The sequence below is a fragment of the Labrus mixtus genome, chromosome 22 (genome assembly GCF_963584025.1).
Source record: "Labrus mixtus chromosome 22, fLabMix1.1, whole genome shotgun sequence".
Lineage (NCBI taxonomy): Eukaryota > Metazoa > Chordata > Actinopteri > Labriformes > Labridae > Labrus > Labrus mixtus.
In genome coordinates, this window is record NC_083633.1 from 9,135,677 (window position 1) to 9,207,332 (window position 71,656).

Below are 71,656 nucleotides of genomic sequence, written 5' to 3' on the forward strand. Positions count from 1 at the left end.
GCTCATCACAGGCGGCGTGATTATGACTGTGACTGTGACGGAGGAGGTCATCTTATCTCTGCTGTTTATTCCCGACATTAGACCTCTTATCTCAGAATGTGAATCTGCTACATCCTGACATCAACATGTTTGTTAGTGTCTCAGCGAGGTCTGCTCAGTGTCAGAGTCAGTACGCCATGTAAGGAGCAAGATCACAGAGAAAAGCACATCTGAGGTCCAGCGGCTTTTACAAGAAGACGGCAGAGCCTGAAGACGTGAACGGTTTCAAACATCACAATGAACCTGCAGAGTGTTTGTCTACCTCCCTCCTTCAGTCAGAGTATGAATGAGTGTTGGTCTACCTCCCTCCTTCAGTCATGCATGAATGAGTGTTGGTCTACCTCCCTCCTTCAGTCAGAGTATGAATGAGTGTTCGTCTACCGCCCTCCAGTCATGCATGAATGAGTGTTGGTCTACCTCCTTCAGTCAGAGTATGAATGAGTGTTGGTCTACCTCCTTCAGTCAGAGTATGAATGAGTGTTGGTCTACCTCCTTCAGTCAGAGTATGAATGAGTGTTCGTCTACCTCCTTCAGTCAGAGTATGAATGAGTGTTTGTCTACCTCTTTCAGTCAGAGTATGAATGAGTGTTTGTCTACCTCCTTCAGTCAGAGTATGAATGAGTGTTTGTCTACCTCTTTCAGTCAGAGTATGAATGAGTGTTTGTCTACCTCCCTCCTTCAGTCAGAGTATGAATGAGTGTTTGTCTACCTCCTTCAGTCAGAGTATGAATGAGTGTTCGTCTACCTCCCTCCTTCAGTCAGAGTATGAATTAGTGTTCGTCTACCTACCTCCTTCAGTCAGAGTATGAATTAGTGTTCGTCTACCTCCCTCCTTCAGTCAGAGTATGAATGAGTGTTGGTCTACCTCCTTCAGTCAGAGTATGAATGAGTGTTGGTCTACCTCCTTCAGTCAGAGTATGAATGAGTGTTGGTCTACCTCCTTCAGTCAGAGTATGAATGAGTGTTGGTCTACCTCCTTCAGTCAGAGTATGAATGAGTGTTCGTCTACCTCCTCAGTCAGAGTATGAATGAGTGTTCGTCTACCTCCTTCAGTCAGAGTATGAATGAGTGTTTGTCTACCTCCTTCAGTCAGAGTATGAATTAGTGTTTGTCTACCTCCTTCAGTCAGAGTATGAATGAGTGTTGGTCTACCTCCTTCAGTCAGAGTATGAATTAGTGTTCGTCTACCTCTCTCCTTCAGTCAGAGTATGAATGAGTGTTGGTCTACCTCCCGCCTTCAGTCAGAGTATGAATGAGTGTTGGTCTACCTCCCGCCTTCAGTCAGAGTATGAATGAGTGTTCGTCTACCTCCTTCAGTCAGAGTATGAATGAGTGTTGGTCTACCTCCTTCAGTCAGAGTATGAATTAGTGTTGGTCTACCTCCTTCAGTCAGTATGAATGAGTGTTCGTCTACCTCCTTCAGTCAGAGTATGAATGAGTGTTGGTCTACCTCCTTCAGTCAGAGTATGAATGAGTGTTCGTCTACCTCCTCAGTCAGAGTATGAATGAGTGTTCGTCTACCTCCTTCAGTCAGAGTATGAATGAGTGTTCGTCTACCTCCTTCAGTCAGAGTATGAATGAGTGTTGGTCTACCTCCTTCAGTCAGAGTATGAATTAGTGTTGGTCTACCTCCTTCAGTCAGTATGAATGAGTGTTCGTCTACCTCCTTCAGTCAGAGTATGAATGAGTGTTGGTCTACCTCCTTCAGTCAGAGTATGAATGAGTGTTCGTCTACCTCCTCAGTCAGAGTATGAATGAGTGTTCGTCTACCTCCCTCACAGCTCAAAGAGAGGAGCAAGACACAAACACTGAAACAAGAAATGTGAGAGGGTTTCAGGCTGTGAACAAAAAGAGCTGTGAACAAATCTTTGAAAAACACAGCGAGCATTCAGATCAAATCCCTCGTCCTGTTTCTGCTTTGACGAAGTGACGTGTTCATTCTTGACACTAACAAAACATCTTTCATCGAACCTGATCATCGATCTCTCCACCGTTCACAACAGATTATTCTTTAAACACTAGACGTGTTGCTTTATGTCTTCTGTCCATGTTTCAGTAACCCTCCTCCTCCTTGTGGTCTGTGATCATTACTCAGACTGAGGGAGGAGAGGTAGACGGACACGCTGCAGCTTTATTCCATATTTAGATTTAGACCTTTTATATGCTGCTGTATTGAGTTAAAGAGAAAAGACCAGAATAAAGTGTTTCTGATTTTAATCAACATTATGACTGAATCTGTCCTTTTTGTCTTCATTATAAACACGAACGAGGTAAACCCTCCCTTCCATGCTGACCTTTGACCTCAGTGTTTAAAGTGAGCCGCTCACTCGATGTGGGTCGCCTCTGATGGACCACAGAACCCGTCTCTGCTATTAAAGGAACATCCTGCACGCCATGCAGGTATCTGTGAATAACTTTGAGATATGAGGGAGAGTAAACGATGATTAAAGTCTCCTTATGTAACACAGACCAGAATAACTCCAGAATCTGTTCTTTGTGCAGGGACATCAGAGCTCTGCCGACTGAACCTGCGTGCAGAGTAACCCAGGACCTCGCCACATCCAGAGAGACGCTCCAGAACATCATTTGTTCCACGGGACACTCAGCGTTATTATCCCGACATCCAGAAATCCAGAATTTGAATTGAATCATGTCCACCTTAGGCTTCCGTACCATTAATACTGTTTGAGTTTCTTTAGACTCTAAAAAAAGGTTTGCGTGCTTAAATCATTGACTTATTTTATCTTTAGCAGGTCTGATACCTGCATGAACATCTAAAACATCAGCACACACACACACACACCTGAACTCACCTTTGGGGGGGACTCTCACACACACACACACACACGCACACCCTCCTGATGTCATCAGCCTGCAGCGTCTCTGCTCGGCTGCAGAACAGTGATCCAGAACTTTCTCTGTGTGTGTGTGTGTGTGTGTGTGTGCGTTGATCCAGGTGTGCTGGTGTCCTCTGTCAGGCCCAGGTGTGAAGGTGTGAAGGTGTGAAGGTGTGAAGGTGTGAGGGAGAGTCAGGTGGAGGTGAGGGAAAGTGGTCTCTTTGATTCAGTGACGCTCGGTTTATGAAGCTGACAGATTATTGCTGCATTCATGTGCTCCAAGTTTCCGAGTTGGGAAGAGCGAATGGAAAAATACAGAAAGATAAAATATATGATGAGTGATTGTTCAGGTGTCGACGTTGTTCTCCAAGCTGACGGTTTGGAGCAGCTTCTGGTATTCTTCCTCTTCCTCTTTAAAGTGTCTCTAATATTCCTCTTTGTTCAGAAACTCTGGAATCTTCTTCAGTCTGATTGTTTGTTGTTCCTGCTTCATCATCATCAGGGAAATTACATTAAAGAATGAAAGTCAGAAACAGGAAAGGCTTACAGATTTATCCTTACATGGATGGAGCATAGAAACACCTCCCCCCCTTCCCCCCACTCCCCCGGCCTCCCTCACCGTCTCTCCTCCGCCCCTGAAGAACCTCCGCCCAGACAGCTGAGAGCAGAGGAGCCGGAGCTGCAGCGGAGGATTCAGACTGAACATGATCTGTGAGGGCCACACCTGATCCTAGACCTGGTCCTACATCTGATCCTTCACCTGATCCTAGACCTGGTCCTACATCTGATCCTTCACCTGATCCTACATCTGATCCTTCACCTGATCCTACATCTGATCCTTCACCTGATCCTAGACCTGGTCCTACATCTGATCCTAGACCTGGTCCTCCAAGAACATGAATGAGATCAAGATCTGTGTCCTGGGTAGCGAGGGGGTCGGAAAGTCAGGTAAAAAAAAATCTGGGAAAAAAACTGGGACTAGACGGAGGAGAGAAAGTGAGCGTCACCATGGTTACCGGTCTGTTTACCTTGTCTGTGCGTTTACCTGTCTGCAGCTCTGGTCGTGCGTTTCCTCACCCGGAGATTTATTGGAGAATATTCTTCTTCTTCAGGTGAGAGTCTGTTGTCACTCTTTAATCAAACTATAAACTGTCTTAATTACACCTGTGAAACAGCGCCACCTGCTGGACGCTGTCGGTGAAACATGCAGCATGACGTTTACTGAGAGTAATCGATTACATTTAGTCAGTCAGTAAAAAGATGAGACAGGATGAGAAAGAGCTGCAGAGCTGCAGAGCTGAACATATCAAATATAAATATGATGCTAAATCATCACACTCACTTTAAATTGATCAAATCACCTTCATCTGTCCTGTAAAATAAATCTCTGTGTGCTTGTGAGTCCTGTGACATGCAAGATGTTTGAATATTAAAACCTGGTTATTTAAAATATTCTCGGACTCTCTTTGTAACCTACTGGCCCTGAAGGTCAACTGCGAAAACATTTCATGAAACACAAAAAGGTGGTGCCTCTGTTTTGAGCTTGTGAGAGTCTAAGTGTGACCGTTCTCTTGTGTGTGTGTGTGTAAGATGGTGAGAGGACTCCTCTGTGACCTGTTGCTGCAGGTTACTGTTCATTATCAGAGCAGATAGCGCCCTGGACACACGCCGCTGTGTGGTCGATATTAAGTATTGTAGGATAAAAGTGTAACTCTGTTGTCTGTCACCGATCTGATGCTAACCAGCTGATCTGAGACTTCTTCGTGCCGCTAGCTTCTCCTCCTGTAGCCGCCACGTTCGAGAAAAGTCACCGTATCTCTGGCCCTGAGTTTTAGGATTCACAGCAGATTTAGTGATTATCATATGATCATGATCTCTCTCTCCCTCGCCTCTTCTCTCTCTCGTCCTCCACCTCTCTCTTTCTCTCTATTGTCTCTTTGTTTATTTTGTGTTTTATTGTCGATATTTAAAGTCATACTTTTGTACATAAAGAGCTCAGAAGGAGCGCAGCTGGCCAGTAAAGCAGATTGTGACTCTCTCTCTCTCTCTCCCAGAGTGTATCTACAGGAAGCGTGTGAGTGTGGACGGGAGGCAGGTGAACCTGGAGCTCTACGACCCCTGCTCTCAGGTGAGATCATGGCTCCTTTAATCCTGCAGCAGGGTGACCTCTCTCTCTCTCTCTCACTCTCTCTCTCTCTCTCTGTGACCTGTGTTGTTCTTTTATGACTCTGATCATTAGATTTCATTCAGAACATTTGACCTGATGGCGTCATTACAGAGTCCGTCTCCATGTTTCAGCCCTGTGGCAGTAGACCCTCGCTCAGCGATCAGATCCTCTGGGCTGACGGCTTCGTCGTGGTCTATGACATCAGCGATCACTCGTCCTTCATCACGGCTAAAGCCCTCGTTCACCTGATCAGACAGGTTCACCTGGGGACCACTAAGAGGTACGCACTGAGGGACCAGTCTGGACCTACTCTGTTTGGGTTCTCAGATAACATGAGACAGAATCTGAATTCAGACCGAAGTCAGACCAGATTTAGGCCCAATAAGACCTGATCCAGATCAGATCCAGACCGGATTCAGGCCGGTTCCAGACTGGATTAAGGCTGGATCCAGACCAGATTCAGACTGGAGTCAGACCGGATTCGGGCTGGATCCAGACTGGATTCAGACCAGATTTAGACTGGAGTCAGACTGGATTCAGACTGGATTCAGACTGGATTCAGAATGGAGTCAGACTGGATCCAGGCTGGATTCAGACAAGATTCAGACCGGATCCAGAATGGATCCAGACTGGCTCCAGACCGGATTCAGACTGGAGTCAGACTGGATCCAGACTGGATTCAGACCAGATCCAGACCGGATTCAGACTGGAGTCAGACTGGATTCAGACCGGATCAGACTGGATTTAGACTGGAGTCAGACTGGATTCAGACCAGATTCAGACTGGAGTCAGACTGGATCCAGACTGGATTTAGACTAGAGTCAGACTGGATTCAGACCAGATCCAGACCGGCTTCAGACTGGAGTCAGACTGGATCCAGGCTTAGGGTTATCCCTGTCTCTGTAAACAGTATATTTAAGGTATGAGGTCTAACATTTGGCCCTGCTCTGTGACTGACAGGGACGTGGACTCTCTGATCTTCCTGGTGGGTAATAAACAGGATCTGTGTCACCTGAGGGAGGTCGGCCGTGAGGAGGCTCAGCGTCTCGCTGCAGAGTCTCACTGTCACTTCTACGAGCTGTCAGCTGCCGAACACTACCAGGAGGTGGCGCTCATTTTCACGAAGCTGATGCAGAACACCTGCCTGGACAGCAAGGCCAAAGAGCGGCGGAGACGCCCAAGCGGGTCCAAGTCCAAGTCCATGGTCAAACTGATCAACAACGTGTTCGGGAAGAGGAGGAAGTCCGTGTGAAAGACGGGCGTCAGACTGGACTCCACTTTGATGTTTCTGTGATGACGTGAAATAAAGTTATAAATCCTTCTGGTGTAAATCTTATCGTAGTATCATCATAAACATAGTGAGAACCTGAGGAGTTCTGTTTGGTTCTTCTTCGGTGGATCTGCAAAATCCAAGAGCAGAAAAATCTCTGATTTTCTTTCTGGTGTAAAAATCACCGACCTGAAACTCCTCGGTGAGTTTGATGGTTTGTGTTTTTTATTTCTGCTCATGGCGTCCATGCAGGCATGAAGCTTCACAGACCCTGGGTTTATGAGGGGTCCTATGGGGGTCTGTGAGGGGGCTTATGGGGGGTCCTATGGGGGTCTGTGAGGGGTTCTGGGGGGGGGGGGGGTCTATTGGGGGTCTGTGAGGTCCACACGTGCAGCAGAGCGGCTAACATGTCTCTGATGAAGACTCAAACATGAGGGTCCGGCTGCAGACTGTTCAGAGGAGGGTTCAGCCTCCTGATTGGCTCCTTCTCCTTGTGGGTGACGGCTCAGTGAAAACAGCTGCAGGTCATCGTTCTACTCTGAGACGAGTAAGAGAGAGAGGGAGAGAGAGAGAAAGAGAGAGAACAAGAGAGAGAGAGAGAAAGAGTGAGAACAAGAGAGCGAAAGACAGAGAGAGAGAGAGAACAAGAGCGAGAGAGAGAACGAGAGAGAGAGAAAGAGCGAGAACAAGAGAGAGAGAAAGACAGAGAGAGAGAGAGAACAAGAGAGAGAGAGAAAGACAGAGAGAGAGTGAGAGAGGGAGAGAGCTTGAACACCAGTGAAAACAGGAGGGTCTTGTATGAACGCAGCCTGCAGAATAAAACTTTTTAAAACTTTTTTTTTTTTTTGGGGGGGGGGGGGGGGTAATCTATGAGTATCTACTGTGATAAATGAAAGATTAAACTATTGATGATTGTGAGATAAAAATATATTTATGAGGCAGGAAGTAGGAGTGAAGAGAAAAAGAAGTCATGTAAAAACAGGCTTTTTAGAATGAGTGTGTGTGTGACTTCCTGGGCTTCTGCAGCCAGCCTTTAGTGGTCACTCGAGGAACTGCAAGGTTTTTAATTTTTCAACACAGAGGTTGCTGGTTGATTAAAAGAAGACATTTGTTAACCTGTTAGCTACAGCTAAAGTAAACATAATTTACACTTGAGAATCATGGACAGTGCAGAGCAGAGAGGAGAGCTGCAGGAGTCATGGCGGGATGTAACCAGGGCATAAACAAAGATGGCGGTACTGTTGGGTGTGAGGGATGGGCAGATTAAGCAAACGGAGTGACATCACTGTTGTGTCCTTGGAGTGATATCGTGCTGTCGAGACTGCTGTCCAGACTCTTTACCTGGGGGGGGGGGGGGATAGTGATTTATATCCGTCATGGAACCGACTGAAGATGGAAGTTTGAGCGTCGTGTCTCTGAGGGACTTTTTCTCCTCGTCCACTAAAACTCAAACTCTCAGAGAAGCTGAAGAGACGAGGATGAAATGTGAGATGATTCATCCCGAGAATAAACACAAACCTCCCACATCGTCCTCCTCACCTGGTTATATAACAACGCCATGATGTAACGTTTGGATCACAGACAGGAGGCGGAGCTTCAGTCCATCTTACATTAAATATCAGAACCAGAGAGTTTAACCAGACGGACAGAAGAAGGTTCAAACATTTCACAGAGAGCCGAGGACCTAAAAGAAGACAGAGGTCAGATCACCTGACGAGTGCTCCAGAGACCGTAGATAAACTCATAACGGGATGTTTCTCATTTCTCTCTACAGGGGTCAAAGGTCATTTGGTTTGTTTAACGTTACAGCAGAGAAAATCTGATTTCATCTTTTAGAAAAAACCTGATTTTGAGAATACTCAGAAGAGTCAAATATTTCCTCCTCAAAGATATTTAAAGATGTTTCACCTCTGAGAAGTTTTAAAGCATAAAGTTCAATGACCTCCTGTTGTGTCTCAGCAGCTCTCTTAATGATGGAGCTGAGTTTGTCTCCCTCTGCTGGTCATGAAGCAGAACTGCAGCTTAAAAGGCTGAGCTGATGGTCGTCGTGTGAAATCTGAAATAGAAAGTCATTGCTCTCTCCGTCTGCAGAGGTGAAACTTTCAAGTCTTCCTCAGAGTCTCGTTCAGGATCAGTGAGCGGAAAGTCTCCGGAAAAAAAAACGACCTGCAGAAAGTCGAAGAAATCAATCGGGCAGTGTGACGATGTTTGATTTTTATTTGAGATCTTCAAGACAAAAATTTTTTTTTTTACTAAAATAGATTTCAGTCAAAAGTTTTTCCTCCTGTTTGTGTTCATGTGAAAGTTTAAAATAAAACAAAGAAATTAAAATCTGAGTTTAATAATAAAGAGTTGAGCACACAGAGACGAGTTTCAGGGTTTTATTTTTATTCTCTCTTCTCCACATTTATTTCTCAGTTTCAGAAATAAAAACATGAAAAACAAAAATAAAAATGTTTACCCTTTAAAGACCGCACTGTGAATAAAAGATATATATGATGAAGAATATAAAAAGTTATAATAAAAGATTTAATAAAAGGATTCATAAACTCTCCCAGGATTTCTCTCCTCTTTAGAATAATATAAAATCTGTGGATTTAAAGAGACAGCGGCGCGCTAACCTCCGCGGTTTGTTGTTGTTTATTAATATTTAGAAACATGTTGAGAGTCAGACGACGTAAAGAGTCACTAACAAATGATCCAGCAGGAAGTGTTCTTTCAAAATAAAAGAATCAGAGAGGATAAGTAGGGTTAGAGATCATTTCATCGTTTCGTCGTCGATTCAAATCGTTTTTTTCTCGTTTGCAACTTTCAGACGGCGAGTCAATTGTCTGATTTTCAAAAAGACGTTTTAATTATTACAAAAAAAATATTTCCTGTTCTTTTAATTTGCGACTCTTTTTCTCTTTTCTGCGTCATGTTTGCTGACGATGTTCGAGTCTGTGGACAAAAAGGAATTATTTAACACGAAGAACGCCGCCGCCCCCGCTCGCTGATCGTCTCTAAGCGCTTCATGAGACACGTACAGAGTGCAGCTGATGCGTTCACTGCCACGTGTATAAAGTAGTAATCAGTAGTTAGTGTGTGTTAGTTACTGAAGGTTAAACGTAGTATTTGACGCTGCGGAGCGGCAGCTTCAGTCATCTCTGATCAACTTTCAGATTTTTGGTTTTTGAAGCAGCAGATAAATAAAGTTTATAAAAGTTGATATTGCACATGAAGAGCAGAAGCTGCTGTGAGTAATAATCACAGACATGATACAGACAGACGTAAAGCAGCAGGTTGTGTCTGTCTTGTGTTTCCTTTAAAGATCAGTCTGTGACAGAGACCGTCACCGTCAGTCATCGCCACCGTCATCGTCTGCAGAAGAAGGCGAGTTGGTGGATCAGAGGATGACACAGCTGGACGACGATGTCTCTTCGCTGCTGACAAACAAAAAGAAAACATTTGAAAGACGGTCACGTTCTTGTGATGTTTTATTTATTTATTTCTTCACATGTTGTGAACGCCGTCCTGTTTCCTGTTTGACCCCACGCTGATGAAATTAAAGTCCTGGACGCCATCATTACTTAACGGGTAATTTGATGTTTTCAATGATTACAAACTCCTGCACAGAGTCACCGTTTGAAGAAGAGGGAGGAGCCAGAGAGGAGCGAGGTGGTTTTATATAATTTACAAAGTGATTTAAGTGTGCAGGTCGATCTGACACCTCTGAGTAACTCACCTGTACTCTGCAGCGTCAGACGGCTTCATCCTCTTGGGGGCGCTGCTCTCCCACTCTGCTGCAGACCTGTGAGCATGCTCAGTGGTCTCAAAGCTCACCTGAAGAGAGAGAGAGAGGAAGAGAGAGAGAGTGAGAGAGAGGGAGGAAGAGAGGGAGAGAGAGAGAGAGAGGATCAAAGCCTGCTCAGTATTTACTGTTACGTGTTGTCTGTGATGTGTGTGTCTCACCATGTTCCTCTTCCTGTTGGTGTGTGTGTGTGTGTGTGTGTGTGTGTGTGTGTGTGTGTGTGTGTGTGTCTCACCATGTTCCTCTTCCTGTTGGTGTGTGTGTGTGTGTGTGTGTGTGTGTGTGTGTGTGTGTGTGTCTCACCATGTTCCTCTTCCTGTTGGTGTGTGTGTCGTCTCTCTCAGAGAGGACGGGTCTCCTGTTGGGGTCGTCTCGGAGATAAACTTCTTTTTGAATCTGAAGCTTCCTGTTGGAGAAAACACGCCCACAGTCAGCGTGAACGCCGTCATCACGTTATCCCGTGGTCGCTCTGAACACACTCAGCGTGAGTCTGACGTCGTATCACTGGAAACACGTCAGAGTTTCTTTGGTTTATAAAGTTAACGGTGCAGAATAACCTGGAGACTCGTTTACTGGAACTGTGTCACATGTTAAAAATGACCTCTGATCATCAGAGAACACCGAGACCATGAGATTCGTCTCCATGATGATCAGACGTGTGTTCGTACAACGAGGTCAAAAATAATCGTCCTCATACAAACTAAAATTCTTTCTCTGGCAAACCTTCGCTGAGTAAAACAGAAAATAAAAACGTTAAAGTTTCCAACATTATGTTGATATAATCTCATCAAAATAATGAAGTGTTATTGTTGTTGTCATCGGCGCCGTCAGCCCGATATCTGATACGTCAATGACATCATATCTGACCTGATACAGACCTTAGATCAGATCTGTCCCACCTCTAGTGTGTGTGTGTGTGTGTGTTTGTTTGTTTGTGTTTCCATCAGAATCAATAAATAAAATTCTGATGTGACGACAGAAAATCATAAATTTTTGATAAAAACTCAGAGCAACATCAGTCTGCAGAGTTCAATCAATAATTCAGCTGTGTGTGTATATGTGTGAGTGTGTGTGTGTGTGTGTGTATATATGTGTGTGCGTGCTGACCCCTGCTCCTCCTCACCAATAATTACTCCCTACAGAGTCTGCAGCCCCCCCCCCCCCCCCCCCCCCGATAAACATATTTAATTCTGTAGGCGTGTTAGGGTGTGGTGTCGGTGTGTCGGACACACCGGGGTCGAGGCCAACTGAAACTCTGAATGAACGAGCTCTTGCTAAAAGAAATCCTCCTGCACGCTGCTGAAGCTGCTCGCCGTCTAACGACCATCCTGATGTTTGTCCACATGTTTCAGTGTTTCAGCTCCTGCGAACATTTTCTGCTGCTCTTCGTCAACTTGATGTTGAAATTTTTTTTTCTCTTTTATGAAAAAAACAACATTTTTTTCTTTTAATTTGATAGAGAAGAAATGTAGTAACACTGACTGTGACAGTCAGGGACTATTTCCTGCAGCGGATTGTTCTAAATGTTGTGCTCTGGTTGATATTCACTGCAGCAGAAATTAAAGAAGAATTTAAGTTTAAAGACGTGCAGACGTATGAAGGTATGAGGGTATGAGTGAGTGTGTGTGTGTGTGTGTGTGTGTGTGTGTGTGTGTGTGTGTGTGTGTGTGTGTGTGTGTGTGTGTGTGTGTGTGTGTGTGTGTGTGTGTGTGTGTGTGTGTGTGCCGTCACCTGACTGCAGAGGTGAGGCTCAGGTACCAGTCGTTCAGCTCCTCCTGGTTGTTGGACATCAGCAGCAGTTTGGCTTTGGGGAAGGTCAGCTGGAGGACGAGAAGAGAGGAGAGGAGAGGCTCAGGACGAGGAGACAGAACAACACGTGTGCACCTGGCGTGTTCTTCCCTTAAACTCATCACAGTTTAAATCTAAATCATAAAATCTGAAGGACGACGTGTTACAACAAAGAGTTCATTCTCTAGAAACACTAACGATGTAATGAGTCATTTTCCACGTGACGCTGCAACAACAGAAAAGAAGATTGAAAAGCGTTCCGATACCCTGCAGCTCCTCTTTGTCCTGTCGGCCTGAGCCTGCAGTAACACTGTACCACCAGCAGAGGGCAGGCTGCATCAAGAAAAGACCAGTCGGCTTGCCGTGCATTAAAAACACTTCTCCTGTCAGACGCTCATCAGACTGCGAACACACCCAGAACTCAGAACTAAGTCCAGTTAACAGAAACGAGCCGTCAGAGCTGCTCGCAGGTGTGAAGAGCGCTGCATCCTCTACCTGTGAATCTGTTTGAAGAGTCGGACACACGGCGTGCACGTCAGACACAGGGCAGGAAGAAGTCAACAAACAGGGTTTTAAGAGAGGATCAGACTGAGGCCTCCTCTCACCTGCAGCCGCACACAAACACACATTGATCACCTGCAGTCAGACTGAGGAAGTTCAAATGTTCTACACTTTCATAGTTTCAATATCAGGTGTTTTAAGAAGTACTCGAGTTTAAAAAAAAAAAAAACGACATCTGCTTCATCAGACGGGTGTGAGGGAGAGGAAGGAATCCATCAAACATCGCACACATCAACGTTTTAGTGCAACACAGACAGCGTGTGCAGGAGTCTGTCATTTTGAATAATTAAAAGAATAAATGAGCTCATACTGGGAGGCTCAGACTTCTTTGTGTTGCCGTGGTATCAAACAGGAGCGACGTCGTCTGATTTTTTTCACTAGAATCAAATCAAAGCTTTAAACGCTGCTAACGCGACGACTGTGATTCAGACGCAGAAGGACATGAAGCTCATCATGATGTTTGTATTTCAACAGCTCTCCTTCCACATGACATAGATGAAGATTTCACAGGTAGCCTCATCACAAGGATTATCTCATTATGACAGAGTTCAGGGTGGGCGCACGCTGCGGGGACGGCGGCTCATTTATGCACAAATACATTCCTCTTGTGTTGCAGCGCGGTAATTAGGGATTTGTCAGGAAAATCTGACCCTCTTAGGTAGAAATTACTTTGTATAATAAGAGCGGCGGAGCACGGAGCCTCATCGGCGCACATAATTTAGCTCGATTATTTATACATCAAAGGGAATGTGTCAGGGAAGTGTTGGAGCAGCGAGGGGATGTTAGACTGCAGAGCGGAGAGGAAGAGGAAAAGGCGCTCTCCAAACACGGAGAAAAAGGGAAAACAAACAGCAGAAATTTTAATAAAAGACGTTTTGGCTCCAAACTTTGCATATAGATTGGCCTGGCATTTACAGCTGTCAAATTTAATTTGGCTTTAATTCTTCATTGGCGGGATGAGCCGGGCCCTGGAGTGCTGACAGCCCTTTTCCTGCGCTCAGGTAGGGGCCCGGGATCAATAATGTGTCCTTATGAGAAATTACGTGTAATGCTATTGAGTATGCATCGGGGCCTCGGCGGGATAAGAGGCTAATGAAATGCCATTTCTGCCATTAGATAACGCGCGGCGGGCTGCGGGGAGGGCGACAGGCGTGAGGAAGATGTATTTAGTGCGGGGCCGGAGGAGACGGATCTGCAGCCTAATCTGATCCAGCAGCTGAGAGAGATTCTGTTCCAGCAGGCGGCCATCAGCAGCTCTCCACACATAATGCAGCGGGGAGTAATCTGCACATCAGGAGACGTTTCATTAACGAGCAGGAGGAACGCTTTTCATTCACAGCACACGCCCGAGACACGTGAAGTCACACGACTCACACAGCGACCAGGCTGAACACACAGGGACCAGGCTGAACACACAGGGACCAGGCTGAACACAGGGACCAGGCTGAACACACAGGGACCAGGCTGAACACACAGGGACCAGGCTGAACACAGGGACCAGTCTGAACACACAGGGACCAGGCTGAACACAGGGACCAGTCTGAACACACAGGGACCAGGCTGAACACACAGGGACCAGGCTGAACACAGGGACCAGTCTGAACACAGCGACCAGGCTGAACACACAGGGACCAGGCTGAACACACAGGGACCAGGCTGAACACACAGCGACCAGGCTGAACACAGGGACCAGGCTGAACACACAGGGACCAGGCTGAACACACAGGGACCAGGCTGAACACACAGGGACCAGGCTGAACACACAGGGACCAGGCTGAACACACAGGGACCAGGCTGAACACACAGGGACCAGGCTGAACACATCTTACTTGTTAAATGTTTAACTGTAAAAGCACTCAGTCTCTAACTCTGAGACTCAAAGATGACCTGTTCACCCTCTCGTCTGCTGTTTGTGCTGCAAAACTCACTCAATAAATACTCATCGATTCTTCGTCTCTCTCTCTCTCTCCCTCCGTTTCTCTCTGTGTCTCTCTCTCTTTTGGGAAATCAGTGAACGAAAAACAACAAATCACACGGAGAGAAGACGAGCGATCGAAGCTTTTACAAAAAATCTAAAACCCTTTTAAATAAACGTTGAAGTGATTACTAAACCTGCCGGAAGAGGAGGAGCTAGGACGAGGTCTTTTCTACCTGCAGACATTCAATTTAATATCATTTATTAACCCCCGAGGGAAAGTCTGGTTTACACTGTTACTGAGAGACATGCTCCTCACACAGATCTCACACACACACACACACACACACACACACACACACACACACACACATGGATGGTTTAGTGGAGAGATGTCAGAGTGAGGGGGCTGCTACACAGGGAGCGCACCGGAGCTGTTGGGGGTTCAGTGCCTTGCTCAAGAGCACATCGGTAGTACTCGGGAAGTGAAGTGTTACCTCTCCAGCCACCAGACCCACTTCCATATTATGGTCCACACTGGGACTTTAACCGGCGACCTGTTTCTAACCCTAAGTCCTGACAGACTGAGCTCCAGACTGAGTGACCCCTAAAGAAAGTCAATACTCGCTCTGTTTCTATGACTCCTCTATCTTCCTTCATTCTTTTATTACACCTCATGTTTTTTATATTTTTTATATACCTGATGCTCGTTTGTGCTACTCTCTCTGAACTGTCATGTCGGAGCGACCTGGAACAAGAATCTCCTTCAAGATGAATACACTTTTATCTTAAATCATCTTCAGTACCGACCATAAATACAAACAGAAACAGACGTTTGAATATTGATGATTGACTACTGACACCACGCTGCATCAGCTCTAAACTCTGCGCAGAGACACTTTCCTTCCTCAGTGGATGACGCGTGACGTGCTGCTTTGAATGTCTGATGACAGCAGCTTCATCATTCAGACTCAGATTGTCAGCCAGCAGCTGTACCGAGGCCTGCACACCATCAGAGGACAGACGCTTTTGAAGTTTCACTTTCAGACTCAATCAGCGAGGCCGTGAAGTGATCGAAGAGAGGACCAGGAGGAGGGCGGGGGGGGGGGGGGGGGGGGGGGGAGGGCAAAGTTCAGGGGTCAGGAGGAACATTGTCAACCAGCGAGGGAGAAAGAGCTTCAGGAAGCGTCTGTTAGTCGTGTCTTACGACGGAGAGCGAGCAGAACCAGGAGTTTAACAAATCGACAAACACCAGAAGAAGAAATGAAAGAAAGCTTCAGATAAATAGTCACTCATGTGTGGACTGGAGAACAGATGTCTCCTCCACCTGCTGTCCAACACACACGCACGCACAGCGCACACACACACAACCTGACACACAGTTTTACTTCTGTCCAACTGTGAATAGTTTATCTGCAGGAAAGTGTTTTTTTTTTATTCACAATACTTTATCGGGTCTCTTAATCAAACGTGGCGTCACGTCTCAAGTTTGTTTCTCTGAGCCGGGCTCTCCATCACTTACACTGAGCAGGCCTCCCTGGCTCCTGGTGTGCCCGAACACCTTCTCCACGCTGCACTCGTGCAGAGGGTAGGCGTGCTGGCCGGCAAACTTGTCCCCGTTGGTGGGATGCAGCGGGCTGCAGCGTTTGGCCTGCAGCAGGATGTCGGAGAACAGGAAGAACATCTTTGGTTTAGCTTCTGCTCCCTTCTGAGGAACCATCTTCAGCCAGCCCTCACGGATGTACCAGCGCCCTGTCACAGGAAACACAAACATCATCATCATCATCATCATCAGCTGAGGTTTGCCTGGTCTTTGATAGTTTAACTGAATCACACACAGACTGCTGACCAGAGAAAGTCTAACCCACTTCAGTTATTATCCTGGCCTCCTGAGCGGCAGAGGACAGAAATAATGATCTTAAAGAAGCAGCAGAGAAAAGGGAAAGGAGGAGAGGAGGTGAAGACGGACTCTGTGGGAGGCAGACGTGTCACGGGGTGTGTCTGTTCCCACAGGAAGCCTCTCATCTCAGCGTCCATGATTGGCAGCAGCGTGATGATAGCTAATAAGCAGGAGGCTGACATTTGGATAGATAAGATGAGAAGTCAGCCCGGGTGCATGGCGCTTTGTAATTGGCCCGGCCGCTCGTCTGTGATTGCAGCAGCCCGAGTGTCCGGAGCCGTGCCTCTGGGGCTCAGCGCGGACGTTCTCAGCCATCGACCAGCCCGCTGAGATTAAGTGACGGGGCCAAGTGGGGGTCAAATTGCTTTTAAAATGCCACGGGTGTTAAAGGGAAAAACAGTGAGGAGACACCCCGAGCCTCTGTCAGGTGTGGGGAGGAGATTGTTCTGATGGTTCTGAACTAAAGCGAGCCTTCACACACACGCCGACAGGCAGCAGCAGGTTTATAATACTGTTACAGGAAACAGGCAGCTGGGAGATCTACACTTCCAGCCTCAGAACTGCAGAAAAAAAAGCGCCATGAAGACAAATATCAGAATTGAAGATCAGATGTTTCTCTCCTGTATCAGGATCTGCCACCACACGAGTAGAAGACATCGCGTCTCTGTTTGACCTTTAACCTGACGTGTGCTCCATGCTTCTGCCCGCTGCATGTTTGGTCGTTCCAGCTGGCAGCACGATGGACACTCCTGTTTTTAAGTGGAAGAGAATCTGAGCTGTCGCGTGTTTGTGTTCAGCTCAGTGAGATCGTTAGAATCAGAGGTAGAAACCGTAAGATGTTCTGGTTTTCATTTGTCAGTTTGTAACAGACCAGCTCGGTCTGAGTTAGCTTTGGTTGCTGGAAGGTTGAATGTAAAGCTGTGACGACTCGCCCTTCGTCTCGATGTTAGCCTGCTCAGACATCACTGCAGCTTTATGTTACGTACAACACAAACACCAATCCTGTGTTCGGTTTGGCCCCCAGAATAAAACCCGACATGTTTTCTCCTCCCACCACGTGGGGTAAAAAAAAGACTTAAAGACACACCGCAGCGTCAGAAGGAGTTCTAACTTTGACTTCATGCATGATCAGCCGAGTGTTTCCTGTTTGTCGAAGCGTCACAGGAAGCTGCCAGAGTCCAGCGTGGTGAGACCGATGCACGTCAGTAAACATCAGGTGTAGAGACGCCGCAGACACGTGCAGGTCTGTTTCCTGTTTCACTCTGTCCATCAAACTTTAAGACGTGTTCTTAACTTTACAAGTCAAATCAGACCACCACACGCCCCATCATAGAGTCAGAGGGGATAGTCTCTTCATGAGGAGGGGTCTCTCTCTCCCTATGGGGTCCAGCTCCTCTCAACCCCCCCCCCTGCAAACATCTGACTGTCCGCAGAGCTTTGAGGTTCAAAGAGCAGGAAGTGGCGAGCTCTCCTCTGCGTGTTGGGCCCTTTCAGCTCCTCTTGTCAAAGAGAACCTCTGCTCCACTACAAAGTCAGTTACCTGCACAGGGAGGGTGGGCGAGCGAGGGAGGTGAGGAAGCTACAAAGAGTCCTGACCCCCCCCCCCCCCCGATGTGTCCGAGGAACAACAGTCACAGAGACCGGAGGAAGAAGAGCGTTCGGAGAGTCAACGGGTTTATATGTTGATGGGAGCTCAGAGTGTTCACAGGAAACACAGATTTAACACGTTAGGCCCCGTGTCCACGTGGCGTCTGTGTTCAGTTGTTTTTCAATGAGGAGGGAGCGTTTGCAGACCGGACAAAAAGCGCAGCGACCAGCGCCTTTTTTACCCCCCCCGAGTGCTCCACCTTTTGTGTGCGGCAGCTTTGAGCACTTTGACTTTAAAATCGTTCACCTTTTCAGAAAAACGCTGTCGACATCACCGCCGCTCTTACATATATATTTATTTCAATATTTAAGATATTCCCCGTAGTTTTGCCCCCCCCCCGGTCGTGACTTGTACCCACATCCTCCTCGCTCCGTGTCTGCTGGAGCAAGAACGATCTCAAATATAAAACATGCAGTAAAAAGTAACGAGGCAGTGTCAGTCATACAGCGGCCGTTGTCAGCAGACTGTTGTCATAGAAACCAGACAGATGTGCAGCGCTTCTATTCTCATCGTACAGTCGGCGCTTTTGACCGACCCCGAGGATGTCTGACCGACCTTGAGGACGTCCCACTGACCTCTAGGACGTCCGACCGACCTTGAGGACGTCCGACTGACCTTGAGGACGTCACACTGACCTGGAGGACGTCCGACTGACCTCCAGTTACCTGACTGAAGAAATCATGAAGTCGTGTCTCACAGCAGATGCATGCACAGAGAACTGTGAGAGAAGTCTTGTTAATAAATTGAATCGCTCCGACTGTCTGCGTATTGAATCTCATTGATTCAGTCTTTGTGTCTCACCGTCGCCCCCTCCTCGTCTCCTACAGAGCTACTTAATATGTCGGAGGGGCCGCGCTGCGTCTCATGTGGAAAAGGCAGAGCTTTCTTTCTGCCACATTAGAGGAGGTGTTGGAGAGGGGGAGGAAGGAGCGGGTCGGCGGGAGGTTTGGTGCTCTGAAGTGTGCCTGGTGGGACCGCCGGTTTATTGGCTGCAGAGGAAGCCGGCGGAGCTGCGAGGGCCTGAGAACTCGATGAGAGGAAGCTTTTGAAACTTCCCACATCGGCATTAGAGAGATGAGCCGCTATTCGGCGCCGCACCGACACATCCGCAGACACACACACACACATAAAAACACCCTGCATATCCAAGCAAACAAACACACACTGCCGCCTTTTTATGTGCTGGTCGGAGAGACGAGGACCGGGTCTAATTGGTCCTGGGGGAGATTGGCAGGGTGAGAGGAGCAACGAGGAGGCCAGACAAACAACAGAAGGGCGAGACGCAAAGAAAAGAGTCCCCGCTTCACCTGTAGAGAGGGAGGCGTGATGAAGAGGAGGAACAAACGAAGGGAGCATGAAGGAGGAGAGAACATCCACACGCTAACCGTTAGCCGTAACGTTCTGCTAATAAAGGAAACGATGAAAACACTTCCTGCGCCGAAGAATCCATCGATTCAATCAATCCAGGCGAGAATGTCTCCACAGTTAACTCATTTATCGCCCCTCCTCTTCCTCGCCCTCCTCCCCCGGCTCTCCCAGAGGACACACATGCAAAGGGAGGAGGAGGAGGGGGAGATGAAAGGAATAAGTGATCAGACGCTCTAACCTGCAGCAAACACCTTCGTCTTTCGCCCCTTCAGCAGTTTCTGCACCCGGCACAGCTGCAGGTGGTTCTCATGGCACCGAGTATTGTCCTGGATACGCTGGGACGTCTCGCACACGGCATCCACGGCTCCTGCAGATAACACACACACACACACACACACACACACACACATTACCATACCTGAGAGGTATATCAGGCCACCGCAGGCCTGATAAATAAGACTGAGAGCAGAGCGCAGGATGCAGATGTAGAAAAACAAACACTGGTTGTTTTGTCGGAGCCTTCCGCTTCAGGTCGTTTACAGTAAAGAGGGTTCAGGTTCTTTCTCAGGAGACCGTTATCACCACAGTGAGCTGGTGATCCTCTTCATCCCTCTGCACCCTCCCCGTCCCCGGGTTAAAGACCGGAGGTGACCCAGGTTATCCAACATGGTGGACGAACCTCCGGGTAACACAGATATCAAAGCCACACTTTGTGAACAGCTTTCATTACTAGTTGATGTTTTTTGTTTTTTAACAAACCTGATTTTTGAAGTGTGAACACTAACTTAACGTAGCTCTAACGGAAATCTCACATGCAGCTGCTAGTAGGTGTAAAGCCCTCTCTAAGATACGGTCGTCATGGCGATCATTTTGAGAGGTGTGATAACTTGGGAGGATGAGGAGGATCGGAGGGTTTTAACGGCTCTTTAACGTCGGCACCTTTTTTTTTTTTTTTGCAGCTTTTCCACCTGAACTTTAGAACCATTCATGGAACCATCAACGGTATAACTCTTAATCACACTACCTCCTACAGCGTACTACCCCTCACCTCATTCACTCTCTGCACAAAGCTGCAGTCAGATAATATAAAGAGCCAGACAGAAGCCTCCAATTACCGCCTTCCTCCATAATTCCTGCTGCAACATTTAGAGCTGCATCATTAAGGCGTCCAAAATAACAACAAAGAGAGCGATTCTCATTTCAAGCTCAACTTTTCCTTCTTCTGTGTCGAGCTGAAACTCTGCGATCCTCAGGGCAACGCGCCAACACTAAAATAATCACGGCCTAATTGGCACGCTTAACTTCACAACCATTACAATGTAAACCAAACAAGGCGTCCGTGTAGACTTTCTCTTTTTGTTGCTCGTGTTTGGAATATTTTCCCGCGCCTGCTTTAGAAAAACAACAACTCCTAATTACAGCTGAGCTCTGGCCGAGGCATTAATAAAACATGGCCTCTTACACATTCTGCAGACGTGTCTTCAGCTCTTTATTCCACTTATTCTCGCTTTAGACGCCGTTAACTTTACTGTTAAATCTCCGACACATGCACGCGGTCAGGTCACACTCGCTTACAGTCACCGCGGTGAAACTCAGCGTAAAGACAAGCTGATGAAAACTCCTGAACTCTGCAATTACAACAATTAAATCCAGCCTGAATGCACAGAAAGGGAGAGAGAGGGGTGAGGCGTCAGAGGGAGAGAGAGGGGTGAGGAAAAAGAAGAGAAGCAAACGGACAAAGAGCGAGTAAACAAGAGACAACAACAACAAAGCCTCCTGTGATTCCACTTTGTTTAATCAGATACAATGTGAATTGTCTGGAGTTTCTTTTTTTTTAAATAATTCCCTTTACGGTACGAGCTAACTGTGGGAAGTTTACACACACACACACGCGCACGCGCACGCGCACACACACACACACACACACACACACACACACACACACACACACACACACACACACACACACACACACACACACACACACACACACACACACACACACACACACAGAAGATAAAAAAAAAAAAAAAAGACCCTCTCTAATGAGAAGAGGAAGAGGAGATGTACGTTCATCTTAAGAGTCGACTGCTGCTTTCACTCGTAAGCAGTGGAAGCACGGCAGCAATGAGATTTTAATTGATACACATAAATAATTCCTTGTGTACATTCACTCCGCGCTCAGATCCGCTGTTTATTAGACGATTGAAATGAGTCATTATCAGGATCCGTGTTGATGTTGAAGATTTTATTTATTAATACGGCTCCCGCTTAATATCCTCTGATCCGCTCCCAATTAATTATGTCAAAACTCCACATCAAACCAGGACGTAGACGTGCGTACACACGGAGCGTGCATTCGTGCAGCGCTGCAGCTCTGCAGCGACAACAACAACAAATGAGGAATGAAAGGCAGGGAGAGACGCTGCTTTGTTCCTCAAATGGAGATGATGAGAGCTGTCCTTCACTCTGACACACACCGGGCCATCAGGTCGCTCTCTCTCTCTCTCTCTCTCTATTCTATACATGTACACGTTTACTTTGCTCGCTCTCTGAGATGTAAACACGTCGTGGGATCTCGCTCAGAGTCTGATCAGATCAAACGTCAACTTGTTTGTAAAGTCGCTGACAAACAGAGAAAATCCACTTCAGCACCACAACCTGTGCAAAACTTTAGTTTTCATTTCTCACTTCACATTATAGAGCTGCACGGTGCAGTGGTTAGCGCTGTCCCCTCACAGCAAGGAGGTTCCTGGTTTGAACCCCCGTCTGTGTGGAGTTTGCATGTTCTCCCCGTGCATGTGTGGGTTCTCTCCAGGTACTCCAGCTTCCTCCCACAGTCCAAAGACATGCTCGTTAGGTCAACTGGTGACTTTAAATTACCTGTAGTTGTGACTGCGAGTGTGGCTGGTTGTCTGTCTCTATATGTCAGCCCTGTGATTGGCTGTTGACCAGTCCAGAGTGTAACCCCGCCTCTCAACCAATGAGATCTGAGATCGGCTCTAGCCCCCCCTGACCCTGAACGGGAAAAGCGGTATAGATAATGTACTTTAGATTATAAATCAGGTTTTGAAGACTGTAGCCATTGTGTGATTTCATCATGGGGAGCTTTTCTCTTTCTCGTTTATATTACTAGTTGGCGCTGTAGCTCCGGTCAGTAGCTGCTGCTGAACTATGACCCCAAGGTCAACAACAGGACAGTGGAAGACTGGCGTCCAGTAGCGTGGCACACCATATCCTGTCTTATGGTATTCTATCGTAGCTTATCTTGAGGTATTGTACCATTTTGTATTAGGTTAAATTATGCAGGATCTGCTCATATCGTGTGGTGTACATGGTGTGATGCATGCTGGGTTATTGTTGTTGTAGCGTATCGTTACATGTTCTTCTTGTAAAGCAGCAACGTGAAGGTTAAAGCTGCAGAACCGATGAAGACACTCACTGGAGATCTGCTGAAACTCGGGGACGTCGGGACTCGTGTTGGCAGCCAGGTCCTGCAGGAAGTGTTTGTACCTGTCAGAAAACACAAAACATGCATTCTTATTATTACATGATAATGCATCCCACAGAATATTTTGTTCAACTGTCCGGACCTTATATAAGCTTGCTGTGTGGATGTTATATACGCTCCCTATTTGGATGTATCAGTGGACAAAAAGGAAAAAGATTCAAACAGAACAATATGATCAAAAATGTGTACGATGTCTCTGCAGGATGTCTGTATGATGTCCCTGTATGATGTCTCTGCAGCGTGTCTGTACGATGTCTCTGTACGATGTCTCTGCAGCGTGTCTGTATGATGTCTCTGCAGCGCGTCTGTACGATGTCTCTGTACGATGTCTCTGCAGCGTGTCTGTACGATGTCTCTGCAGCGCGTCTGTACGATGTCTCTGCAGCGTGTCTGTACGATGTCTCTGCAGCATGTTTGTACAATGTCTCTGCAGCGTGTCTGTACGATGTCTCTGCAGCGTGTCTGTACAATGTCTCTGCAGCGTGTCTGTACAATGTCTCTGCAGCGTGTCTGTACGATGTCTCTGCAGCATGTCTGTACGATGTCTCTGCAGCGTGTCTGTACGATGTCTCTGTACAATGTCTCTGTACGATGTCTCTGCAGTGTGTCTGTACGATGTCTCTGCTTAGTGTCTGTACAATGTCTCTGCTTAGTGTCTGTACGATGTCTCTGTATGATGTCTCTGCTGCATGTCTGTACGATGTCTCTGTATGATGTCTCTGCTGCATGTCTGTACGATGTCTCTGCAGCGTGTCTGTACGATGTCTCTGTACGATGTCTCTGCTGCATGTCTGTACGATGTCTCTGCAGCGTGTCTGTACGATGTCTCTGCAGCGTGTCTGTACGATGTCTCTGCAGTGTGTATGTACAATGTCTCTGCTTAGTGTCTGTACGATGTCTCTGCAGCATGTCTGTACGATGTCTCTGCTTAGTGTCTGTACAATGTCTCTGTACGATGTCTCTGCAGCATGTCTGTACGATGTCTCTGCAGCGTGTCTGTACGATGTCTCTGCAGCGTGTCTGTACGATGTCTCTGCAGCGTGTCTGTACGATGTCTCTGCAGCGTGTCTGTACGATGTCTCTGCTTAGTGTCTGTACGATGTCTCTGCAGCATGTCTGTACGATGTCTCTGCAGCGTGTCTGTACGATGTCTCTGCAGCGTGTCCGTACGATGTCTCTGCTTAGTGTCTGTACAATGTCTCTGCAGCATGTCTGTACGATGTCTCTGCAGCGTGTCTGTACGATGTCTCTGCTTAGTGTCTGTACGATGTCTCTGCTTAGTGTCTGTACGATGTCTCTATACAATGTCTGCTGCGTGTCTGTATTTGACCTCTTGCAGCCGAAGAGAAGCGTCATCTAACAGGCTCCAATCAGAGTCTGGTTTCATCTCCGACCTCGTGAAGATGGAGAGAAGTTTTCTCTTTGAAGCTGCCCTGACGCTGAAGCTTTTTGACAGATACAGCTGTAACAGGACGAGCGGAAGATCTGCTCGATAAAAACAAATCAAACACTGACTTCAGCTCCGTCCAGAGGTTTTTAAAACCCAGAACCCGAGCCTCAGACTCAACGCAGAGAGAGAGAGAGCGGACTATCTCAACGCGGCCTGATATGAAATATCTGATGAAATCAATCAGAGACCAGCACGCAGGGCTGAAAATAACCATTAGACTGTAATTAAATAATTCAGATTTGATCCATTACTTTGATGAATAATCAAAGAAATGGATGTTAGAACCATTCTCTCTGCACTCTCAGTGATCACAATGTTTCCTGGGAGAAGCAGAAGACGACAAATATTCAATTAGTGACCACGAGCGGACATTTACTGCTGATTCAAAGACGTGTTCACCAAACATGAAGGAGGAGAGATCGGCGTATCTTTCAGACAGAGGAGCATCTCTTTGTGATCCTACGACATGTAAAGTGTTTATTTTTACCATTTTACAATAAGAGACTTCATTTATCATGAAGTGGTGTAATCATGGAGTCCATTTCAGATCGGCTGAAGAAAGTTTCTGTCTCCAGTAACAGTTTGTGCAGAGCATCAGCTTTGACGTCTTGAAGTGACCTTGAGGAGCATCGATGATTGACATTGATTTCCACTGAGTGTGTCTGCCTCTGGAGCTCGCCCTCTCTTTCTCTTGGCCCCCCTCTCTCCTACTTTCTCCCTGTCTCTCTCTGCCTGTCTCTCTCTCTCTAGTCTGGACCTGCTTCAGAGACAAACTGGTGCCAATGACAGGGAATAACAAACGCTGTCACAACCTGCTGCTGACAAGAGAGAACAGCTGATTGTTGGTAATTCCTGTGTGGAGAAAACAACATCCTGATTTATTTTGGAGCTTTTATAGGAAATTGTGAGTTCAAATTATTTGTGGTAATCTGTCATTTTAAGGTTTAATATGAGACTTTCAGAGTACAGGGATAGGGTGGAGGGATAGGGTGGAGTTGTTGTTGTTGTACTTGATTACTCTTTGGAAACGTAACAAAAGTCAGACAAGCTCCATTGAAGCCTCGTTCAATTAGGAGCCGCTTAAAAAGAGTAATAATCTCACTCCTGCCTCTCCTTGTCCCGTCGTGTAGTAACAAACACATTACAGGCGTTATTAGCGATGGATGCACTCGCTCTTATTAAAGAGCCGACACCGAGATCTAATTAAAGCAGCTGTGTAAGAAAAGGAGAAGACTCTAATGAGCTTTATTACGGCACATCTCCAACAATGTAAAGGCAGCGCTCTCGTTTAGCTGCCTTGTCCCGCTCGTTAGCGGCACAGCAGAGAGAAGATAATGAGACGATAATCTGAACCGTGTTCGGTACAGTTCACGTGTTGGGAGGAAGAATGCAGCTAATTCTGCTCTTTATGCAGATGATATTCAGATTTCTCTCTCACTTGCACACGTCCGTAAAGGGGGGAAATATCTGTCTAATTATTTCTCTTTCCATACATGCATTAAAAATTCAAATATGTAATTAAGAGACAAGAGAGGCTGGCAGCTCCTGCACGGGTTACTGAGCATGGCGCGGGCTGCTGGGTAATTACTCACATTTAATAGCTTAAAAGGAAAAGAATGCACATGTGGTAAATACAGAGGACTGCAGATACTGCACCGTCCACTACAGCAATTAAACTACAGTAAGAAGAGAGTGTGGAGAGTCTTATCTCTCTGATAGACAGGATTCATTGTCAATGTGCACAATAGGAAATGCTTTTTATCAGAGTGCAGAACAGCTGGCGCTTTATCATCACGGCGTGCTGCTGCACAGTCAGCTGAAGTGTGTTTGAAGTGAATGTACGGAACAGAAACTATTTGGGATGGAAAATATAATATGATCACAATCCTCATCTACACACGACAACATGATGAGTAGGGGTGGGAATCACCAGAGTCCCCACGATACGATATCATCGCGATACCATTCTATTGCGATTTTAAACATTTTGCGATATGCTGAGAATTGCGATACAATATATTGCGATTAAGCTTTTTAACTGCATATTATGTCCACTACACTCAACGAAATCAAGAACTGTTTTGCCAAATAAGAAAAAAATTTGCCGAGCTGAAAGAGCCGACCTGGGAGAGAGAGCTGAAAGAGCTGAGCTGAGCTGAGAGCCGAGCTGAGAGAGCCGAGCTGAGAGTGTGAAATAAAAGTGTAAACTCTGTGAGGAGGTGGAGCTTAAGTTAACCTTTGTGACGGGTCAGTGTCATCCCTCTTCATCGTGACAATAACACGATCATAATGAAGGCTTTCTGTCCTTGAACACTGCTTCTCCCTCAGACATCCTTTATTTACACACTTACATCTGAGGCTTCCACTTCACAGATAATAAAAGACATAAACACATGCTGACCTGCACCATACATTTGGACTGTTGAAGAAAATACTCGACAGATACGACTGAATCTCATCGGCCTGCAGAGACTCCAACAGACACACGTGAACTGTATGATATTCTGATTAATTAGAATTAGTCGACGTCGTGCTCTTGGCAGTGAAGTGTTTTCTCCTTGTTAAAGGTGAACAGAATCAACTAATAACTGAAGACAAACATCCTAAATCAGCCGCTTTGTTTAACACTCGAGCCTGACCGTGAACCGCAGGGTCGGCCGACACCGCACAAACATCCATCCAAACACAGCCCGGTACCTGCAGCATGCAGAGTGGAGCCACAAAAACTCCATCTTTCCTTTCTAAAGAAGAGAATCAGGGCGACCTTGTGTTGGAGAGCCGTGTGTGTGTGTTCAGCTGTTGAAGAAGATGAACTACCTGAGCACATAAAGAAGTCCATGATGAGCCCCTCCTGTCTATTCACACATGCAATCAAACATGGCTGCTTCAGCACGCACACTTCTTCATGTTCAACAAGTTTGACACTGACCCCCAAGACCTCTGCAGGGGCCTTTACAAGAACCCCCTCTACCCAGAGCCCCCCTTTACAGTGAGCTAAACACACAGTGAGCCCCCTCCATATTTATCCCCCTCCACAGTGAGCCCCCTCCATAGTGAGCCCAACACAAAGTGAGCCCCCTCCATATTTATCCCCCTCCACAGTGAGCCCCCTCCATAGTGAGCCCACCACACAGTGAGCCCCCTCCATAGTGAGCCCAACACACAGTGAGCCCCCTCCACAGTGAGCCCACCACACAGTGAGCCCCCTCCACAGTGAGCCCACCACACAGTGAGCCCACCACACAGTGAGCCCCCTCCACATTGACAAAGACATGCGCTGCGACTCCCCCTCTAGAGCTGAAAAGTCGAAGAGGATTTTAACTTTTATGCGCGCCCAAAAACTGCTAAAAAAAACGCATCAGGCAGCATCAGAGAAGGCGCCATGCAATCACGGTGTACCAGAGGAAAACAACGGTTTTGCCGGCGGCCTTTTACTAAATACGTGTCTCTGAGTGATCGGACACTTAGTCTACTTTGACTAAGTGCCACAAGAGAAAGAGAGCACCATCTAAATTGCACACGTTGCCAACGTTTTGCTCATTAAAAACAAGAAACGACCAAAGACTGGGCGCCTGGGACATTCTTGTTGCCGTGGTATCAAACAGGTCGGCATTTTGAGTGTTGTTCTCCAATATCACGTTTGTGTTTTGAATTCTAGTATTATGACAACCCTATCATAATAAATTGTCAGGTCTCTGGTGATTCCCACCCTCATGACAACCAGTGAATGCAGCACAAACAGGCTCAGCTCGGAGTATTTTTATCCAAGGCCTCCACTTCCTGCCATCTCTACAAGAGCAGCGTCTCTATTATGGACACAAACAGGACTCGCACAGGCGGGGACGGCTGCTATTCACTCCAACAATCAGCCCCAGACTCCATCACTGTCATAATGGAGATCTCAGCGGGGAGGACGCTGACGACTGCTCCAGCCCGATCCACTGAATGCCACTTAATAAAGGCAATGATTTTATTCCTCCCCCAGCAGCAACATAAGTATCCTCACTCCAGCCCTGCTCGCCATCCATCATCCTTGAGCGGTGATAAGTGACAACAATTTCCTGCTATTCCCCGCCGCCGTGCCGCTGCGAGATAAGGAGCCGGCCGGAGATGATTATCCAGCCGTGCCACTTAAAATCATCACACAATTAGACACGTCCCTCGAGTCTCCTGAGCTTCAGCGAGGGCGTCAGACTAATCAATGATGATGATGATGGGAGGAGCAGAGAGAGAGAGACAGAGGGCCGAGCTGCAGAGGATTAACTGTCAGTCATGCACACCTGAGGGTCAGCCTTTTCAGACAACAAGTTACCTGTTAGGTAGATAAAAAGTTAACGAGGCTTCGGGTGTGGACAGAAAAACTTCACGCATAGTTTGGAAAGAAAACATGTTGAGATCATCCAACGCAATGAACGAGTCCAACAGGAAGAGCTCTCAGTAAACGGACCTGGAGGATCCTCATGCTATTCAAACATGGTTTACCCAGAGACAGACTCGCAGTCGCTCCACAGCAGCAGGAAGAATCCCCTGTATTTAAAGACGTGCACATATCGAGAGCGGTCGGCAATAATCCAGATGATTGATCCTCTGCAGGTAAAGATGACGACATCAAAGATTCAGGAGGATACGAAGAGGACTGATGAAGACTTCCATCACACGTGGACGCGTGTCAGACCACTAAGGTCGTCAAAATGTTCCATACTTTTTAATTTCACATTTCAAAACGATAGTCTGTGATTTTATTGATCCAAATATCACAAATGTAAAAAGTATTCAAAGCTTCAGATATTTGTGTGTAATTCAGACGTCGTGCGAGAGATTGTCTCAATGAATGAACGAGGGGTCGAGCATTCATCGCCCTGGATTATGAGGGGCCGAAATTTGTCATTTGGACGATTATTTGTAGCGTTTTATTTTATTGATTGCTTATAATTTAATAAATGTAGAGGAGCGCTACTTTGCCTCCGCTGCAGGTCAATTAAGGAAATCTTTATTTGCAAAGTGTAAATTTAAAACAAATGTTACCTCGAGACACAAAAAGAGAAGGTAACAGACCACACTCTTTGCTAGTGCTGCCACAACAAAACCTTTTCCTTAACGTCACCCTGGCGGGCCGCCCAGGTGCATTTCCCGACCTACGATGTGTCATCAAGCCTATGGGACGGTCGGACAGAGCTACTACAACTTGAGCCATCGGAGTCCCCTTGAAGTATCTACAGATTTCCTCATTACATGAGAGCAAGAAAGAAAGAGAGAAGTCCGCTGATGTACGCCCCTCCCAATAAGTGCACGATTAGAGTGCTACACGGTGCCTTCTCAGTCTGTTGTTTTAATTTCGTTCTGCAGCTGCATTGATCGCTGTGATGGGCGTCATAAACAGAAGTGTAAGCGCTGATCTCCTGATGTGAAAACGGAATATCGAGAGACACATTTCAAAACGTGGGACATGTTCATGAGCAGCACTAACGACTGCTGATGAATAGTTTGAAAAACACACAGAAGAAACACGATAAACAAAGCTACTGAGCGAGGCGAGGCGAGCTGTGTGTGTGTGTGTGTGTGTGTCTATGTGTGTGAATAAGAGAATAGAAGGGGAACAGAGTATAGATGGGCAAATTAAGTCGTTTGTTGAAACAATAAAATAAGTGAGATAAATGAACACGCCCATCTTCAGTGGGATTCTCTGGGAACAATGACGCTGTATGTTCATATATCAAATGAAGAATGGAAACAGGAAATGGCGTGACCGTGACGATGTTGTCGTGGAGACGCGAACATAAACGAGACGTGCAGTAAAGAGTTTCAGATGTTCGGGTGAAGTTGTGTCACACACGCGTCTCTGTGAAGAAAGACGGATGTCACATTTATATGACTGTACATCTGGAGACACGAGAGATAAGAAGAACTAATTAAGATAAAACCGGCAGCTTGATGAACCTCTGTCATGATATCTGCTTCATCAGAGAACACGCCTCAGCCCGTTTCTCTTCTCCTTCCACTAATTAACCAACGAGTTCAGGACCGCACGACACCCCAGCACTAAGTGAAGAGATTCTGACAGTGATTGGACACTTTACGTGGACGCTACATACAATAATAATAATTACATCTGTCCAAGAGAGACGAGGTCGTGAACAGCAGCAGGTGATTGGTGGAGAGAAAACTACAGAGCATCTCAAACAGAAGTGAAATCTGTGACCCGTCGAACACAACGACCGGAACGCCGCCACAAACACTCGCTTTGTTTTCTTTACACTGTCCATAAAAACAGATTTCATACAACTGCAGCATCAACATGTGAGATGTGTAGTGAGTGAAATGTGAAAAAGTGACCTCACTATATGATCAGACATTAAGGAAACATGCTGTGTTGAAGTGCTGGCTTCTCTGACAACAATGCAGCAGCCAGTATGTCCTCCTTCTAACTTTAGATTCTGCTCCTGAATGCTCTGGATTTGTTTGGACCAGAGAAGGTAGGCGGTTTTAAGGCACCCCCACACGGCCGTTTTGGACGCCCCTCGGTTTGCCAGATATGAGAGCAGTTATCAGGTCAAACCAACAGGTGTTGCAGCGATGGAAGCGGGCAAGAGAAGTGGTTCAGATAGAAGTGATTGTACCCGACCTAAAAAGCCTCTGCATGTTTCTAATAAGCTCCACGAGCAGAAACGTGCTCAAACTAGGATCAATATTGGAGATGCTTTTTGAAAAATGGAGAGAGGTTAGAACACAGAAAGGTTTACAGACCGATGCAGAGCTGGTTAAACCACATGGCAACCTGCGTGAGCATCACACCAGCAGCATCAGTTTAGTAAAGGCTAATGAGGATGTGATGGAAACAGTTTCTGGAAGTTAACTAGAAGCTATTTCATTGTTTCCTGCTTTGTTTGGAGAACGTCTTCATTGTTCTTTGAGATGTTTGAACAAACTGTAGGTTCGACACTGAGTCAGCCGTAGAAACCGATCTAGTCAAAGAGAAGGCAGAGATCTTACTGGTCAATCCTCAGAACAGGAAGTTGTAGTAAATCCTCCAGTCTCTGTTCGCCGAACTGTGGTCGCTCCTCCTGAAGTTTCTTAAAGCGTCTGAAAGCTTTGTTCTTCGTCAGCTGGATCTGAAACAACACACAGGATTGTTGAGAACCACTTCTCTTGAGCCAAGCATACACAGTGTGCAAATTCAGACCTGTATGTTGCTAACAGTGTTAGCATGCAGCCTGCAGAGGAGATTATGATGAACATGTCACAAACAGGGAGGACCTCTGATTCTCATGTCACTGTGGGGATGCTCACTGTGCCTGACAAACAGAAACCCTCCTGCTGTCAGTCCTCATTCAGTGACATGTATACCCCTCCTCCTCCCCCTGTACGAGGGATGGAGGGGGGGGGGATTGTACATGTCATTAAATATTCATCTGCACATCATGTTAGCATGAGTATGTGTCAACACCAGCACGGCAAAGAGTCCTTGTGGCGTCCCTGCTGTCAGTCACGGAGTAAACATGGCGGCTGATGTTACAGAGAAATAAAACTCTTTATTATCTCTGAACAAACAATCAGTCATTTAACAAATATGACAGAGACATGTCGAAACAAAATGTGGTTGTATTTACAGCGTGAAGAAGAAGCTGCATTGTTGTAACGCACGCGCGCACACACACACACGGCAACGGCAACGTGACATCGTCCTGATTCATGATATAAGATTATCGAATCCATTCACAGGTTTTCTAGCCAGTTTGACTGGACGCGTCTCATTTCCATGTTTCTGACATGAATGAGGAACACGTGAAGGATAGTGATTGGCTAAAGAAGAAGGAAGCGGTATGATGTCAGACAGCGCCGCGGTGAAGAGAAGTCACAGGATGAAGCGCAATCAGAGGAGAAACTGACACCAAACATGAAGTGAATAAAAACGCCGATCCTGAAATGATCGTTTCGAAAACATGTGTTTGATTTCACGGGGACTTTAAGGGAATAAAAAGTTTCTCCTGAGGCTGTCAAACACTTTCACCTGTTTTAAAACGATACGATAATGATCTTATTTTAAAGATCCTATGAAGCTTTAAAAAAACTTGGCGTCTCATGAAGATGCAAACATTAGTTGCCGTAGAATCAGTACCGTTTGATTTAATGTATTATGCATTCAGAGATCTTAACAGAGCTATCTGTGTTTTCTCAACACGGCATTAAGGACGGCACAGCCCACATTAACGTCCCCGTGCTCCCTCCAGCAGGATCAGACTAGAGTCACTGTCTGACAGTAACGCCACATGTTGGTGGACGTTCAGGAGTTCAAAATCAAACCACACAACCAGTCACCATGCAGCACATACGTGATGGCGTTTCCACGGAGACGCCGAGAGCAGTAAACTGATGACGCCCGCATCAAAGAACCCTCTCACATCACTCACTGTGTGTTTCTAAGTGAGGAGATGATGACACCCATAACATGCGGTGTTCAAACAGCTGCTGAGGTGTGTTACTTACCCGCAGCACTTTGCTGGAGTTGTAGATGTTGTCCACGTAGGTGTTGTAGTGGTTCAGGTGTGGACAGAACTGATCGAACCCTCGACCGTAGTAACCGTTCTCCAAATGGACCAGCAGAGCTCTGCAAGAAGAGACACAATCAGTGACACCTTAGAGGGAGGAAACACAACATTACCGTCTTCATTTACTGAGGTCAAGAGGTCATGCAAAGGTCAAGTCATGTTGAGTGCGCCCTCTGGTTTGAATGAATGTTTGAATGGAGAATAAGAGGAACAGCACTGAGTGAATAAAGTTCATGTTTCCGTTTATCTGACGCTAGCTGAGGCTTCATTTCACCTGCCAGACTGCAAACAAACGTATTAAAGTGACGACGCATTCCTCCAACCTGAAGTCCTGATGCAATCACAACTAAGCTCATCAAATGTTTAACACTTTTAGATATCACACGTTTTTAAACGATATAATCTCGGTTATTTTAATGATCGATAGTATCAAAGTGTGTGTGGGGGGGGGGGGGGAACTCCTGCACGGTCTCAATTACACAAAAACTTTGCCAACTTTTTGAAAGTTGCAATTAAGACCGTGCAGAAGATTGACTGCAATTATAGTTCATTAAAAACAATAAATGACTCAGTGTTTTGTCTCTAGGAATTCTGTTTTTGTTGCCGTGATATCAAAACGGTATCGATATCGTTTGTTTTTATACTCGCGTCATCCACAGAACCACCTGACCCGGTGGTATTATTTACGGGGTCACCGTCGCCGATGCAGGGCGCGCACACGAGCAGACATCATCACTGAGTCACAGCAACATCCTTCACTCAGGACGTGGTGTAAATAACTATGTCAGAGCGCGGCGTATTATTTTGGTGCATCAGACCTTTGACACGTTTCTCTCTGTGCCCCCCCCCCCCCACTGAGCATTTAGCCTGCAGTCACAAGCGCGTTGGACTTAAAGCTAATGCTCATTACTGCCTGAGCGCTCTGCTGCTCTGCATCAGTGGAGGAACGCCGCTCAAACAGGCGAGATCACATCTGAAGCATCGTTTTCTCCAAACAGAGCCGAGGTTGAGCTCAGTTCAGAGGACTGCTTCCCCGTTAATGGGACGTCTCTGTAGTGTCATTTCAAGGCCTCTCCCTGCGGGTGTCGTATTTACCGGGACCCAGACGGCGGGTCTACCTTCAGGGCAACGGGGGCCACTTTGTAGTGAGAGCACGCCCGCCGATCTCAGGAACAAAACACGAGGATGAAGGCGAGGAAGAGCAGTCGTTCAGCCTGTCAGGCACATTACAGTAACATGCAGGCGATTGGCTGGGGGTGTTGACACTCGTGAAGGAGCTTGTTATCCAAACTTAGAGGCACTACCACACACACAGAGTCACACACACAGAGTTACACACACAGAGTTACACACACTCCTCCTCCTCTCTAATGATGTTCCCAGAGACTTCTGCTCGTACTCGCTGCTGCAGAAGAAGAAGAAGTAGAAGAAGAAGAAGAAGGAGGAGGAGGAGGAGGAGGAGGAGGAGGCAGCTGAAGTTGATTTAAATAGATTTTAATGAAGTTGTGCACTAAGGTAGCCTCTGTTCATAATCAGGAGATGCAGGAGCAGCCGACACTTCTAACGAGGGCAAAGGGCGGGAAAAACTCGGTTTCCGTTTTTTTTTTCTCCGTATCCTCTCTCTGCCGCAGGCTATTATGATAAATATGAAATTATGGATTACACTTTTTATATTTTCTTCGCAGCAATTAAATTGTCTGGCCATCAGCGAGCGGCAGGAGCAGATAACATTAGCATTCAGCTCCAGTCACGTTAATCCACATTAATTCTGAGCAGCGGCGACATCAGGGGCGGATTCAACATCGACCAAACAATGGAGGCCGAGGAGCCTTCATCACCGGACGGCCCGAACACACGAATACTAAACACAAAGACGCCTGATTGAATACACAAACGCGGCCAATCACTGACAAGAAAACAAGCAAGGACTCCTCACACTGAACCTTTTCTCATTAAGACCTCCTCCTCCTCCTTCTCTCCTCCTCTCTTCCTTCCTCCTCCTCCTCCTCCCTCCCTTTCCTCCCCCTCCTCCTCCTCCACTGACTGCTCTTTCAAGTAGTTGATTCCTGCCTGTCATGTTAGCAGCTGGGGATAATTGGCTCGCTCGCTCGCTGTCTGAATGAACAGCGTGGAATATCAATAGATTCACGTCTGTGTTTCTTATGTAAGTGAACAAAGCTTAATGAAAGCTGAATGTATTACCGGTAACTCTGCTCCTGCTGCTCTCCTCTTCAGTAAATAAAGACAGAAGGATGGATACACCTCCACTCTGACACTCTTCTATCACAGAACTGAACCGGGAAAAAGGCGTTTAAGTTTGCTGCTCGCTTTACTTTTTAATCTCAATGACTTTTCTTTCCTGGTTAAATAAAAAAAACAAAAAAAATCTGCTGCACAGATCATGAAGAGGAAATCCGTTTGAGTTTGAGAAACTCTAGAGAGATAGTCGTCCAGAGCCCAGGTGGGGTGTGAAGGCTCTCGCAGTGATCGATACTTTCACACTCTTCATACCACGTGTTTTTAAGGGCGCACTCACTCTAGACAATCCGCACCGTGCCTGAGCACGCTTCCCCTAGAAGATCGTCTACGCGTGGTTCAAAAGCAGGTATATCTGAGCCTTAACAGCAAAAGAAGCAATGACAAAAACATCAGTATCAGCCGGTCGGTGCATCGCTGCTCCTCACTTGAACGCCTTAATGGCGTTTCTTTTTGTTGTATTCAGATTTCTTTGCTGTGTAAAATGTGCCTCTTCCTCTGATTCCACGTGAATACGCCTCATTTAAATACGACGGCCTCCACATTCTTTGCACCTGTTATCATCCACGAAGTTCTTCTTGATTGATCCCCCGTAGAGCGCCCACCAACCAAACGAGCCATTAGCTGATCTGAACATGGAACTTATTACTCACTACCTGGGATCTTAGTAAACCAGGTCCTTAGTCGTGTAACCATAACCTTCTCCTGAACGGCAGAAAGTAGAAAGACCTTCAGGATACGCCTTCCAGCATGTGACGTGTTTAGAGACAGACTGTGAGAGGTCATTATCATCATCACCTGTTATTCTGTCACACAGATTTTTACTGTGACTCAAACATCACTGACTGTGGAGAGGAAATGTGAGAACCTATCATCAATCATGAGGCTGTAACACAGAGTCTCTCTGTGGAGCTCTTTAAACGGAGCGCTTCCATTATGTTTCAGCCATTGATTCAATAAGGAGCTCATAATGAAGATGTATGGGAACCAGGGAACCATTTATCCAACACATCACAGCCACTAATTCATACTTCAGTCTCCGTCGAGAGCAAGAGAGAGTCTGTCAGAGAGTGCAGAGCCTGAAACGCTCTTTATTCAGTCTGCAGAGAGTTTAACTCAGAGCACACCAGCCAATCAGAGCTCAGAACAAGAGGACACCAGCCAATCAGAGCTCAGAACAAGAGGACACCAGCCAATCAGAGCTCAGAACAAGAGGACACCAGCCAATCAGAGCTCAGAACAAGAGGACACCAGCCAACCAGAGCTCAGAACAAGAGGACACCAGCCAATCAGAGCTCAGAATAGGAGAGGAATACAACCAATGAGACAGGCTGTTCTGTGATTGGTTGAATTCCTCTTGTTCTGAGCTCTGATTGGCTGTTGTCCTCTTGACAAATATCTGACAGTGTCAGAAATGTAGGACGATCTCCTGACGATGTGAATACTTCTACCATCTACGTCAGCTAACAGAAAGCGTACACTAACAATAACGTGACCTCAAGCTCAATTTGTTAAGTTAACCACCTCTCCCTCGCCACGACCATGTGCACATTTTTTCTATCCCTCCTATTTTTTCTTTGCACATGAACGCCACTATGGCAAGAACTTGCTCTCTTTCTGACCGCCATGGGAACCTCAGCCGCACACTGATAACGCTAATGAGGCTGCATCTTCACGCCTCATCGCATGTGAAAGCACGTCAACGTAGTGGCTGCATAAATTAGAGCCCGACCGATTATTCGTCCAGCCGATTATCGGCCGATATTAGAATATCAGGTGAATATCTGTATCGGCTAACTTTATCAAGTTTGAGTTTCATTGTATTACACTAACAGTTCTCTGTCACCAGCAGAGGGCGCTGTATGGATTAAAACAAACATCATCACTCTGCAGAGTGTCGAGCGGTGATGCACGTTCATGCTCAGTTACTCTCCAGTCGAGTGACTTTCATCTCTTCATTATAAATCTTTATAAAGACTTTGATAACAGAGGCAGTGTTTCCCCTACCATTATATTAGGGGGGCGGCCCGCCCCCCCACCCCCCCCCCCTTTTAAAGGTGAAGTTAATAAAAAAATAAAAAATAAAAAAATAAAGTGTTTTTTTTAGATTTCTTTTTTGACCCCAAGAATATCATATCAGTCAGGCCATAGTACTAATGTAATAACTAACTCATTAAGTAAATGTAGAGTTTGGATATGTCAAATGCTTTGGAGGTCTTTGCAAAGCGTGTACCAGAAACACGCCGATATTATTCTGTTGTGTTGAACAGAAATGATCAAAGTCGACCTCAGCTTCGAGATGAGCTCTAAGATCCCTCCATGATTCTAACTGTATGTTTGTATCTGATTGATTTATAGACGTGCACACGCTCTCTCTTCAAACATCCACCTTTTATTTATGGAGCCGAACTTAGCAAAGTCTTTCAAGCTCGCGCTGAGATGTTGCTTTAGCCGCACACAGACACAAAGATCAATGTCTCCTCTGAACAGAAACGCTGAGAGCACGAACTCTCGCACGTCGATTTGACCGTTTTCTCTCCCCAAGACGTTCAGCCGCAGGTCAGCTGGGCAAACACAGTTCATCCGTGTTGTTTGGTTACGATAATGCTGCTCTTTAATGTTGATATGAGCTGCAGTTAGCACCCCTGATATGCTCTTTAATGCTGATATCACCTGCAGTTAGCACACCGGATTGGCCTCTCCCGTCGTTCGAGTTGCTAATGCAGAAGATAAGCAGCTGATGTGGTAAACTCAGAGCTTATCTACACTGCGTCTCTTTCACACGCTCATCTCCTGTTTTAATTATTCAGAGCATACTTACTGATTCACCGAATGGATGTCTTTAATTGAACTGAAGATGTTTTCTCGAACGTCTTGCTTCAGGGTCCCTTTGGCCTTTAAGAGCTCCACAAAGTACTGAAAGAACAAAGAGAGGTGAAGTTATTTCTCTGTGTTAGTAAAGAGCACGGCCGTCTCTGATTGGACGGGCCGTTAAAGAGTGGAGATAATTACTCTTAAAGCAAAGACAGCAGATGTAAAACTAATGAGAGAAACTTTGAAGACGCTCACAGTGTGGTACGTTCCTGCTAACATTATATGTGACTGTATATCTGAGCGGAGCAGAGAGCGCATTAGGATGCTGCTATTCTCTCACAATCAAGCGACAGCTGGGACGGTCTCAAGCCATTTGAAGTGAAAATGGGATTAGCAAATTGAATGTGCATTAGGCCTAAAAATGACTTCTAATTGGAGACAGTGGGTGGAGGCTGAGGAAGTGTAGAAATGATGTGGAGGAGGAGGAGGAGGAAGGAGAAGTCTGTTCTCTCCATGAGGAGGAGGAGGAGGAAGGAGGAGAAGTCTGTTCTCTCCACGAGGAGGAGAAGAGGAGGAGTCTGTTCTCTCCATGAGGAGGAGGAGGAGGAGGAAGGAGAAGTCTGCTCTTTCCACAGTGAGGAGGAGGAGGAGGAGGAGCGGAGGAGTCTGTTCCCTCCACGAGGAGGAGAACGAGGAGAACGAGGAGGGAGAAGTCTGTTCTCTCCACAGGAAGGAGGAGGAGGAGAAGAGGAGGCGTCTGTTCCCTCCATGAGGAGGAGGAGGAAGAGGAGTCTTCTCTCCACAGGGAGGAGGAGGAGGAGAAGGAGGAGGAGCAGGAGGAGGAGGAGGAGGAGTCTGTTCTCTCCACAGGGAGGAGGAGGAGGAGGAGGAGGAGGAGGAGTCTGTTCTCTCCACAGGGAGGAGGAGAAGGAGGAGGAAGAGGAGTCTTCTCTCCACAGGGAGGAGGAGAAGGAGGAGGAGAAGGAGGAAGAGGAAGAGGAGAAGAAGGAGGAGGAGGAGGAGGAGGACTTTAACAATGATGGACTGTACACAAAGATAATGCTCTGAAACATCTCAGTTTTGTCCAGCAATGTGCTGACGATGAGCTCCAGGCAGCCAATCATATACAAGTTGGGGCAGGACACGTTGCCCAGGTAACAAAGAAAACAGATGTAGTCATTCATGTTAAAGTAAACGAGCGTTTAAAGTTAAAGTGACTGAAGTACAGGTCTATCTATACCAGAAAACATCAGACAGGTTCACCTGAAGCAGGTAAACTCCGCCCCCCTGACTCTCACCGTGTTGATGAGCTCCAGCTGCTGACAGTATCTCTGCTCGGTCTGAACCAGCTCTTTAGCCGTCCGGCTGCGTTTCCTCTCCCAGCGCTCTCTCTGCTCCTGGATACTGGTGCAGCCGGGAGGACCGGACGGGCCGGAGAAGAAACTCATGGTGACGAAGAGGAGGAGGAGGAGGAGGAGGAGGAACCTGCAGAGACACAGACAGGATGGGGTTAAAACCAGGTACAGAGATGAGGTCGTTACGCACTGACAATAGTGTCAAAAAACAAAAGCAGCCTTAAATTACTATCTCCAAACCCACAAGCTATTTAAATAAGATGTGTTTTGTCCTTCATTACCATTGGTGCCTTGATTTTTTTCTACCAATCAGCTGACTGCATTGTGTCTAACTCCGCCCTTTAGGGACAGATGATACCATAAAAGTAGGACAGTACGGATCAGTTATTTTGGTACCACTCCGACTTGGAAACGCCAATAAATGTTTCCGGACTGAACTGAGCCGGAACGCTTGGTGGAAGCTGTGATTTTGAAGAGTTTTTCAGCTTCCCACGCCTCCTGCTCACACAACCTTTTAATAAAGAGTTTATTATTTGATCCTTTTTATAACTGTGGCCCGTCGCTACAGAAGCTCTGAAATAAAACCCGTCTGTTTAATCTGTTCCTTCATCAGTGCTCTCATTATCTCCGCTGTTAATCATTTAAATATCCAAACATGTGGAAACATGTCTGCACAGTTTCTCAGAGCGCCATCAGAAACCTTCAAGGACTCTTTATTTACTGTAAGAGGAGACATCTTTGACGTCCTGCCTGAATAAATCATTGTGAAGCTTAATGATGAATTTAAAAAAACGGCGTCAATTTATTTTCCTTTGATCCACTCTGCTCCTTAAATAAATGCCGACATTTTATTTTGAAAGAGAATATTTAGGACAGAAAAACCAAAGTGATGACATCATCACTGGAGTTTAAAGATATGATGTGAAAGAAAATTAGACACATTTTAAATTATTGAGTAATTAAAGACAGTCTGACTGGATTTTACTGTCCTGGTTTGTTCTGGTTGACTCGGGACGTTTCTGGGCGGAGCTGGTGTGTTTCCTCCAGCCAATGAGAGCGCAGCAGGTGAGTTTAGGAGTGGATACAATTCAGTGACTGGACAAAGTTCAAACCGGTGAATATGATGGACGTGGACGTAGCAGCAAAGAAGAGAAAATATAATCACAGTGAGGAGAAACACCAAGTGGACAAAGCTCGTTCTAAAACGAGGGTGAACCTTGTGTTGTCTTTTACCCGTGGACGTGGAGTTGGTCTTGCTTCCTGTTGGACAGGCAGGTGACGAACACCGGCGGATTAGCCTGTACTAGCGTTGCGTTAGCTTGCAGTGTAGGTACGAGCAGTAAACGCACACACTACGTCCTGCAGGGGGCGTGACCTTCTGGAGGAGGAGGGGCCCAGTTTGAATGTTGTGTTTACATTTCTACCGACTCCGCCTTTCAGTAACGAAAAAAACTATTCGAGGTAACAGCTTCTCAAATGAGACATTATTTTAAATGCTGTAAAGTGTAATACAGTTTGGAGGTGGGCTGAAGCTCTTTTCTTACACCAGAAGAAGTGTACAATGTGGGGTTGTCGTGACAACGCATTTATGAACTTTGATATGATTCTACTAAAAATCAGATGATATCAACATCTGATTCAATATCACAGCGACATAAATAAAAGTATTACAAGCACAACATGTGGTAACATTTTGTTTTTTAAGAACGAAAACTGCAGCAAACTCCTGCACATTGTCTTAGTTGGACAGAAACATTGGCAACATATTTGTGCAATTCAGACAATGCTCTCTAGAGCTATTTCTCTCTCGCTTCAGCTTTGAGTTATTAACATGACTGCAGAAAGTTAAACCATGATCTGTCTCTGAGGTGATCCTCCTCCTCATGCTGACCTGCAGTCATGGAGCAGTGTCCTCCTCATTACTGCTCCTCCTCCAGCAGCCTGAGGAGTGAGGAGGTGAGGAGCAGAGAGGAGCCGTGGCAGTAATTAACCCCAGAACTGTCACTGAGGAGCCCTGCACTGTAAACAAGAGGCCTGATCAATGCTAACCACACACAAACATCCCCCAGAGAGACACACACACACACACACACACACACACACACACACACACACACACACACACACACACACACACACACACACACACACACACACACACACACACACACACACACACACACACACACACACACACACACACACACACACACCTCTACAGTTTATCATGAGGCTGCACGGTGACACTAAACACAACTAACAAGCTCATACCCGACCTGTGAAGGGACATGATAACCAGGTGAGATATGACAGGTGTTCAAACTGCCTAATAACAGGCTTATGATCACACCGAACAAATGTTACAAAAATATATTAGGTGTCAGTGAGGGCACTGTCACATGTTCTAAAGCAATAGCAAGAAGCAATTGTGTAAAATCCTGCAGATCCACGAGTGTCCACTAGAGGCTGGCTGCAGAGGTACAGGAAGTCACATACACACCACATACATTGTTTTAAGATATTTTTTGGGGCCTTTATTGATCGGACAGCTAAAGAGAGACAGGACATTTTTGGAGGATAGATTGAGAGAGCAGGACGACATGCAGCAAAGGGCCGAGGTCGGATTCAAACCCACGGTCATTGCGACTTGGACTACAGCGTACATGGGGCGCGCAACATAACCACAAAGCTATGCGGCGCCTCAGTTTAAACATGATTAAAGGCCCGTCTCACTCTCTTATTGATGCCTGTCCCAAGTAAAGGCTTGTTTCATAGACTGAAAGACTGGGCTGTTAACAGAAGTTGTAAGGTCAAATCTTATTTTAAACTTTAATGACTTTGTGTTTATGAGACATGAGAATATGAGAAATATTTCTTCTAACAGTCAAGTTAACTTGACTACAAGAACTTAAAAAGTTTTACAGTGAACCAGTGAATGAAGGGAAACTTACAGGTTTTTAATTAAGTAAAACTTCAAGAAGTCTTCAACATGTCTGTGAAATTAGACTTCCGGTGTTATGCCGAGAAATGCAGGACCAAAATATGGCAGTATTTAACATCCACCCTTAAATTTAGTCTAACTATTTATATGTATTAACTTAACATTTATTAAATATAAACTTCAGTTACTTTGTCATCACAGATTTTCCCCCCAGAAATGAGAGTTATTAGACTGTTTTCTAAAAACAGACATTTCTCAGCAGGGATGCTTTTCTGGGCGTAACACCAGTTAAACCCGCCAGTTCAGAAACTCTGTAAAGTATCGATGATAAACTAAAGTCATAATTTAAAGTTAAACGGCTTCGTGTTGATGTAAATTGTCTTCATCTGTTGTTAAACCTGTCTTTAACTCGCTGATAAGTCGTTTATAAAAGTCTTAAAGTCGCTTCTTACCTTCTGCTAACGTCTCCACTTTTGATCAAGGCGCTCTTTTCACTCACTGCTTCCTTCTTCCGGGCTGCGTTGTTGAGGCGCTTGCTGATTGGCTGCTCCGAAACGTGACAATAACGCTGATTGGCTGCTCCTCACTACATCCCGTGTTCACACAGCTAGTGGACTGATCCTGAATAAGCTCCTTCCAGGAGGACTCTATGACTGTTACTGAAACATGTGGAGCATTTTAATATAATAAACCTCATTATATTTATTTAAGGTTTAAAATTAATCTATGTGAAACTACCAAATTAAAATCCCACTTCCTGTCCCGGAGTTTCACATTAAAACTGAGTTTGTGCTCCAGATTAAAAAAAATTATTCAAACAATTTTTGTTTTAATATGTCGTCCTGTGGCTGCTTTGATTTTGTTTTATACAATTCATTTATGCCCATTTTATTGTTTATCATTATGTTAGATATTTTTATAATTACCCTGTATATTTGTATATTTGTACATTTCTACAGTTACTGGAGATATTAGTTAGACACACATCAGTGATCTGACACCAGAAATACTCTAATCTATGTAACAAAACGTTTTTATTTTTTAAAAAAAGTGTGTATGTGACTTCCTTATATCAAATAATATAAAATATGATACAATATATAATATTATAATAAATGTAAATGGCCAGCAGGGTACCCCCTGCACAGCCTATTGGTTCTCAGGTGTGCACAGTTGCAGGAACATACCATGAAAAATAAATGTAATATCTGTGGCAACTTTACTGTATTTTATTGAGTTATTTTCAGTGTGCCACAGATTTTTGATTAATTATAATAAATGTCTTAATCAGGATAATCAGGAACAAATATCATGCAAGTAAAAAAGAAAGGTTTCTTTAAGATGTCTCAAGACTATTTAGAAATGCAGGACCTTCTTTAAAGGCCGTGTCCCTGCAGTTAGTCCTGGATATACAGACCGAGCACAACCCATCTCTTGTCAGGTCCTCGGAGCTCCGCTTTTCTGATGTTTCTGCTCTTTCTGTAACCACCCATTGAACAGTCCAAACATTTCCCTGCATGCTGGAGTTGTCTGATGTTTGATTTAAAGATGCATCTGAAGTGTCAACAAGTGTTTCCTGTGCTCTCTGCAGATCTGACAGCATCTGCAACAGAAACCTCAGCTCAGCACTTTGCAGCTCGTTATGAGATGAAAGTGAAGCCCTCAGTAATCAGGCCGTGACAAGGCAGGCTGCAGCATCCAGTCCTCCAGGAACCATTTAAAAAAACATAGGATGCATCATTTTCCTGGAGCTCATCGTGCTGCAGCCGCCTGCAGCCAGCGAGCAGCAAGAACACTGACATCTAGTGTTCTGCAGGTACTCGATGACAGGTTTGTGTTCTGCAGGTTCTCCATGACAGGTCTGTGTTCTACAGGTTCTCCATGACAGGTCTGTGTTCTGCAGGTTCTCCATGACAGGTCTGTGTTCTGCAGATACTCGATGACAGGTCTGTGTTCTGCAGGTTCTCCATGACAGGTCTCTGTTCTGCAGGTTTCTCGATGACAGGTCTCTGTTCTGCAGGTTCTCGATGACAGGTCTGTGTTCTGCAGGTTCTCGATGACAGGTCTGTGTTCTGCACGTTCTCGATGACAGGTCTCTGTTCTGCAGGTTCTCCATGACAGGTCTGTGTTCTGCAGGTTCTTGATGACAGGTCTGTGTTCTGCAGGTACTCGATGACAGGTCTGTGTTCTGCAGGTTCTCGATGACAGGTCTGTGTTCTGCAGGTTCTTGATGACAGGTCTGTGTTCTGCAGGTTCACCATGACAGGTCTGTGTTCTGCAGGTTCTTGATGACAGGTCTGTGTTCTGCAGGTTCACCATGACAGGTCTGTGTTCTGCAGGTACTCGATGACAGGTCTCTGTTCTGCAGGTTCTCGATGACAGGTCTGTGTTCTGCAGGTTCACCATGACAGGTCTGTGTTCTGCAAGTTCTCGATGACAGGTCTGTGTTCTGCAGGTTCTCGATGACAGGTCTCTGTTCTGCAGGTTCTTGATGACAGGTCTGTGTTCTGCAGGTTCTCGATGACAGGTCTCTGTTCTGCAGGTTCTTGATGACAGGTCTGTGTTCTGCAGGTTCTCAATGACAGGTCTGTGTTCTGCAGGTTCTCGATGACAGGTCTGTGTTCTGCAGGTTCTCGATGACAGGTCTGTGTTCTGCAGGTTCTCGATGACAGCTCTGTGTTCTGCAGGTTCTCGATGACAGCTCTGTGTTCTGCAGGTAAACTGAGTTTAAAGACGGAAAGTTAAAACTCTCCAAACTGCTGAGCACATAAATGCATGTTTAATGAGAGGAGGATTAAAATGCATGACACCAGTCGGCCTTCTCTTCATTGTTTTCTGTTTATTGTGTTTGCAGAACATTTGCTTTTAGAATAATTGGCCCCAAAACAGACAAACGCTGCAAATTAGGCCTCTTTTGCCCGGAGGCGATGGAGGCGTGAAGAGTGCAGGAGACCACAGACAAAGGGTCCTTTTCTTTTTTTTAACCTGGGGATATGAAGAGAAAAAACTCAAAGAGTCAATAATCTACACAAGTGGAGGAAGTCTCCCAAGGTTGTGCAGCCCGCCGGTGTTTTATTCATGGCAGCCATTGCCAGAGGACTCATAATTGACCTCTGCTCTTTGAGAAAAAACTTGCGCAGATGAAAGATTGTGATGTTTTTGTAATTCCACTTTTCAGTCCCCTTCTCCCCGATCCAATAGTATATCGAACTGAGAACATGAATAATTCAGCAGGTGTGAGGCCCGGCTACCTGAGCTGGAAGACGTTTTCTCTGAAACAAAGTTAGAGGAGCAGCAGCTATCAAATCTAGAAACACAAATAACAGGCACATGGAAATAAATAGCAGCCCTGTTGGACAGAGCCTGAAGAGGAAATGTGACTTTAAAGAGCGCTGTTTGTTTTTTCCTGCAGGACGCTGCACTCGCTGTGAAATCTCTCCGAGTGTTTATCGATGCAGAATCCATTATGGCGAGGGCTGATGGGGCCAAAAGGCTTCATCTGTGTTTGAATGCTTCAGCGCGGCGCTCGCCTCTTCACTTAACTCCTCTAATTAAACATGTTTTTGTCAAACGGTAATCATGGCGTCAAGAGCTCTCACTCCAGCCGGCCTTCACGAGGACGCCGTTGTGTGAGTGTGACTTCAAAACAGTGCATGTGTTTGATGTGTTCCTGCCTTTGTTGGACTCCAGTCTCTGTGTTGAAGCTCTTTAATGCTGCATAATGACTTTAATGACTTTAATTATTCTTCTGTCTAAAAGTGGACGCACTAAATCATCTGTTAAGTAAATACTCATTTCATCTTCAGTTTTAACACGCACACATGATTTAGTTTTTACTTTCACTCCTCACATTTCAACACAAATATGATTGGATCGTTTAAGAAGTTTGTTTGTGTCGATTTCTTTATTCCAGCGTCATTGTGATGTGTCTCGTTGATTAGCCGCTGTGACATCAGCAGTAAGTTTTACAGCGTCCATACACGACGTCGAAATGTTTCATGATGAAACAATGACAGCAGAAAAAGACCTCACATGATGAGTCATATCAAAACAACAGACAGCAGAGACACAGGAAATCATCAAATATTATTCAGACAAATTCAAAACCACATCAAGACGATTGAGGGACACGGGCTGAGAATTCGGGGGGGATGTCGAGGAGGGGCGTCACGAGGTTTGAATCTTTTCATTCTTGTCTTTTTTTTTTTTAGATTTCTGTTCTTCTTCTGCTTACACATTCAGACTCATACAGCTGTGATACATTTGAGCTTCGACTTTCTAACATCCAACACCTGAACTAACTCCTCTGAACTCCTCTGAGAGTCATCAGAACACAAAGACGTGTGGAGAGGAGCGGACCCTCCTAAACTGCAGCGTGGAGAAGAGACACTGGATGCGATTGTCAAGACGTCGATACATTTCAGAGCCGCTGCTGCTTTGACTGCAGGAAACTATTCATTCATTAATAAAGGACAAGCGCAAATCACACCATGTTTAAATATCCTGTGGATTTTCAGAGCGTCGCTTGAAGCTGTCTTTCCGTGCGGCCTGCAGCCTTCACTCAAACAAAGCTCGTCTTCTTCTTGTGATCAAAAACGGACGAATGCCAGGAAGGATGAGCACAAAAAGCTGGACGTCCTCCATCTTTGTCCTTGGTTTAGTGTTTCACATTCTCCATCAGGCTTACACCTCCACCCACCAAGTAAAGGGACGGCCGGCTGCTGAGACACAAGCACGATCAGGGTGTTCCAGACCGTTCTGAAGCGTACCGCACGATGGTTTCAGAGTGGGACGCGGGGTTGGACAGCCGCGAGCTTCGTGTGGTTTGGAACACTGAGGCAGGAATCCTGACGGATCAACAAGTTGAAGAAAGGAAGAGAAAACAGTTCTCTGTGCGTTCTCATGCGTCTGTAGACCTGCAGGGTCTTCAGTGATCACTTCAGACGTCTGTTCATCAAATGCTCTCAGATGAGTGAATATCTGAAGTTCATGTCTGAAGGGAATCTGTCGACAGCGTGACTCGCAGCCGAGCGGAACGGACTCAAACAGGAGAGGGACCACCGTACTCACTGAATCCATGGGTGAGCTGCTCGACACCTGCCGGCCAATCAGGAGGAGTTGTGAGGCCTTCCTGCGAGCGTGGAGAGAACAGCAGTTGATAATATTTCCTCCCAGCTCAGACTGCGTCGTAATTACTCTCTTTCAGGAGCGTCTATCTGTCCTGCAGTAATCATCCTGTAGCAGATAATCACAGAACATTGTGCTCACTTATCACTCCGTTATTGTCTCACTCAGACACCAGACACAGACGACCACACGCTCGCTCAGATTTTTCACATATTCTGTAAAATCCTCTTCGCCATGTTTCTCTAATATGTGTTTCTAGTCCGTCTACTTGCGGTGTGTCCAGCTCTGTCGCTACCATTCGGCCCCAGTTGGCCTTTTTTTTTTTTTGCCAATTCCACATGTTGAATCAACGTGAGCCGGCGCGATTGGGGGTAGGAGTCTCTCTGATTGGCTGTTCAGCGAAACAGTGCATGAGAAGAAATACGGAAGCGCCTCTTCTATTCTTGTTCCACAAACAAAAGACCAACTGCTGCCAGCGCCAGCGCAATTTTCAACTTTTTATCAGACATTATTCTCCATTAGAAGTTCCTATATTACGAGTGTTGAGCGACAGCGGGGAGAAAATTGTCTTCTCGTATCACAACAACGGTTTATTTATCCGCGTTCTTCCTCGTCCTCTTCCGGTTTCCCCTTTTTGGAATGACGATAAGAGACTACCGCCCCCTGCTGGCATGGAGAGTTATTTCCTCTCACGCATGTGCAGGACGTATGTGGTGGTTGGTCGTCTGCTTCAGTCTTTGTGTTCTAGTGAAACTTTTTGGCCAGGACAAAAGGCGTCGCTCGCCAACGCCACAGGCGGCCTTCGTCGCCACTAGTTCTTTGCCGTCTGCTTGGTGTGTCGGGGCCTTAAGGCTGGATAAGGCACACTGCCTTTAAACTCAGCAGAAAAAACTATTTACCCCCAAATTAAAGCTGCAGCTCCTCCTCAGCACAGCAATCTGAAACTCGCTGAAAAACACGGCAATTAGAGCCGAGGGAATCGTCCTCACCCAGAGAGAAGGTGCTGCAGCACGTCCTCCAACTCTGTGTTTAAATACGAGAGGGGGGAGGGAGGGGGGAGACATGTTACAGGAGCGGGGAGCTCTCTAAAAACTTCCTCTGTGAAAGTGAATCAAAAGTAGAGTTTGAAAAAAATGATCCTGGAGAGAGGAGGAACCAGGGGAGGGCTTGCAGGTTCATTACATCATGGAGGAAGGAAAAGTGTGTGTGTGTGTGTGTGTGTGTGTGTGTGTGTGTGTGTGTGTGTGTGTGTGTGTGTGTGTGTGTGAGGAAGCAGAGATGTTGAGCATGTTTGCAGGCAGTCAGAGATGTCCGCTCTCCGGTGAGGATTCCTTTGTTGTCTTTGTTGTTTTTCGGTGAACATCAACACACGCACAACGGAGGGACAGGGTGTGTGTGTGTGTGTGTGTGTGTGTGTGTGTGTGTGTGTGTGTGTGTGTGTGTGCATGTGTGTGTGTGTGTGTGCGTGCGCGTGCATGCGTGCGCGTGCGTGTGTGTGTGAGTCAAAGGAACTTTTCTATCACACAGATTCTTCTATCTTCTCATTGGTCGTTGTCTCACCTTTAAAAGAAGTTTCCAGAAGCAGGATGCAGAATCTCAAGTGTGTGTGTGTGTGTGTGTGTGTGTGTGTGTGTGTGTGTGTGTTCCCTGAGGAGGAGTGTATCCGTGGGGAACCCTGCAACATGGAGGCATCAGCAGGTAAAGCGGTCTCTGAGGGAACGTCAGAACCCGGCGTACCTGCAGCTTTAAAGAGGACGTGGAGAGGTGTGTTTGATGAAGTTACTCTGTGTGTGTGTGTGTGTGTGTGTGTGTGTGTGTGTGTGACCAGAATCAGGGTTATTGCAGGTAAGTATGTATACATGGTAACTGACTAGAATAATAAAAGTTTATAGAACATATAAGATATACTACCCCCCCCCCCCCCCCCCCCCCCCCCACCATGTTTGTCTCGCAGCTCTCTCGTGTCTCTCGGTAATTAACATTAACCCTTTCATTGTCTAACTCACTCTGTGCTCTTTGCTTTTATTCCGCTACATTTGACAAATAAGATAATGTTCAGGAACCATGTTGAGGTACCGTCATCATCATCATCATCATCATCATCATCATCATCAGCTCTACGACTCTACAGCTCAGACGTGACAATGACGAGTTCGTATTCCAAAAGTTGAACTCTTTTCCTCGGAGTGTGACAAAAACAGATGAAGCTGACGGTGTTTTTTTACGCTGAGGATGCTCCATTATGTTGTTGAAACATGCACAGCGTTATTAACTCATCTGAGAGGCTCTGAATGACCTCTAACCCGACTGCTTCTCTGATCTGTGTGAGATATGGTGTTCTTTAACGTGTTTAGGACCTTACTTCCTGTCAGACAACAGGACATGAATATAAAACTGTCGAGGCGTTCAGAGTCCCCGTCCTTTTAACACATCCACACGTTGTGTCTCGCGGCGCGTTCACTGACACAAAGAGGAGGGCGTGCTGGATGCGGTGAACGCTCCCCTGCCTTCCTCTTCTTAATCTGAGTGAAATAAAATGTTAGTAACCCCGATGCCCTCGCTCTCTCGCCTCTGACTGTCCTAAATTGCTGCTGAATGTGCGCCTCTTAAACGCTGTGAAACGCAGATGGGGTTTGGTCTGATGATGTTTTAATTGTAAGTCGCAGAATGAATTAGCCGTGACCTGCAGACGCTCCGTGGCAGCTTCCATTCAGCGTGCGTGTGCGTGCAGACACGGCGGGTTGTGAAAGGTTAATTAACCTCTGGTGGCGGACCTTTACTTTGCTCTTAACTCGCTCGGTGTCCTGATAGCACCATTAACCGGCGCCCTCGCCTCTTCACCTCCTCTATCATTACCCTCGTCAAAGCCATTAAAACTTACCATTGATTTCCTCTTCACACACAACTCTCTGCACACGCCCAAACATGGCAGCACGCCGACGTCTGCTCTGCACGCCCGAGTTTAGTCAATCCAATTACTGTTTCTAATGACATCAACAAGATAGGAATAAAACACACACACACACACACACATATATATATGTGTGTGTGTGTGTGTTCACATCAGAGGGACGTCTGAGAGAGGAGAGCTCACACGTTTTAGACCTTTGAACAGAGTTGATGGTTTTAATGTCACACAGAGAGGAGAGTGGAGGTCAAAACTCTGAGTTTGTGTTTCAGGGTGAAAGAAAGTGGACGCACCACATGTAGCAAATGAAATCCTCTAAACATGGACCTGCTGCTTCGCTCAGTACCTCGGGGTCATTGATTTCAGAGCTGCATTCAAAGTGTCAGTAAGGTGATATTGAAACCAAGAGCGGCTCTGAGCCGTGCATTATTTGTCAAATTAGACATGAAACACCCCCCGTAGAGCTGGAATGGAATGATCCCTGTGCTGGATAAAAGGTGACTCCCTCTTCTCTGATGTCAGCAGGACTGATATCGGCCAATACCGACGATGAAGTGCGTCCCTGGTTATAACTTTATTCTACCTCCTGACCTGCTCGCCACTTCATTGACTTGATGCCCTCTCCTGATCCTTGGACGAGCTCCGCCCCCTTTTTCACTCACCCTTAATGTCGGAGTTAAAAAAAAAACGTAAAGATTGTTTAATGCAGATTCTTTTTAAAGTGATGAATAAAATATGTGAGGACGTCTGAAATCAGCTGGTTTGACTTTACAGAGACGTTGAGTTGTGTGTTTTTTTTTCTTCCTCTAATCCAAATTAAAACGGTTTAGACGACGGGGGGGGGGGGGGGGGGGATCAAAAGAAGAGCTGTCCCCCTGACGGGTGAGGAGGAGGAGGGGGAGGAGGGGGTAATTATTTTGAAGGGTATTAAGTCATCAGATTTACTTTTATCTTGATTGCATTGTGGAAGTCGTGCATAATTAATGCGGGGGAGCTTATTAGGCAGAGATGATTAGGCAAATTACACAGGTGTCGGATGCATTTTTCATGATGAATTTTCAGCAGGACAATCGTAGATTTCCATCTGCTCGGCTCGTATCAGAGTGTCACTGCAGGCCAATCCAGACGACACCATCACGGCTCCTCGCGGCACAGAGGCGACGGTAAGAAACACAAGCAGGCGACTCCATCCTCAGGTTCACTTGAATAAGATACAAACATATTTAAAGACTGTGAGCTTCATGATGTGTGAGCCCTGATGACTGCAGCTTTTATTCTGTGTTTCTAAGAAGAAGCTCGGAAGGACTCAGCTCTCAGTTTATAACCCTCCTTTTCGAATGAAGAACGTGACACCTTCACTCTTTAAATGACCTTTGACCTCTGCCTTTGCGCTCTGATTTTAATGCTACTTCTCTGTTCATAGTTTGAACTGATTTTTAGAACAAAAGTCTGATGTGCTGAGGAAACCATCAGACCAAATAAATCCAAACTAATCCTGCAGTCAGTCAAGCAGCCGTTTTTATCACTTTGCTTTTCTAGACGTGTTTCAGATTTTTGGATCGAAGAGGAGAAAATGTGAATCGTGAACTAAACATGTCAGAGAACAGAGCTTTATTCTGTGTTAGATAAAGTCTGGCTGCTGCGTCTCAAAGCTGCTTTTCACACCTGAACAGTCCTCCTGAAGTGTTCATGCTGAGCGTCGTGTGAACTCAAACAGCTGAATGTTTCTCTCTTCACTCAGAGTTTCTCCTCCAGCCTCCTCGTATTTATCTCCGTGCTCTAATGAACCTGCTGCATTATGTTTCCTGTTCTCCAGTATGTTCTTCTCCACTCTTTAGTTCAGATTGAGATTCTGTTCAACTACTGCCTCTCGTTCCTCACCCTCCTTTCCCTCCTCTCCCTCTTCCCCCTCCTCTCTCTCCTCTCCCTCCTCTCCTCAGTATGGCTGCCTCTCCCTCCTCTCCCTCCCCTCCTCAGTATGGCTACCGTGTCTCAGCTCGCTGTGGTCCTCTTCTTCTTTGAGGGGCTCCCTGAGGACGACTTCAAGGCCTCGCCGGGCTCTGAGGCGGTTCTGTTCTCACCTCTCGCACCTGAGAAACACCTTCATGAATTCATCCTCGCTCCACACATCAGCCATGCTGTTTGTGCTGCTTTATGACTGCAGCTGAACACAACAGGACCAGGCTTCAGATAAACAGGCTCATCTTCCATGTAAAGTATGATGTAAAGTATTCTGAAGATGTAAACACACAGGAAGTCAGAGTGGTGTCTGTTTTCCGGTGCACAAACATGATTCCAGAAAATGTAGAAACACTTCAACCTTAACAGAAAAAATCTCAACAATCAAAGTGACTGCAGAAAGCCAGAACGAATGTATGCACAGGAAACATCCTGCAAATACAGAGAGTCTGTAGAGTCAAACATGAAGAAAGCACAGAGTACATGTCCAGCAGGGGGCGCTCTGCTGGGTATAAAAAGCCATCTGTAATTCCTCTAGTCATAACGCCTTCAGATTTCAGTGATATTGGTGTCTCAGTCTGTGAATTTACACGAGAGAGCACGGCACTGGGGGGGCTTCCCATACACACAATCAGACATGCACACACAAACACACACACACACACACACACACACACACACACACACACACACACACACACACACACACACACACACACACACACACACACACACACACACACACACACAGCTGAGACTGAGGAGGAGGGAGACTCTCTGACTGTCTGGAGGATGCTGACTGGACAGATGTATGACCTGAGAGGAGACATTGGATTTGGCTCTTTGTGACACACACACACACACACACACAGACAGACAGACACACACATATACACGTGTACACAAGCACGCACACACACACACACACACACCTTGATGTCATTTCGATTAGATTTCGTGCGATGCATGAAATGAAATCTATTTTTAAGCATCTCATAATCACATTAAACTTCATGTGGACGCTTTTTATGAAACTCTGTCAACGTTGAATTAAAACGTCTCTGAGGCACACACACCATGAAGGCTCCTGACTGGCTCTCCTCGATCACATGACCGAGGAGAGCCAGTCAGGACGCTGATGACAAACTGAGAACCTTGGACATTTTTCAGTCATAAAAACCGACTTCACTTGTTTCTCTGGATGATCATTTATATTTCTACGTTATTATTTCATATCACATTATTCTTTTAAAAACCTTAATTAAACCTGATTTATCACAAAGCTCGGTTAAATACTGGACTCTGATTGGCCAGTTACGCACAGCGATGGAGCGTCGTTAAGAAGAACAAGCCGTTACTAAGAGAAGCAGACGGTTGCTATGGACGCATGCTCTAATCACAGACTCTGATCGTATCAATCCGTAGGAAGAAGTCCCGTTAATTAGATGTTGGAGAATTTACTGCGGAGAGAAGAGGAAGGAGGCGTTGACAGCGAAGGAGAGCGAATAAAAGACGTAAAGACTGAACGTCTGACAGAAATCTACGAAGTGAACACTAAGGCGTCGTGTCCACGATGGAGCCTTACAGGACGGGATGTGAGATACGCTGGAGTTTAAAGATGGTGTATGGGAAAGAAAATGTGAACAGACTCCGTCATGGCGAGGCAGAAAAACTCAAGTGGTCACTTGAGGAACTCCAGTCGTCGGGACTTCAGCCCTGAATGTTTCATCTCAGATGTTTCTCAGGATGGAGAAATATTTGTCCCTTTTCTTTGAGCTGAATTTAAAAAACAAAATGTTATACTCCAGCTCGTTGATTGACAGCAGCGTGGCTCCGCCTCTTATTTGTCTGTTAATCTGGATAATTGGAGGAGCATTTGACTCGGACATCTCGTGTTTGATTGGAGCCTGCCGGGCGGATGTGATGGAGCCTGACACAGACAGATGGTGTCACCTTTCGAGTGTCTCTGTGTCTGTTTAATGGCTAATTATTTTATCAAAGCAGAAGAGGAGCGAGCCGAAGTCGGTGTCACCTTGGAGAAATTAATGATTGAATTATGAATCTTAACGCCCCCTGAGGGAAGGAGAGGAGAGTTGAGATTTAGTGTTCACGCTGATACTTTGGAGAGGCGATGAAAATGTACCCTGCAGCTTCTCTGCAGAGAGAGAGAAGTTCCAGGTAAGAAAGGAGAAGTTTGTGAATTATTGAGCGCTGATATATCCTCAATAATAAATAGCTGATAAATAAAATATAGCAGTGTGTCTTGATTAAGGTGTGTGTATTCCCCTCCCTCGACACACACAGGCCTTTGATTCGTGGATGTGTGTTTGTGCAGCTCTGCTTCAACACTTCCTCTCTGTGTTCCTCTTTAAAGGCCTGTTTCTTGGCTGCAGGTGTGTTTTACAGAGAGGAGCAGAGCAACGCCTCGCCTGTGGCGTCTGCTCGGGGCGCAGTCAGAGCCGGGACCACCCTGTGAGCTCATTCATGTTTCAGTGTGCACAGACACTGAGAGGAAGGAGTCCCGCTGCAGAGGACTGTGGACGCAGCTGAACAGAAACGTACACAACACTAATTAATACCTGGTGGATATTTCTCCTTTTTTCCTCTCTGTTTTTCTCTGTTCATCGAATAAATCGTGCAAAACTTTCCCAAAGATGTGACTCCCTGCAGGACCCCATGACTCCCTGCAGTACCCTGTGACTCCCAACAGCACGCTGTGACTCCATGCAGGACGATATGACACCATACAGGGCGCTGTGACTCCCGCTGTGACTCCCTGCAGGACGATATGACTCCATGCAGGACACTGTGACTCCCTGCAGGACGATATGACTCCATGCAGGACGCTGTGCAGGACGCTGTGACTCACGCTGTGACTCCCTGCAGGATGCTGTGACTCACGCTGTGACTCCATGCAGGATGCTGTGACTCCAAGCAGGAGGATATGACTCCAAGCAGGAGGATATGACTCCTTGCAGGAAGCTGTGACTCCATGCAGGATGCTCTGACTCCATGCAGGATGCTCTGACTCCTTGATGGACGCTCTGACTCCTTGCAGGACTCTGTGACTCCCTGCAGGACGTTGTGACTCCTTGTAGGACACTCTGACTCCCTGCAGGACGCTGTGACTCCTTGTAGGACGCTGTGACTCCCTGCAGGACTACCAAGCACAACTCCTTTAAACTGTTTGTTTAAAGTTTTCTGCTCTTCATACCGTCCCGTCTGACTTCAACACAGATCAGAACTTATATCCAGAGAACTGAGTCCTGAAAGGACTCCACAGAGGAACCTCCAGAGTCTGATTATTAAACACAGACCCTTAAAAAGATGCGTTATGTAATGAGGTCTGAGTTCACACATGCAGTTAATTTGAACATGTTTCAACCCAGAGTGCGGACTGTCAGGACATTCGTCTGAGAGGGAAATAAAGTATTTAATTAAAACCTCATCAACACATCAGGAGTTTAAATCCCTACAGAAAGATTTCTAATGATAGAAAACGACCATGACTCGTCAAACACTGGTCAGTGTCCTGCTCGTGTATTGATTATAGATCCCTCTCCTCTGTGTCACAGTGAACTGACGCCGTGTAACTCTTTGATTTTTCATTATTTTCATGTCTCCTTGGTTCCTGCAGTCAGCCTGCAGTCGATACCTCATGTCCTCCATGTTTTACTCCACAATCATTACCCACTGACCCCCCCCTCCTCTTATGGGAATGCTTCATATGACAGAGCGCCTGGTCACATATTCAGAGATCCTGTCAGCGACTGCTTTCAGTAAACAGTAAATCTATAGGAGGGTTAATGTTTCTGAGCAGGCTGTAAACTGAAACTGAGGACACAAGTTCTGATTCTGAAACACTCCCGACGCCAACTTCTGCAAAACTTTAAAGTCGTCAAACATTCACACAGAAAGCAGAACATTTATCGTCTGTGGTTTATAGTAACACAGAGCGTTTTGCTGTAAAGTCGACTTGAGCTCCTCAAACTGTCCTGTGTGCACATTAAATCCTCCTGAGCAGGTCTGCTCTTTAACTCGTCGATGTCCTCCAACTCTTTATTCCTGTTAAACATAAAACTGTTTTCACACCTGAACAAAACTCCTGAAAAACTTCACCCGGAGTTTCTCCTCCAGCCTCATCGTATTTATTCTGCAGAAAGTCAGAGTGAGCTGACGCAGCACGATTGTTCCAAAGTTTGGAGAACAAATCCCGACTTTCCTTGAACCTGGTTGAGCTCCTGATTGGTCAGTGATGATGACACGTGTTACACTCTTGGTCCTGTCGGCTGTTTAAAGAACATGCGAGCGTCCAGTCGTGTGAGAAGGTCAGCAGGTATTATTGTAATTAACCCCCGGAGTCAACACAGAAAACATCTCACATAAAACCTTTAACTGAGAGGACGCTCACCTTAAAGCTGTACTTATGACCCTCACACACGCACACACAGACACACACTCACACACACACACAGAAAAGGTCAAACGTACACTTTAGCATTGTTTGGCGTGGCCACAGGGAGCGTGGTGCATTGAGGGACTGTCAGAACTCTGAGCGCTGTGCAGACAGAGAGCGCTGAGACCTTTAGTGTCGTGGCCTTGAGGAGCTGCAGCTCTCTCACCTTAACATTGTTTTAAAGGCCATGTGTACTATTTACTGTGTACATTTACCCTTTAGTCTGCTCGCTCCTGCACCAGCTGTGAGCAGAATAAATATGAGCACAGACCGTTCACTCATGGATACTCTTTGAACATTTATCAAACTTTAGCGCTCCCATCTCAACATGTTCGCTGCCGGTAAAGAGGCTTTCAAAGCCATCATGTTTCTCCTTAACATTTCTATGTCTGAAAGCCACAATTTAACCAGAGAGGTCATTTAAAGGGAGTCACAGCATCCTGCTGGTAACAGACTGTCCTGCGGGGCGTCACAGCATCCTGCAGGGAGTCACAACGTCCTGCAGGGAGTCACAACGTCCTGCAGGGAGTCACAACGTCCTGCAGGTAACAGACTGTCCTGCAGGGAAGAGTTAAATAAAGTGTCCTCGTCTCTCTTCATCCATCACAGTTGTTTGGAGCCTAAACATTCCCATCACTGTCTTCCAGGAATCTGAACTTTGAAAAAATGACCACATTAAATTTATATTATATTATAATTGACCACAGAGCTCTGTTCAATCCAGAGAGAGGATCCTACAGAGTTATATGTATGAGTCTTAGCTCCAGCTCCAGCTGATGTATTTATACGTTAGGAGAGCACTGAACATGCATTTTTAAATCAGTTCGTACATGCACACAAACACCTGAATTCTACTCAAAAGAAGCTGGTTTCTGAGGCTGTAAACGTACGTCTTGAATCCCAGGAAACAGATCATGAAGTCTGAAATCAGTCAGATCATATACAAACTTCTTGATTTAACGTTTTTATGTTCCAAACAGTCGAATCACACGATGTATAGAAGAAGTTTTTCTGTGTGCTGAGAAGTCGTTTTGTGTCACAGTGTTTCCAGTCAGGAGGACACAGAGGTTACACTGCAGCCACAGATCACAGCAGCCACACAGAGCTGATAGTATTGATAATAACGGAAATGTGATCGCCTTCAGTCTGCACTCGTTCATTTAGGAGGAGAGCAGCAGTGTAAGAGATCCTGTCTGCAGTAATAACCAGCAGACAGCCAGCCTGTCCAACTGCTGCTGGCTGCCACTCTGAACTCTATACAGGCTGTTTAAAGACCGGAGTCAGCCTGTCCGCTCCAACAGGACACCCAGTCCAACACGGGAGGAGACGCCAAGAACCCGAGAGGAGACGCTGAGAACCTGAGAGGAGACGAGTCGAAAACTGAGAGGATACACCGAGAACCCGAGAGGAGACGAGTCCAATCTGGGGGAGACAAGTCCCTCTAAGAGGATGTGAGTCCACCTGAGAGGAGACGAGTCCACCTGACCTGAGAGGAGACGAGTCCACCTGAGTGGAGACGAGTCCACCTGAGAGGAGACAAGTCCACCTGAGAGGAGACGAGTCCACCTGACCTGAGAGGAGACGAGTCCCTCTAAGAGGATGTGAGTCCACCTGAGAGGAGACAAGTCCACCTGAGAGGAGACGAGTCCACCTGAGTGGAGACGAGTCCACCTGAGAGGAGACAAGTCCACCTGAGAGGAGACGAGTCCACCTGACCTGAGAGGAGACGAGTCCCTCTAAGAGGATGTGAGTCCACCTGAGAGGAGACAAGTCCACCTGAGTGGAGACAAGTCCACCTGAGAAAGAAAATATATATTTTTAAAGAACAGGCAATAAGACTCCATACCAGTAGGGGGCAGCAGTCTAATGTTTTTCACACAATGCAGAAAACAAGAAGACCCCTGAGCGAGCATACAAATAGCAGCATTTGTAATAACCTCAACTTGAGAAAATGTCTGACGATATGGGGGACGGTTCTGGTGTTGTCCGAACACCAGCCTTTCAACGGTGCCTAAGCCCGATTTTCAATCATCACTTCTGTTTCTCTTCTCGTGCCCTGATTCGCTAGCTGAGAGCTCACTTTTCCCCCCGACTGGGTTTGGACGATTCTACATGTTGAATTTGGCAAAAAGCCTGACGAGCCCCGAGCAGCGATGACGCTGCTGTTCACACCACACTGAACAGAACCACCGACTCTCCCTGACAGCCCTTATAAGCCCCGCCCCCCCCCCCCCCCGTGGTTGGTCATCACATGCCCAAAGATACCCACACTCTCAGAGTGAATGTTGAGCTGTGGCAGTGTCATCTCTTCTTCTCTGATGAACTAGAGAGTTCTGTTCATGCATCGACTGAAAAGAGGCCACGCTGTGAGCAAACACAGTTTCAGCTTTTAGTGATTTTAAATTTAAAAAAGAGCCAGCTGAATTAAGTCATCCCTTTATTCGGAATTCAAATAAAGACATCTGCTTCCTGTTTCCTGTTCAGTCAGAGCTAAAATGGAAAAGTTTAACAGTAATGGTATTTTCTGTGTCTTTTATCACCTCCTCCTCTGTTGCCAAGGTAACAGGCCCACCGTGGCCCCCCCTGTGTCCCGGCTCTGTTAGCGCGGCTGCACTAAGGCTAACGTAATGAGGCCCAATTTGAGTCAATTAGGTGGTGTTTGTGTTGATGCTTATTGAGTGTGTGTGTGTCGCTGGGTCCGCGGGTCGTCCCTCGGGACCCCCCCCGGGCCACAGGCTGGATAATTAGAGTTCATGAGAGCAGGGTGAACCCACCTCAGCAGAGCCGCGCCGCGTTTGATGTGTGTGCACACGGCCCACCTGAATGTCAGCCAATCAGGACGGAGCGAGGTTCTGACACGATGTCTGCGGGTTATCATTATATCTGCTTTTCTTTCACCTGATCGATCGGCCCGGGCTGCACCGCTGCTGCTGGGGGAACTGTCACTGCTAGTTAGGGGCTGACCACTGGGTATCATTAGGAGAGAGAGAGAGAGGCTGCTGGGGGAGGCTTTGTTGTGAGGGGAGGAGGAGGGTTGAGGAGGGGTGGGGGGGGGGGCGGGATGAAGAAGAAGCCAGCCTCTCTCTTTTAGCCTCCTGGACTCAGCTGACCTTTCACTTAGGGAGCAGCTGGAGCTCACACACGTTTAATTGAATGGAGTCTTCAGATGTATTTTGGAGAGATCGCCTCCTCAAGACCAGGAGAGGGAGCGAGGGGGGAGGCGGGGGGGAGTAGGGGGCTATCTTGACCTTCAAAGCCTAATTGATAGGCTTTTCATAGACCTTGTTTGAGCTGTGCGTGGTCCCTGTTGTTCAGCAGACCCTTACAACTCCTGCACAAGTACAAAGTCAACCGCAGGTAGGGAGCCCCCAGTGGCCCGCCGCGATCAATAGCCGCCGGCACGGCTAACGAGAGCTGCAGTCACTCTGAGGCTTTGAGCGGCCCCCGTTAACGGGCAGCGGCCGGCCTCGCTCTCATCCTGCACTCATTAACGTGGAGAAACACGGGGCGCATCGGCCGCGTCAGAGCACAGCCCCGAGAATAACCGAGTCAAAATAGAGGCGAGGAAAAATGATGCTGATTGATTAGAGGAGAGGCGAGGCTAACAAACGGGGGGGGGGGGGGGGGGGAGACATCAAAACAGGAGCTTCCATCCATCTCTCCCCCGCTCTCTCTCTCTCCCTGTCTCTCGCTCTCGTCGCCTCCATCTTTATTTTTAATCCCGATGAAAACTCCGGAGCTGAAACTGATTCTATTTTCACGCCGCAGAGCTCAGACGTAAACGGCAGCATGAACGCATGAACGCATGCTGTCGATAGGGAAAGAAGTCCGAGCTCTGGCCTTGTTGTCTTTGAAAAGTGATTTAATTAGAGCCCCCCTCTGCCTCCCCCTGTTCTCCTCCTCGAGGAAGGGGGGGGGGGGGGGCAGCGGCCTTGGACACTCAGAGAAGATTTCTGGAGGATCATGTAGGGAGATCAACCGATAAGCAGCTAATTTTGTGTACTTATGGGAGCAAACGATCGCACACTCACTCCCCCCCCCCCCCCCCTTCCCCTTATCCTCTCCTCCTCATCCTCTCCTCACCCTCTTCTCTCCCCTCCCCGCCTGGAATTCCAGTCGAGAGGATGAAAGCAGCGAGCGGAGCCCAGATCTGAGGATGTTTCGGCCATTAATGCTGATCTCCAAAATTAAAGATTTATACCACTTGATAGAGCTCACACACACACACACACACACACACACACACACACACACACACACACACACACACATTGAGGATAAAGAAGACGGGGGAGGAGGGGGGAGGGCTCTCCTTTAAGGCTTTCTTTAAAGTATGTGAATGGGAAAAGGGGGAGAGAGAGGGGGGAGTGTGGGAGGAACACAATCATGAAGAAGCACTTTCAGCTAATTGGAATCTCTTGAATAAGTTAGAGCTGAATGATGTTTAATTTGGGAAACGAGTGATCTTCATCACATGCGGATGGGAAATTAAAGGAGATAGGCCTCATCGACGCACCATCTCAAGCACACACACAAAGAAAACACACACACTAAAACACACACACACACACGCAGAGAAAACACACACACGGAAGACGGACACACCGACTGAATCTCTGATTCTGCAACATCTTATATCTATTTACAGATTCTACTTTAAAATGTAGACTTTGTCCTCAGGGGTCCAGAGTTTAATTCAGGAAGTTTTTTAGTTTCTGTTTGTAGTCCATGTGTAGTCCAAACTGTGTTGACCAATCACATGTCAGCAGGTTTTGTCGCAGAAACAGTCCATGGGGAACACAATCCACCATCATGACATCCTGAATCAATCAGACCAGGATTTATTTCTCTCTATAAACAGATATCTGCATGAATCAGTGTTTAGATTTCCTGATTTCCTTGAATGCATCATGAATGATCTGCATGAATCAGTGTTTAGATTTCCTGATTTCCTTGAATGCATCATGAATGATCTGCATGAATCAGTGTTTAGATTTCCTGTTTTCCTTGAATGCATCATGAATGATCTGCATGAATTAGTGTTTAGATTTCCTGATTTCCTTGAATGCATCATAAATGATCTGCATGAATCAGTGTTTAGATTTTTGAATAAAGATGAATAGAAGCTGACTGGAACAAAATAAGTTCTCTTGCCCGCTTCCATCGCTGCAACACCTGTTGGTTTGACCTGATAACTGCTCTCATATCTGGCAAACCAAGGGGCGTCCAAAACGGCCATGTGGGGGTGCCTTAAAACCGCCTACCTTCTCTGGTCCAAACAAATCCAGAGCATTCAGGAGCAGAATCTAAAGTTAGTGTATGTGTGTGTGTCTGTGTGTGTGTGTGTGTGTGTGTGTGTGTGTGTGTGTGTGTGTGTGTGTGTCTGTCTGTCTGTCTGTCTGTGTGTTTGTGTGTGTCTGTGTGTATGTGTGTGTGTTTGTCTGTCCATGTGTGTGTGTGTGTGTGTTTGTCTGTCCATGTGTGTCTGTCTGTGTGTGTGTGTGTGTGTCTGTGTTTGTGTGTGTGTCTGCCTGTCTGTCTGTCTGTGTGTTTGTGTGTGTGTGTGTGTGTGTGTGTGTGCTGTGTACTATCAATGATGTGTGTGTGAACTGCTGCAGGTAACAGGAGTGAATTGTTGCCGCGGCGATGGCAGAGATGTGTAATTTATTTCAATAGCTTTTTGACATTTGGAGAGCGGCCTGTGCGGGGACTGTGGCTGCGCTCTGTGGTCACTAATTATTCAATTACACACACTAATTGACAGCCTGTGTTGTCTTTTAGAGGCTGATTTATGGGGTAATTGTTGTGCGTGTAAAAAGCCACTTCACCTGGCACTTTAAAGTGTGTTCGTTTGGTACTCGACACACAGAGAACAAAGACTTCACGGTGCTTTTAAATGCAGCTGCTGATTGTTGCGAGTGTTTTTTTTACATGAACATGGAGTGTTTGAGTTCAGTCCAGCAGCTCTCATCCTTTGTTTGGTCATTACTGGATCCATGAAGCATCATCCAAATCACCAACAACACATTCAGTGTGGAGCAGAAACTTTCGCAAGAGGACTCTGAAACTTTGAACACGGACAGTTCTCATGTTGTAGGAGAAGATTCGTTCCCCCCCCCCCCCCCCCCCCCCCCCCGAGTGGATGGGCCCTGTTCTGAAGCACCTTGAAATAAAGAGGACAGGACTCAGAGGTCTCAGTGGGATTGAACTAATCACTGTCTCCAGCTCTTTAAGATAACGCTCAGTACGTATCCCCACGATGCTCGTCATACGTTCAGGACAGAGTGTTATTTATTCATGGTTTATTTGTTGGGGACAGATAAAATATACACTAACACAGCCATCCGGGAGCGCCAATGGCCTAGCGGTTATGTTACACACCCCGTATACAGAGGCTGTAGTCCTTGTCACAGCCGCCTTGGGTTTATATCCGACCTCGGCCCTTCGCTGCATGTCATCCCCCACTCTCTCTCTTCTCCTAACATGTCCTATCTCTCTTCCGCTGTCAGATCTAATTAAGGCCCAAAAATAACGTCATAAAAACACAGCTAGTCCAGCCATCCAATGCAAGAATCACAGTGTCATAGCGGAGGTTAGAAACCCTCGTGTCCAGACGAGCTTTAGGGTGAATAAAAGAAGAAAACAGCTGCTAAATGCTAGTTAGCTTCTCCTCCCTTTTAAGTTTGATCTACTCACAGGAGAAAGTTTCCTCCTTCAACTCTTGAAAATAATAAATCAGAGGATTTGTGCTCACGACGTTAATTGACATTTGACAACATGATTTGCATAATGATTCCAAACAGCCTCGAGGGAGACGCTTAAGAGGAGGGAAACATTATGGATCTGCTAATTAGTCATCGTCACTCCTTCTGTGTTGTTTCCGTCGTTAGTCGTGGTGAACTAACTCGATCAGACAAGCATGGCTTTATGACAGTCGTCATCACTATTCAATCATCATTATAGCTGCAGAATCAGCGTGTTGTGACCAAACTTGGTGGGAAAGTTTGAAATGAGGATGTATGGTGTGATGAGAGAAGTCTCGTCAGGTTTATTTATACAGACGCTCATAAAAAAGAATGACTCATCACACTTCAGATATTATTATTAACCATCACAGAGTCTGTCCTGAATCCCTGCAGGCTGCAATTATAGAGGGAGGGAGCTTTACTGCACTAATATCCACTGCTCCCACACAGAAAGTCATCATATGGTCACGACCTGTCAGAACGCCACCACACGAGTGTGAGAGTCCGCTCGGACCTCAGTGGTCGTCCAGTTAGAGTTGCTCAATGAATGATGGCTTTTGCAGAAAATTGTTCCTGGTGCAATAAATGTTTTCCAAAGTGTGATTTATAAAAGGGCAAATCAATAAAATAAACAACATGAAGTAGAGTTGAACAGAACCCAGTGACAATGGGCCTCATTCACTAAAAGTGCGTACGCACAAATATGTGCTTAAACTGTGCGGACAAATGAAGCAGAAATCTGGGATTTATCAATATATTCTTACTTGAATTTGTTCTTACTCTGCGAACAAAAATAGAACTTTCTCAGACCATGCGTACGCACAAATGATTGACCAGCTTTCTCAGAAAATGTTAACATACACTCTTTTAACTAGATGCACGACATGTTAAAAATACATTCAGCAAAAAAAAATACATATAAGCTATATAAAAATATATATAAAAAAAATGATGAAAAGACAAGCATTAAAAACGTTAATTAAGATTGACTAATGTATTAAATAATCATGAAATGTTCACCTTATCATCCTTTAATCTAAAATATTAAATGTAATTGTCGACGATCGTATCTGTTACCAAAACCAGCTGATTCATCTGAGAATATTAAAGAGCATGCAGGGAACATACATGATTGTGATTTACGAGAAAATGTAAAGATCCAGCAGAAATGTAAAGAAATAGCAGCCGGTGCCTTCAGAAGAGAGCGCACCGGACCGTCAGAACGTCACGTTTGAAGAGTGTGACGAATGACCGATCAGCTGATTCCGACTGCCAATGCACATACTGCTGCAACGGCAACTAAACCCCCAGACACACCGCTCTTTTTAGTCTTTTGGGGCCATCTCCTAAAAACTTCTGCGTGTCTCCACCTCACCGCTCTCGTCCTGAAACACCAATCGGACATCATTATATAGAGAGATGGGGGGCGTGGTAGTATGCTGATTGCGATTTAGAATGATTCTGATTCACTAACATACGCAAGTTGGTGAGAAAAAAATTGGCTGGTACGCACGTGTCATGAATCCGACGGTGATTTTGCATATGCACTTATTTTATGCGCATAGTAAGAACATTTCTACGCATTTATTAGTGAATGAGGCCAAATGACGCTAAAATGCACGATGGAATGGACCGAGAGAAAAGTCTGAACTTTCACATAAACGTAAAGAAAGTTTTGGACAGTATAGATCTTCTATTTGGAGCCATTTTGAAAACAGTCTGATGTCAAAGACCTTCAGAAGAGAAGTCTAATGAATAAACACAGAAAGCATGGTATGTGCATTAAGCACCGAATTCAGAAAACTGGCAACATTCCCTTTACTTCAGCTTTTTCTTGAGCTTTAAACAAACAGGAAACAAAAAGTGCATATCCTCCAGTGTCCACTAGAGTCTGTCTCCTGCAGTGAGTCAGTCCCCATAGAGCCCCATGTTAAAACGTCCAACTTTACAGCTGTAGTTCCTCCAGTGTCCACTAGAGTCTGTCTCCTGCAGTGAGTCAGTCCCCATAGAGCCCCATGTTAAAACGTCCAACTTTACAGCTGTAGTTCCTCCAGTGTCCACTAGAGTCTGTCTCCTGCAGTGAGTCAGTCCCCATAGAGCCCCATGTTAAAACGTCCAACTTTACAGCTGCAGTTCCTCCAGTGTCCACTAGAGTCTGTCTCCTGCAGTGAGTCAGTCCCCATAGAGCCCCATGTTAAAATGTCCAACTTTACAGCTGCAGTTCCTCCAGTGTCCACTAGAGTCTGTCTCCTGCAGTGAGTCAGTCCCCATAGAGCCCCATGTTAAAATGTCCAACTTTACAGCAGAAATGAACATGTTTACAGCCTGGTACAAAAGCAGTTCTGGTCTCTATAGAGCTCATTTCTTTCTTCATGTCGGCAGCATGTTAATGATATGTTATTTAACAACAGTTTAATACACAGGCAAACATGTTTTTTTAGAAATCTTGCTCTCTATGGCTTTCCTGACTTTACCAATATTATGGGATTATCCTTTCTGAATTTCTGAGGCTGCTTCTGATCAGAGGGTTTCATTTTTAAAAACTAACAAACAGCAGGAAGTGTTTTGGGTTTATTCTAACGTGAAGTGTTGTGACGTTGTGTTTGTTTCCATGAGGTCGTTGTTGTGTTTAGCTAACAGGGATTCCTGATTGTCTCACTAAACTCTGTTCTCCCCTCTCTCTCCTCTTACTGACTGATAAACTGATTCTCATGTTGGCTTCTGGAGCCTGTTCATCAGTTTTAATTTTAGCTCCTCGTCCATTTTTAGCGCTTTTTATCCTGAATTTGTTGTGTGTGTGTGTGTGTGTGTGTTTTGTGTTTATGCTGCTTCAAACAAACTGTCCCCGGTGGATCTAATAAAGCTGTTTGTGTTGTGTTGTACTGTAAGTACATTATGTTCCCTGAGAATGTTTATTCTCTATTCCATGTTTCATGACAAAATGACTCTGAGAAGCTTCCTGGAGTGTTCGTCACTGATGGGGAGTAATCGGGTGTTTGCAGGTGAGGGATCACTCTCTGTTGGAGCTAACATGAACCTAGACCAGAGTCAGGTTTTCACCTTCAGCCAAACAAGTTGAAGCTTTTTGAAGTCAGTTATTTTCAGGATAGGGATCCAAGTGGTGGCCAAACCCCTGCAGGGACCTCATCTCTGAGGTTAGCCTAACACACCGTCAGGTCACACAGAGCAGACTCACTACACCCCAACACCACCCATCAGAGGTGATGTGTCCTCTGAGAGTGATGGACAACTTTTCACGTCTTCTGGTGTTGGTCTCAAGAAATGTTTGAGAACATTTTGCCAACATATTTGGGTAACCAAGCGAACTGTGCAGGAGTTTCCTTTAAGTTCTTGGAAATTAAAAACAAAATGACCCAATATTGGACGTCTATTCTTTTCACTGTGATATCAAACGGTATATAGCACATTGATACCGTTTACAGCTATGTTCACGTTCAGGTGCGTTAGTATGGATGGAAATTATTTCTGGAAACATGTTTTTTTTAAATTACCAAGTACCAAGTAAAGCAGTAAGGTAGAGTCTGATTTGTTTGATAGCTGCTGAATGGTCCCCATCTTCACTCTGTCCTGTTTGAGTTTCTTCATTCAGTCAGATAAAAGCAGAACTGGGATCAGATCTGAAGGGGACCACAGAGGATCCTCTATCAGTCCCTCAGGAGAGCATCTCTGCTTTTCCATTTGCTCTAACACTGATGTTGTCTTTGGGCCTCTTGTTGTGTTATTCCATATCTGATTGTGTCTTTGTTCCTCTGCACTGTCTCCTGTCTGTCTGTACTGTCCCCTGTCTGTCTGAACTGTCTCCTGTCTGTCTGTCTGTACTGTCTCCTGTACTGTCTCTTGTCTGTCTATCTCCTGTCTGTACTGTCTCCTGTCTGTCTGTCTGTACTGTCTCCTGTCTGTCTGTACTGTCTCTTGTCTGTCTATCTCCTGTCTGTACTGTCTCCTGTCTGTCTGTACTGTCTCCTGTACTGTCTCCTGTCTGAACTGTCTCCTGTCTGTCTGTACTGTCTCCTGTACTGTCTCCTGTCTGAACTGTCTCCTGTCTGTCTGTACTGTCTCCTGTACTGTCTCCTGTACTGTCACCTGTACTGTCTCCTGTCTGTCTGTACTGTCTCCTGTACTGTCTCCTGTCTGTCTGTACTGTCTCCGGTCCTGTCTGCGGGTCCAGCTGCTCCGTTCGGACAGAACTGGGTCCAGGAGCTCATTGAGAGAGGCCTCCACACCCGCCGTAGCGGGCTATTTATACTGCGGCTGAATGCGAGGGCCAACTTATTTGTTGGGGTTAAGGAAACACAACCACTGAAAAAAGAGCAACTGCCTGAGAAGCTGTGAAATAATTTCCTGTCAAGGGCATAAAACGCTCCTCAATTGAGGTAAACATTTCTACTTTCAAAAGCAATTTATTTTCTAACAACCGCTGAAAGCAGACAACATATCTTATGTTCCCTTTCCTTGAATTTTCATTTTACCCCCCCCTCGCTCCCCTGGTTCTCAGTGAGTGTTTATGGCTCACAGCTACGACGGAGCGGGTGGGAGGGGGGGGAGGGGGGGGGGGTCTTCAGACTGGCAGAGAGAAATTGCCTGTTTCTGAGCAGAGTTGGATTAGGGTCAATGCAATGTGTTATTTTATTTTAGGGGAAAATACCTTCATGGCTCTCCATTGATTTTCTTACTTCTTTTCTGGTATCAATTAAGACTGCAGAGCGGGACTGCAGAGTCTGCATACGAGGACCGAGCTGCATGTTGTCAGAGGGAGAGCTACATTCACTGCATTAGATATGCAATCACGAGTGTACAGGTCATAGGGTTGTCACCATAGCAGGGTTTTTAACTTTGATATTTATACCTGTTTGATACCACGGCAACAAAAACAGAAGTCCTAGACGCCCAACATTAGATCATTGATTGTTTTTATGTCCATAAAACTCCTGCACACTTTTTAAATTACACAGATACGTTGGCAACGTTTCCATACCAACACGTCCGCTCCTGAACCTCTCGTGTTTCTCATGTTGCAGTCAGACTGTCAACACCAAATATTGCCTAATCATGTCCCGTCGCAGTCGTACAAAAACATTGGCGCTGCAGAACGTTGCACACTGACCCCGCTCAGGGCGGCGCTGAGCGATGAAGGAGGTGTGTTGTTTTGGTCTGACCACCTGCTCTTATAGTCAGTCTTACTTCAAACGTTTCTCAATTTAGCGCCCCCTTGTGTTTGTACACACATTTACTGTGGCAGTCAGGTCAATCCATCATATTTCTGCTTCAGTTTACATTTCAAACCATTTTGTTTAGAGAGCAGACGAAGGTTTAATCATGTTTTCAATATCAGCAGCAGACGCCCTGTGGGTTTGCTGCTCCCTCAGTCAGGTCTGCCGGTGAACTGCTCACCTGATACCTTTCTGCTCGTATCTATTTATTAATCTATTTTCTTAGCAGGAGGTGCAGCACCATCAGCAGCGGCACAACCTCCCCCTTCTGTCTCCACGCTTCCTCACCTCACAGCGGCTTAAAAAAAAAATCCCACTTTAACACATTAGACTTCCCATTTCACCCAGATAATTACACAATTATCCTGCTTCACTCAAAAAAATCCATCCAGGGGTAATTGGTGTGTTGGGCGGGAGGAGTTACCCAGACGGCAGCGCAGCGAGGGTCTGGGGGAACGAATCCAGATAAATCAGGCAGAAAAAGGAGGGAAAAAGCTGCACTTATTCGATTTTAATCTCGCCACTTTGCAAGCTTTTAAATAGCCTTCATCAGACTGCTGGCTGCCAGCCCTGCCACAACCTGTTATCAATGCCCAAAATGTCCATTTTAAATGTCAGAATGCAGACGCAGTAACAGGTGCTCGGCCCGAGGTGAACCGCAGTAATGCCCCCATTATTGCCTCCTCACAGAGCGGGTACATGTTGCATTGTTGCTGCTCGGGACACGGCGTTCTGCGGGGAAAAGCCGAGCTCAATTATTGGCACAGAAACACACAAGCAGACGCACACAATGGCCGACAGAATAAGGTCTACCCGGGCTACATCTGTAGCCAAATAACCTTGATAAAAGTAATTGAATTTCACTGTGATAAGATTAACTTGTGGTAATTGTGAGCTGTAGGAGCCTCGAGTCGGCACAAAAGAAACATCCTGTATGACAGTGGGGAATAATCACACACACACCCACCCCCCCCCCCCCCCCCCCACAGAGGAAAAAAAAAACACAAGTGTGAAGGAATCAAGTCTGAAATCAGCCACTCAGTGTCCGCCGCTCCACCCGAACGCTGTGGACGTCCTGATTACCATGCACGCTCTCACAGCCCTTTAAATGTGCTGAGATGGGCTTTAAACAAGACTCAACACTTTAAACCCCAGCAGACTTAATTAAGGGTGGGACCCAGCACAGGCAGAGAGGGGAGGAGGAAGAGGGGGGGAGGGGGAGGAGGGGGGAGAGAGAGAGAGAGGATCTGTGGAGGAAGGAGGAGGTATGAAATGGTGGAGGGGGGAGAGAGCAGATAGAGAGGGGAGGGGGGATGTTTGTGCTTCATTTTTGCCAGCAGCTAATGTCCACAACCTGCCTGCTCACACACACACACACACACACACACACACACACACACACACACACACACACACACACGCTCATGAACAAACACACACAGCGGTGTGTCTTAAACTCCCCATTACTCTGCCAAAACTGCCTCACATATCAAACAATGGCGAGCGCTGGGGGAGCGCCCGCTCTCATTTCCATACAGCTTTTACATGTTTCCAAAGATATGCATAATTACAGGGTTTGTACATAATTGCTGCAACACATTGCCGGGAAAAAGCCAGGTTTGTTCTTTTTTTAACGTTGGCTCGGAGAAAACAGACTCTGCTTTTTCCTCGCTCGGAACAATTAAAACAATGCGTCTGTGTTGGAAAGAGTTCTGCTCTCATTATCGCCTTCTCCACCCGCCGCCACCTCCCATCAGAACATTTAGCGCTTCAAAAGACGCCCAGCAACTTGGCTTTGAAACGCTCTTTCTTTTCTTCATCTGGTTTCCTACCTTCCTTCCTTTCTTTCTTTATTCCTTCCTTTCCTTCCTGCTTGCCTGCCTTCCTTCCTTCCTTTCCTTCCTTTCCTTCCTTTCCTTTCCTTCCTGCCTTCCTTGCTCTCGCTCTAAAAGAACATTTCAATGAAGGGGGAATGTAAATATGATGGAGTTGCAGCTCCCTCTGTTCAGAGTTCTGCTGGTTGGGAACAGATGAGGTCATTGTTGGACCTGAAACCTGCAGAAAGGTGGACTACAGGTGGACTACAGGGGGATTAGAGGTGAACTACTGGGGGACTACAGGTGAACTACTGGCGGGGCGGCTGTGGCTCAGTTGGTAGAGTCGTCATCTCTCAACCGGAAGGTTCGATCCCCAGCTGGGCAACATGTCCGATGTGTCTTTGGGCAAGACACTTAACCCCAAATTGCTCCCGCTGCTCCAGTGGTGGTGTATGTATGAATGAATGGGATTAGTTACTTCTGATGGATGATACTACATAACTACCATCAGTGTGTGAATGTGTAGGTGTGACATGTGGTGTAAAAGCGATTTGAGTAGTCAGAAGTCTAGAAACGCTCAAGTCCATTTCCCATTTACTGGTGGACTACAGGTGAACTAGAGATGGGGTACAGGTGGAATACAGGTGGACTACTGTGGGACTACAGAAGGACTAGAGGTGGACTACAGGTTGAGGTGAACTACTGGAGGACTACAGGGGGACTTGAGGTGGACTACTGGTGGACTACAGGTGAACTACTGGGGGACTACAGGTGGACTACAGGTGGACTACTGTGGGACTACAGGGGGACTTGAGGTGGACTACTGGTGGACTACAGGTGAACTACTGGAGGACTACAGGTGGACTACAGGTGGACTACTGTGGGACTACAGGGGGACTTGAGGTGGACTACTGGTGGACTACAGGTGAACTACTGGGGGACTACAGGAGGACTAGAGGTGGACTACAGGTGGACTACTGGGGGACTACAGGTGAACTACTGGGGGACTACAGGAGGACTAGAGGTGGACTACAGGTGGACTACTGGGGGACTACAGGAGGACTACAGGTGGACTACAGGTGGACTACTGGGGGACTACAGGTGAACTACTGGGGGACTACAGGAGGACTAGAGGTGGACTACAGGTGAACTACAGGAGGACTAGAGGTGGACTACAGGTGGACTACTGGGGGACTACAGGAGGACTACTGGTGGACTACAGGTGGACTACTGGTGGACTACAGGAGGACTACTGG

The 71,656-nt window shown here is 46.2% G+C and overlaps 2 protein-coding genes across 4 annotated transcripts; one reads left to right on the plus strand and one right to left on the minus strand.

The window, feature by feature from the left end:
* Window positions 1–3,512: 3,512 nt before the first annotated feature.
* rergla (RERG/RAS-like a) lies at window positions 3,513–6,413 on the plus strand. The gene is made up of 5 exons (XM_061029570.1): window positions 3,513–3,824; window positions 3,932–3,988; window positions 4,931–5,004; window positions 5,175–5,323; window positions 6,004–6,413. Exons 1-5 carry the CDS (start codon window positions 3,773–3,775, stop codon window positions 6,293–6,295), a joined length of 624 nt encoding a protein of 207 aa, XP_060885553.1. The 5' UTR covers window positions 3,513–3,772; the 3' UTR covers window positions 6,296–6,413.
* A 2,267-nt stretch (window positions 6,414–8,680) lies between these two features.
* arhgef39 (Rho guanine nucleotide exchange factor (GEF) 39) lies at window positions 8,681–42,674 on the minus strand. 3 transcript variants are annotated; one of them, XM_061029654.1, is made up of 12 exons: window positions 42,609–42,674; window positions 39,159–39,345; window positions 37,868–37,962; window positions 32,729–32,849; window positions 31,235–31,353; window positions 22,726–22,796; window positions 19,522–19,650; window positions 15,890–16,119; window positions 11,835–11,923; window positions 10,407–10,509; window positions 10,038–10,135; window positions 8,681–9,738 (listed from the first exon to the last, which is right to left on the minus strand). In XM_061029654.1, the coding sequence occupies exons 2-12, from the start codon at window positions 39,306–39,308 to the stop codon at window positions 9,699–9,701; spliced, it is 1,245 nt and encodes a 414-aa protein (XP_060885637.1). In that variant the 5' UTR covers window positions 39,309–39,345; window positions 42,609–42,674; the 3' UTR covers window positions 8,681–9,698. The 3 variants fall into 3 exon arrangements, with proteins under 3 accessions (XP_060885637.1, XP_060885638.1, XP_060885636.1); XM_061029655.1 differs by having other exon boundaries at window positions 8,681–9,735; window positions 39,159–39,331; window positions 42,607–42,663; XM_061029653.1 differs by having other exon boundaries at window positions 39,159–39,331; window positions 42,607–42,663.
* Window positions 42,675–71,656: the final 28,982 nt, after the last annotated feature.

Excerpts from the sequence above, each read along its gene's own strand:
- rergla (XM_061029570.1), top strand. The coding sequence starts at position 3,773 with ATGAATGAGATCAAGATCTGTGTCCTGGGTAGCGAGGGGGTCGGAAAG. Across the intron at positions 5,005-5,174 it reads TCTACGACCCCTGCTCTCAG|CCCTGTGGCAGTAGACCCTC; the intron begins GTGAGATCATGG and ends TCCATGTTTCAG. Across the intron at positions 5,324-6,003 it reads CACCTGGGGACCACTAAGAG|GGACGTGGACTCTCTGATCT; the intron begins GTACGCACTGAG and ends TGTGACTGACAG.
- arhgef39 (XM_061029654.1), bottom strand. The coding sequence starts at position 39,308 with ATGAGTTTCTTCTCCGGCCCGTCCGGTCCTCCCGGCTGCACCAGTATC. Across the intron at positions 22,797-31,234 it reads CCTGTTCTGAGGATTGACCA|GTACAAACACTTCCTGCAGG; the intron begins GTAAGATCTCTG and ends GTTTTCTGACAG. Across the intron at positions 11,924-15,889 it reads GCCAGGGAGGCCTGCTCAGT|CTGACCTTCCCCAAAGCCAA; the intron begins GTAAGTGATGGA and ends CTCGTCCTCCAG.